We start from the raw sequence: 72,089 nt of genomic DNA on the forward strand, positions 1-72,089 counted from the left end.
TAATGCCTAAGGAGGCTTTGGGTACAGTTCTCTCAAGTATTCAGGGACACGGGTGGCTCTGTGGTCTAAACCACTGAGCCTCTTGGGCTTGCCGATCGGAAGGTTGGCAGTTCAAATCCCTGCAACGGAGTGAGCTCCTGTTGCTCTTTCCCGGCTTCTGCCAACCTAGAAGTTTGAAAGCATGCCAGTGCAAGTAGATAAATAGGTACCACTGTGGCGGGAAGGTAAACAGTGTTTCTGTGAGCTCTGGTTTCCGTCACGGTGTTCCGATGCAACAGAAGCGGTTTAGTCATGCTGGCCATATGACCCGGAAAGCTGTCTGTGGACAAATGCCGGCTCCCTCTGCCTGGAAGCGAGAGGAGCGCCGCAACCCCATAGTCGCCTTTGACTGGACTTAACCGTCCAGGGGTCCTTTACATACCTTTTACCTTTACCTCTTGTAAGGGTGACTCCCTACAGGGAGCCAACCCCCATCATCATGACGTCCACCTTGTCAAGTACAGAGAGCACCAGTGGCATAGCTGCCAAGTTATCCCTTTTTTTAAGGGAAATTCCCTTATGCTGAATAGGCTTCCTCGCGAGAAAAGGGAAAACTTGGCAGCTATGACCAGTGGTTCTGAAGCAGCCAGAGGGGGAGGAAGAGACTCGAAGGAGGAGAGAAATCAGAGGGAGGAACAATGGGAAAGCTCGGGGGCGGAGGGATGCAGGCAGACGCTTAGGGATGCTGCAGAGCCAGGGAACCGACGGCTGAGGATGGAAGCTGAAAGGGCATCTGTCAGGAGTATGGGCAGGAGTCAGGCTCTGGGGCCTGTAGTGCTTTGCAGGACTGGGGCCTGCCTCAGCTTGTGCTGGAGAAGCAAGGCGTGGCCACACAGGTGAAGACCTCAGCTTGTGCTCTTGTGCTGGAGAGGCAAGGAGTGGTCACTCAGGTGAGGCCACTTGATACTTCACTGCACCTGGTGGCAGGAGCTGGGAGAGATAAAAGCCCAGCATTTTCCCTTCAGCTCTTTGCCACAGCAACGCTATCCGTGCCTGGTTGCCTCTGGCCTCTTGCTCCTTGGACCCTTGCCTTGCCGAAGCCTTGATTCTTGCTCCTGGGACCCTTGCCTTGCTGACGTCTTGATCCTTGCTCCGTGGACCCTTGCCTTGCTGACGTCTTGATTCTTGCTCCTTGGACCCTTGCCTTGCCGACGTCTTGATTCTTGCTCCGTGGACCCTTGCCTTGCCGACGTCTTGATCCTTGCTCCGTGGACCCTTGCCTTGCTGACGTCTTGATCCTTGCTCCGTGGACCCTTGCCTTGCCGACGCCTTGATCCTTGCTCCTTGGACCCTTGCCTTGTCGACGCCTTGATCCTCGACCCTTGTACCTTCGCCTTGCTTATTGTTCCTTGAACCTTCGCCTTGCTTCTTGTTCCTTGAACCTTCGCCTTGCTCCTTGCGCCTTGCTCCTTGCTCCTTGCTCCTCGACCCTTGGACCTTCGCCTTGCCGACGCCTTGCTCCTTGACTCCCAGACCTTCACCTCTGCCTTGCTCCTTGACCCTGCAACTGCCTGCTGCTGGACCCTCAGCCCCGCACCTGTTCCTGCTTCTACACCACCATCTTGCCTCTGGTCCTGACGCCCGCTGACCGGACCGTGACAGCACCACTCCTTCCAGCGCCAGAAGTAGGGAGAACGCCGCAACGCAGGTCAAGGGGGCAGCGTTTTGGGGTGCCCAGACTACTTTGCTGGCGTAGGAACAGATGTACGCCATTGCTGGATTCTGATTCGGGATGAGAGGTCATGCTTTAAGCTGTCTCTACACTGTAAATAAATACGGTAGCACAATAAAGGTCTTTGAAGACAAACTGGACTCAGGCGGAGTTACTCCAGAGTAGCCACCACGGCCCTCTGACACCTCTCAAGTATGCAATGGAATACTTTAGTTTCTGTAAAATATGCAGGGATTTATGATATATAAAATGAACCATGGAAAGAGAAGAAGGGAATTCACTGATATCTTAAGGATGTAAAAATGAGTACTTTAAATGGTAAAACAGAAAATTTAATAAAAATTATAAATAAAAAGAAAAGGGAGGCCGACATTTTGCAGATTCAGATCTCGATTCTGTTACCGTAAATCAGGAATAACAGCTCTGCTGCAAGTTTCACAAGGGTGTTCACATGGAAATGCAGCATGCGATCAACAAGGCTCCCTCCCTCCCCATTTTGAGATGGGTGCTGGGATTATATTTTATTCCTTCGAAAGGCAATTTTATCCTTGAATCTGTTGTTTTGTTCATTGTCCTGGTCACTTTACCTTGTTTAAACATCTGCTGCATTTCGTGTGTGCCTATGGTTTTGTTGTTAGCGCTTGCGTGCTTGTGTATATATATATATTTGTAAGTGGCTTTGAGGATTGATTTTGAACATGGGATATAAATAATTTAAATCAATAAATAATGGATAAAATTAGATAGCAGGAGGAAGAAGGAGCCGAATACAAAAGAGAGAATTGTACTATAGATAGCCAAGACTCTGTTCCCAGCCCTTCAAATCATAGCCATTTACTTCCAAAGTAATGTCTCCATTCTCAGTGTGGCTTGGTTCCATTTCCACTCAATGTCCCGTTAGTAGCAAATTAATTCAGTATCTACACCAGCCCCGTGCATCAGAAAATTTACTGTTGAGTATTGGTTTGGCCGCTGAGTTATTCCCATTGGGGTATAAATGCCCCATTCCTTCTCCTGCAGTGCCAAAGCAAATAATGATAATAAAATGAAAGAAAGAATTTGCTGTGGGCAAATTTACTGCTCTAACTTTGCTTTAATGCCGAGCTGCGAAAAACAAAAGCAAAGCCAGCCTTCTCTATTTGTCTTCGTTTAGAATTATTGCTCTACTTTTTATTACCATCTTTCCAGCTCACATTTCTTTTTCAGGGAAAGACTTATAGGATTATGGAACTGGAAGCAACCTCAAAGGCTTCAGCCACTTGCAGTAAGGCAAGATCTATCGCGCTCACACGCTCACAGAGCAACCCCGATAGCGGAATACGGCTTGGGATTGTCCTTGTTACAATTTCCCAGAAGGAAACAAGATGCTAGACTTCCATTGGCTGGCTTCCTCCCTGACAATGCGGGTTCACCATCATGGTGAGCACGATTTGCGGTGGGGGCTGAACAAACCACTCCTGGGTTACAAATGAGTGGTCACTGTGGGATAGGTCCCTGGCTGTTGTTGGGCAAAGCTGTATGTTGCAATGTCGATGGGTCAGCCCCTTGGGTATAAAAGCCAGAGAGAGAGGTTTCTCTTTCTCTTTGGCTGCGTTTTCGGATCCCCACCCTCCCTCCGCTGTTTTTAGGCCTCTGTGTTGACATTGCTGTGCCTCTCATGGGGTCGCCTGTATTAAGGGGCCTGGTAGGAATTTTTCCATTTGGCTGATTGGCTGGTGCCTTCTGGTTTTTGCCTACTGCATAGCAAATAGTCACAACTTGTAAGGTTGGTGGTTAGGCATTGGTTATTGTGGTTGCATTAGGGGTCTTGTTGACTGTGTTGGCCCCAAAAGTTAATGCCTGAGTTGGGGAAATTCCGGTCAGGAAGTCAGGGGCTCGATGCAAGTCCGTAACCCCCTCGGTTGGGGGCCAGGGCCGCGCGAGAGCCCCTGGGAGCCTGAGGGGAGAGGGGAGGGCTTATGCACCCAGCTCACTGTCTCTCCCTTTAGGGTTTCCCCTGTTGACAAGGCTAGTTTAGTTCTGTCCTTAGGGGACAGCTGGAGAATCAATGCCTGAGTTAGGGGAGATTCCGGTCAGGAATACAGGGGCTCTATGCAGTGTCCATAACCCCGGTCGGGGGCCAGCAACACGCATGAGCCCCTGGGAGCCTGAGGGGAGAGGGGAGAGCCTATTGCACCCGACTCCCTGTCTTTCCCTGTAGGGTTTCCCCTTGTTGACAAGGCGAGTTTATTTCTGTCCTTAGGTGACCGTTGGAGAACCAATGCCTACGCAATCACTCACTTATTTTATATTCATATTTCAATAAAAGTTGTGGCCAAATTCATGCCAAAAACCATTAAACAAAAATTCTGCCTATGGTGTGAGTTACTTGAGGGGTGGTTTTGGGGACCTCCACACGCAATCAGGGTAGGCCAAAATGGTGCCCTCCGACTGTTCTTCGACAGCAGCCCCCAACATCCCTCACCACTGCCTATGCTGACATCTCTGGAAGGCATCCTTTGACAAGCATGTTTGGACCTAGTGTAGTAAAGTGGGAGAAATTGATGAGACTTCTACAACTGGGTTATAATGCCAGCTGAACTAAGGTGTTCCATTGGCTTCTTTTCTCCTGTAAGATTTTACTGAAGCTTTTTCATAATATAGTGAGATAAAAGAAACTCATCTAAATAAAAACAAAAACAGAGAAAGAGAAAACACAGAGGCCTCTCTCAAAGGTACAGTAACTCTCTCTCTCTCTCTCTCTCTCTCTCTCTCTCTCTCTCTCTCTCTCTCTTTTTTTTTACAATTTAGAATACTCATTTAAACATCCTTAAAATATCAATGACTTCCCTTCTTCTCTTTCCATGGTTCATTTTGCGTATCATAAATCCCTGCATATTTTACAAAAATGAAACCATTCAGTATTCCATTATTGCATCTGTCAAAACTTATTTACCCTGTTGAATTTATCTTAATGCTGCCCACGTTTTCAAGTGTGCACAATTCCCCCCCCCATATATTCATTAACCAATGTCCAATCTGCTTTAAACGTATGTTCTTCTTTTTCTCTTATTCTATATGTTAGGTCCGCAAGCTGCGCATATTCCATCAGCTTCAGTTGCCATTCTTCTTTAGTTGGGACTTCGCTCATTTTCCATTTTTCAGCTAACAAAACACGGGGCTGCAGTAGTGACATACATAAATAACCTTCTTCTTCTTTTTTGACACCTGGGAATTTCCGTCTGAATTCTGTCTGTTTTGACACCTGGGAATTTCCGTCTGAATTATCCCCAACAAAAAGGACTCTGGTTTTTTTTTTAAGTACTTCTAAACATCCCCCCCCCAGTTCATTATGAATGATTTCCCAAAACTTTTTTACCCTTTTACAGGTCCACCACATATGAAAGATGTGGTGGACCTGGAAAAGGTAACTCTTAACCCTTGTCTTCCACTGAAAGTGCTGGACCTTCCCAGGTCTCACCTGGGAGTTTTCTTTTCCTCTCCCAGTCTCTCACCCTGGGAGGCCTTCCATGCCCTGCCTCTCACTCAGGGTCCTTCCTGTTGAGTGTTTTACAATCTAGGTCAGGCATCCCCAAACTTCGGCCCTCCAGATGTTTTGGACTACAATTCCCATCTTCCCTGACCACTGGTCCTGTTAGCTAGGGATCGTGGGAGTTGTAGGCCAAAACATCTGGAGGGCCGCAGTTTGGGAATGCCTGATCTAGGTTCATCATTGTTCCACAGAACTGTGTGTCACTTTAAAGGAAAGAAAGAGATGTAGTGGCCTAGTTACGCAGCTGTTGGACAGCATAGCAGCTGGTGTCAAGTTGTGCTGATTGGGGCGTGTCAGCAATCGCATACAGTATAAGAGGAGGTCTGCGTACCTTGCTCAGTATCCATATCTCTCCCTTTTCCTCTGATACAGTGGTACCTCAGTTTATGAACACAATTGGTTCCGGAAGTCTGTTCATAAACTGAAGCATTCATAAAGTGAAGCGAACTTTCCCATTGAAAGTAATGGAAAGTGGATTAATCTGTTCCAGACGGTCCGCGGAGTACTTAAACTGAAGTGTTCATAAACTGAAGCGAACTTTCCCATTGAAAGTAATGGAAAGTGGATTAATCCGTTCTAGACGCGCCCGCGGAGTACTCAACCTGAAGCGTACTTAACCCAAAGCATGGGTGTAATTGGTTCCGGAAGTCTGTTAATAAACTGAAGCGAACTTTCCCATTGAAAGTAATGGAAAGTGAATTAATCCGTTCCAGATGGGTCTGCGGCATTCGTAAACCGAAAATTCGTAAACCGAGGTGTTCATAAACCGAGGTTCCACTGTACTCTGTTGTTGAATAGGTCATGTCTCTGTAATTATGTAACTACGATTAGTGTAACTTTTGTTGTTATTTTTCATTAATTAAATCCACTCCTATTTATACCCTGCAAGTCTCCTCCAACCGCTTTTTGTTGCGCAATAGCTACTCTGCTACGCCAACACTTCCACTATGGGTGTAATCCTTGGACCCCATAACAGCCCAGACATCCTGGCTGACTAACAACTCAGCACATGGGGTGTTGGGAGCTGTGCCCTCGAGAGGAACAAGAAATCTAGGAGCACGGTGTCTTACAGGAGACTTGATTTCCACTCTCAGTTGTTTCCACATATGCAAAGAACACACCCAGAGAGAACTTAGCACAGATTGGTGAGCCTGGAGGTATCAAAAATGATGCATTGAAGTCAAGGGTTTCCTTCTGAGCGTTTACTGGTACAGCACACTTGAGGATCAGGCCCACATTCTGTTTGGCTTTGTCAGGCAGAATGGCTGTTGCGTTGTGAGTCACACGGCTTAGCTAAAAGGAACGAGGAGTAACTAAAATTTGGGAAATCATCTATGGATGAGCCGATACCCCTCTGCTTTTGTGAGAAGACTATTAAAGAGTGCCTTCACACATGGAGGAGAACTAATGGCAGTTCCAGATTTCTGGCCTGCCTTTAATTATCCCAAACAATTAAAAGTCTTGAAGCAAGTGTCCTTTGAGGGATCTCTCCCAGATACAAGCAGGACAGTTCAAAGCTATTGTAATGCATTGTTAATAGCAAGGATGTAACTTTCGTTCCAAAAGAACCACCAGGCACTCATGGAAAATCATGGGCAATGGCTTCTTTCCTTTAAAAGAAAAAAAGAGGGGGGGGGGAGATTCTGGATAATTTTGGCAATAAATAAGCTGCATAATCTTGGCAAATATGGATGAATTCATTATCTCCAACTAGTGGAAAATATTATAAATGGCAGTAAATGAAATAAATGGGTGTTTCCACTGCAATGTGCTATTCTCTGAGCCACCCAGAAAGAACACAGTTTGGCTCACTGGGTGGGTAGGCCTTAGACGAAGTGCAAACTCGTGTTCCTGGGCTTAAATGCTTGTTTGAGGAGGGGGTGTTTTATGCTTTCATTGTAAAGGGATATATGTATATCTCTGACAGTCAGAAAGCCTTGATTTTTGGACTCGGGAGCGAAAGCGGAGTCTTCCAGCAAGCCTTATGCCTACTGCATTCCAATGCAAACCACATTTTTCATTTGCAGTACACCTTAAGGGTTTGGAGGAACTCAGTGACTCACCCGAATGGAAAGTCATTCGTTGACCCACATATGCAAGGGGAATAAATGGTTTATTTTGGATTTGTTTACTGCTTGCTACCCATGTACTGCTTGCTACATCCCAATTCCAAAGAAGGGCAGTGCCAAAGAATGCTCCAACTACCGCACAATTGCGCTCATTTCACACGCTAGCAAGGTTATGCTTAAAATTCTACAAGGCAGGCTTAGGCAGTATGTGGACCGAGAACTCCCAGAAATGCAAGCTGGATTTCGAAAGGGCAGAGGAACCAGAGACCAAATAGCAAACATGCGCTGGATTATGGAGAAAGCTAGAGAGTTCCAGAAAAACGTCTACTTCTGCTTCATTGACTATGCAAAAGCCTTTGACTGTGTCGACCACAGCAAACTATGGCAAGTTCTTAAAGAAATGGGAGTGCCTGATCACCTCATCTGTCTCCTGAGAAATCTCTATGTGGGACAAGAAGCTACAGTTAGAACTGGATATGGAACAACTGAGTGGTTCAAAATTGGGAAAGGAGTACGACAAGGTTGTATATTGTCTCCCTGCTTATTTAACTTATATGCAGAATTCATCATGCGAAAGGCTGGACTAGATGAATCCCAAGCCGGAATTAAGATTGCCGGAAGAAATATCAACAACCTCAGATATGCAGATGACACAACCTTGATGGCAGAAAGCGAGGAGGAATTAAAGAACCTTTTAATGAGGGTGAAAGAGGAGAGCGCAAAATATGGTCTGAAGCTCAACATCAAAAAAACCAAGATCATGGCCACTGGTCCCATCACCTCCTGGCAAATAGAAGGGGAAGAAATGGAGGCAGTGAGAGATTTTACTTTCTTGGGCTCCTTGATCACTGCAGATGGTGACAGCAGTCACGAAATTAAAAGACGCCTGCTTCTTGGGAGAAAAGCAATGACAAACCTAGACAGCATCTTAAAAAGCAGAGACATCACCTTGCCGACAAAGGTCCGTATAGTTAAAGCTATGGTTTTCCCAGTAGTGATGTATGGAAGTGAGAGCTGGACCATAAAGAAGGCTGATCGCCGAAGAATTGATGCTTTTGAATTATGGTGCTGGGGGAGACTCTTGAGAGTCCCATGGACTGCAAGAAGATCAAACCTATCCATTCTTAAGGAAATCAGCCCTGAGTGCTCCCTGGAAGGACAGATCGTGAAGCTGAGGCTCCAATACTTTGGCCACCTCATGAGAAGAGAAGAATCCTTGGAAAAGACCCTGATGTTGGGAAAGATAGAGGGCACTAGGAGAAGGGGACGACAGAGGACAAGATGGTTGGACAGTGTTCTCGAAGCTACGAACATGAGTTTGACCAAATTGCGGGAGGCAGTGCAAGACAGGAGTGCCTGGCGTGCTATGGTCCATGGGGTCACGAAGAGTCGGACACGACTAAACGACTAAACAACAACAACAACCCATGTGCCGAACACCAAGAAGCAGTCTTTACAATCAGGAGAAGAATTGCCCGGTATTTGTGAGAAGACATGCATGTTAGGAAGTCTGAGGTGATAGGTACAGCGGAATCTGTCCCGCAGTACAAAGCTATCCCGAACCGATAATCAATGCTGAATTCAGTGGGACTTGCTTCCAGGTAAATGTGTATAGGACTGCTTGCCCTAGTTGGGAGTCATTCAAGGCATAGCAAACAGTTGAGTCTTGAAAGGCTTCAGGCAGGCAGTTGAGGTTGAGTCAGCTGAAAAAACCTGCTCTATTCTTTTCTCCAAAACGTTGCCGTGGTTGATTGCAGCACACGTTGCAAAGAGCAGAACAAAGTGATTCCAGCGCTGTACATTCCAGCTGAGGAAATGCGCATGTCAAGTTCAGAATAGCCTTTTCGGTCCAAGCATTCTTCTTTACGTCTCTCTCTGGGACCTAAAAGTGGACTGAGGTGGGATTCTTTCCTCTGAGAGGCTTTTGTGGTGAATGTGGAAATCCACAGCTTCTTATCTCTCCTGTAGCCACCCTCGTAATAAATAACAAGATGAAAGATGAAAAAAAATCTTTTTAAATAATTCCAGTGGCACCCTTGAGATCAACTAAATATAAGCTTTCAAGCTATGAGCTTTCGTGTGTGATACACACTTTGTCAGATACTCTGAAGCAGAGGTCGCTTCAACCTTATAACTGTTGATGACTGTTATGGCAGTTGGTTCCACAGGGAAGGGCAAGGGATTTTTTAAAGGGATAGATGACCAAAGTTGGCTTTAGTATGTATAATGGGGCATGAATCCAATATCTCTATTCAGACCAGGTCTCTCCATAGTTTTTAGTTTGGTAATGAGTTGTAATTCAGAAACTTCTCTTTCAAGTGTATAGTAGTATATATAGCAGCCATCCTATTCGTCTGCTCTGGTCCAAAAGCTACATCAGTTCAATTAAAACTAATTGAAAGAAAGAGAGAGGGAGGGAGGGAGAGAGAGAGAGAGAGAGAGAGAGAGAGAGAGAGAGAGAGAGAGAGAGAGAGAGAGAGGGGAATGTTTTCATCAAGTAATTAACCAGTGGCACTACATTTATTTATTTATTTTGGAGAGAAAAGAAAGCCTACAATCTTGCAGTTTTGCAAAAGTCATCCCATTGTGAGGGAGACCAGTATTGGCTGGTGCTAGTCTTGGCGCGCTGGCGAAAAACTGGAGAGAAAGGCTCCAATGTGGTTTAGTTCATCTGAACAGCGAAGGATTATTTGAACGTGCGAGGCATCAATACAAAGCTTTGTTGTTATTAAGTAGTGGGTGGGCATATCAGATGACACAGAGATTTCTCCAAGTAGTTCTTTATAAGTAAGCTGGAACTGAACTGAACAGCTCAGCCGGCCTGCTTTATATAGGCAGCCGGCTGTCAACATTGTAACAACAGCAGCCCAGGGTTTCCCGCCTAAATTAACTGACGTGGACCTGAGTGAAAACTATATACTGTACACAATATCCCTGGTGGCCAGGGTGAGAACTTCAGTGCATAACAGTTGTTTAGTTTAGCAAAGGTTGCTGGTGGACCTCAACATTTGGAAAGTAAGTTCCCCTGTTGCTCATTAACAGCCAGCAAGGCAAACACATGGCTCTTTATGACATCGTACGCTGTGACATCAGAGTGACAGAACCAATGGCAGACAAAGGGCATGCTGCTGGGCAACTGACTCCCTATTAGATTCACTAACAAAGATCTGCTGTGATATCAGAGGGTGTGAAAAATGAAGCTGATTCAATGTTATTGGTTGTGGGAAATACTTGGCAAAGTTAAGGGCACCAGGAGAAAGGAGGTGCAGTTCGTGGACCGTTACACCCAAACCTAAAAAAATACCGCAGAAGAGGCATGGTACTATGCGGAACCGCTTGGCAGAAATAAAGATCACTGTGGGAAAGTGAGTAACCAATCAGTTGCAGTCATTTTACAAGGTATTGTTCCTTTGCCTCAGTTCTGTGGGTTTCTGCAGTTATGAGATCTGTTGAAGATAGGCAAGACTAAACAGACCGACCAGGAAGGTGGAAGTGAAAGAGCTTCAAAGGAGCCTCAGCTTCCATGGAAATCTATGATGGCAGGCCCTCAGCTACAGTAGCTGGGGCAGAAAGACATTGTGCAATATTGCATAGCTGCCGAGTTATCCCTTTTTTAAAGGGATTTTCCCTTATGCTGAATAGGCTTCCTCGCGAGAAAAGGGAAAATTTGGCAGCTATGATATTGGCTGGTGAACCAAAAGCATGCATTAATAATCTGAGAAATGTTGAGGTTTTATGAACAATGGTTGTAGCTGGGATAAAAGCTTTCTACTTCTGCTCTTCCATTTCCCTTGCCATTTCCTCCAATGAAATCAGAAACCTGTGGACACTGTAGTGATGTCACAGATTAGGATTAAGGAGGTGAAGAGGGAGGATTAAACAATAATGTGAGAAATATACTGATTCTTTTTACAAAAAGGAGCTGCATGTTTCCAGAGGGCTCAGGAAAGCCTCCATGCTCAACTTGTGTTCCTTAGCATATTCAATCTGCCCAGCTGTAATTAAAATGAGTTTCTCTTGAACCTACCACGTTGCCTAATAACTGATGCTGTGCCAGTCCATTGATCCGTGCAGCCTACAACGGGGGGGGGGGGGAGAGAGAGAGAAATAAAGAGGGGGGGGAGTGAGAATATTATTTCTGTGATGACCTTATATTGGCACCGAGGGGATGTCAGGCTTTGAAACCTCCAGTCTTTGAAAATCCAGACCATAAAGTTCAACACCAATCTCCTGCCTTGGGAGACAACAGAAACATCATTTTCTGTGTCTTCTTCTTCTTCTTCTTCTTCTTCTTCTTCTTCTTCTTCTTCTTCTTCTTCTTCTTCTTCTTCTTTTTACATAATTTTTAAATTAAAATTTCTGTTTTACAATTTTGAATACTCATTTAAACATCTTTAAAATATCAGTGACTTCCCTTCTTCTCCTTCCATGGTTCATTGTGCATAGCATAAGTCGCTGCATATTTTACATAAACTAAACCATTCAGGATTCCATTATTTTAGCCATCAAAACTTATTTACACTGTTGAATTAAACTGAATGCTGCCAACGTTTTCAAGTGTGCACAATTCCCCCCCCCAATAGATTCAATAAACATTTCCCAAACTTCTCTAAACATATGTTCTTCTTGTTCTCTTATTCTATATGTTAGGTCTGCAAGCCGCACATATTCCATTGGTTTAAGTTGCCATTCTTCTTTAGCTGGTTCTGCCTAGTCTCAGGGCAGAGATCTTTCCCAGCCCAAGAATCCTTTGTAACTGGAGACTGAGCTCAAAGACTTCTGCACTTGAAGCTTATGCCTTGTCACTCTGCCGAGATGTGGTCCATAACCTTCCCCGCCCAGTTGCACTTCCTTTCCCATGCAGAGTCACCGTTTACGACAGGAAGCTCAATGGAGGGCGTGGTAATGCTCCATTCCCACTACAAGGGAAGGGTCAACTTCAGCTGCTGCCTATCAGTGCTCTGGGCAGAAGAGACAAAGCAGCATTGTTGTGCTTGCCGTACCTTATTGGACTGGGCAAATGTCACCACCAGCGGGCAAATTGCAACGGGCACTTCGTAAGACAAGACCTCTCTGCCCTGCCCCCTAAACCAAGGGGTTTTGTTCAACACGCACTGATCAGAAACACACATCTCCAAAACTTTCAAATTCATTTTTGTCCCCTGTAAAATACATATATTGTTTCCCCCCACCCAAACAACATGCATTTTTATGTGCACCAAAACTGCACCACAAAATCCAAGGAAATGTGTAATCCTGCTGGGAGATGCATTCTGGTCTCCAAGTGAGTTTGGGAGTGTCGGATCAGGTTGGTCCACTGCGAAGAGCAGATTGTACAATTTTTTCCCCTTGCACCCGGTGGGCATGAGGTCGTAGAGAGAGCGGTGAGAATGTCCCTTTTGACCCCTTTCACTGAAGCAAAAGCAAAATAACCCACTCGCAACTTCACCTCTTTGCCAGGCTCTATATTAAGTCCTGTATTTGTTTCATGATATGAATATTTGCATGCATGAAGTTTATCTCGGTTCATTCTGGGGCTATGGCGCCCCACCTCGAAGTCTGGCTTGATGCCGACGCTAAGAAGGTGTCATAGAGGAACACCTCCCAAACATTTCTCCGGAAGCAAAAAGCCAAAAGCCAACTTGGAAGACTTTTCGCCTCTTAAAGACAGGCTATATATATATATATATATATATATATATATATACACACACACACACACACATATATATACATATATATATATACACATATAAATGTTGCCCCTCTTACTATGGAGGCGGGGGAGGGGGGGGAGTTGGCACAAAGCTGCCACTATCAGCAATACACTTGTATTTCCTGCAACATGTAGCTCTCCTCTGATGTCACCTGGTATTTCCTAGGGAACATGTTAAGATAAATGTTCAGTACATAATAGAGCAGGGCCAAAATGCCTCAACAAGGATATTTTTCTCTCTGAGAAATTATCTAAGCATTTAGTTTTCCCACCCCCAAAGCTGTTGGAAAAAACCAGCCAGCAAAATGCCCCCTCCCTGACTTCTCTGCTTGCGAATAGAGCGGAGAATTTCATGCGCTGCTGTGTATCCAGCTTTTATATTGTCTAACATTATGCTAATACTGCTGAAGAAAGCAATAGGTTTGGCCCCCGAGTCATTCCAGTCCATGAACAAATGACATAGTTTGATTATGTATATTACCTGAGCCAAAATTTCTCCAAAGGGAATTCTCTGAGAAGTTTTCTCATTTGAACTGTTTGGAAACTCGATCTCCCTCCCTCCCTCCCCGAGAATAATAGGCAAAATGCCCCTCTTCATTTTGCCATCCTTAGGTAGGGTGGGGACAAGTCTGATAATTTGCAGCAAAAATGCGTCCATTGACGGGGTTAAGATTCAGTTTGTTGCTCAAAAGGCAAGCAACGAGTTCAAGATTTTACCTGACAGGCCATGAGGCTGCTACAGAGCAAGTGACCAATATAATTTAAGTCTCTGATCTTTTTTTTTTATAAAAAAAATAAACCATATGCAATTGAATGCCCAACTTTTGTGCTTCCGCAGAAGGAATCCAAGCATGACAATTATTTTTCTTCAAAAATGCATCCATTTCTCCCTAGGCGAAAAGAGTCTGATTATTTCCCATTGGTTTAATCACTTTCCAGAATGAAGAACGATTTCCTCTTTATATTTAGCTGTTCATTTCTGGCCGTAAGTCAGCTTCAAATAACCCAATGTTTCAACTTTCTCGTTCTTTAAAAGTGTGCGAGTGTTTCAAGTGAGGTGTAATCAAACCAACGCCCTTAGCCCCGCTGAGACACTGCTACCAAACTAATTATGCAGGTTGCAGCTGCATGATCTTGCTAAAGATGTGAGTAATAATTTTGCTTTAAAATTAAATTACTTATCTTTGAAAAATGCTTCCCCGCCTCTAGTGTAGCGCAGGCAAATGGGAACACGCTTAGAATGCATAAGTGAAAATTCAGTAATGGAAAGAAAGGGAAATTGTCCAGACCTATCAGGGTGTAGCATATGTAAGCCGGGGGGGGGGAATGCAGTGTTATATGGCAGTAGAGTTCCGTGTTCAGACCTTTTAACCTCCCCCTTAAATAAATTCAGACAAGACTTAAATTTTGAATTGGTTTTTGGTAGAATTTAGGCCACAACCTTTTACCTTTTTAGGCCACAACTTTATTGATTACAGCAAGTGAGTGGTTGCACAGGCTCTGGTTCGACTAGCTCCTTGCACCGTTGCAGGTAGCATTGACCCAGGGCACACGCAGGGCACACGCCTTGGGTGAACACCTGGATAGTCGGAAAGCTGGGGATATGCTATTTCCACCACCCAGATGTTCCCCTGGACTCTGGCACAGGCACAACCCCTCTCAGGGTTGACCAAACCATTGAGTCCCTGGATTCCTTTAACAGAATACCCTTCACATAGGGATGGCGAGAGCACCAGCCAGTCAGCCAAGTGGGGAAAATTCCTGCCATGCCCCTGTCCCAACGACAGACGACACACGACGGCATAGCAAGGTCAATCGCAAAATGCCCTAAAAGTAGGGAGAGGTGGGCGGGTGTTCCGATGCACTTTGCCAAAAGAGGAAGCTCTGGGTCATGTACATAGGTATTTATAGGTCCCTTGATTCGTTTAGGCTGCGTCCCATTGGCCTGATTACACCCTGCATCAAGTGACCTACCAATTGGGTGTTGTGGCTGTCAATCATACCCACCCACAACACAGGGTTTGGTTGCCAGGTCTCACCTCCCTCTCTTTGAGGGAGGACCTGATTTGCAATAAAAGCAAGGAAACTCTTAGGCCTTAGGCATAGTTTTTGACACGGTTTCAAAAACATACCCCACAGTGACACCGATAACACTGTCCCAAAGGACCCTCAACCTTCTTTAGCAGCTTTTGAGAGGGGTGCAGGGGGGTTAGAAGGAAGGGAGAATCGGCAAAAATCACCTCCCTTCCTTTTTGTGAGCAGAAGCCTTCTCTGGATTAAGGATCCTTCCCCAAGCAGAGGGACGCAGTTGAACACAACCCTATATTTTTACGTTAACCACCTTGCAGAATGCACAGCAGGAAGGTGAGATGGAAATAATCTAAATTAAATAAAATGTTTATGTGTTGGAGGGATCAATACAATAGTCTCTCTCTATTTTTTAATTAAAAAAAGGAAGGAAGGAGGATATATCTTCTACGATTCCTGCCTCTCTAAACAATACAAAACAGCGAGGACGACTTTTGAAGATGTTGGGGACCTTTTTGTGGGCTTTAAAAATGCCCATGCCAAATGTTTATCTTCCTCCAAGGGCTAGAGGCATTAAACAGCTGCATATTTTCATTTATGCAAAGCAAAATATACCTGTATCTAGATGCGATATATGTCTCAGAAGTGAAGCAGTTCTGGCCTCATAAGCTTCATGGATGTAGGCTGCCTGGGGTGGGGGTCATAGGCTTATGGGGGAAAGAGCTGTGGAAACGAAAGGGGCAGGGGTGGGGCATACAAGACTGGGGCTCAGACACCCCCCCCTCCTGAGCTGCTCATGATGAGGCTACTGGTCTTCTTCTTTGGCGATCACTCGTAGCCAAGTAAGGTTGTCTTCCATAAACAGGGTTTTAACAGTGAGTCCATAAGTGACTGTAGAGGCCAATTCTGGATCCACACGTCCTTCCACAGTGGGGACATACGTTTCTGGGTGGGAGTTGATCATGACAAGGGTTTGCCAAGTGTGCTTTCCTCTTAGCACGTTTCTCCCTTTCGTCCTGAGTTCAAATATTTTCAAAGCCCATGACACCTTTGGTAAAGGCTGTTCTCCAATTGGAATGCTCGTAGGCCAATGTTTCCCAGTTGTCGGTGTTTATACTACATTTTTAAATATTTGCCTGGAGAGCGTCTTTAAACTTCTTTCGTTGACCACCAGCATCACGCTTTCCATTTTAAAGTTCGGAATAGAGTAGTTGCTTTGGAAGGCGATCATCAGGCATCCACACAACATGACAAGTCCAATGAAGTTGATGTTGAAGAATCATTGCTTTGACACTGTTGAAGCACCAGGCTACTGGTACAACTACCCCTAAACATAGCTAAGATTTATTTATTTGTCTTAAAATTGCGTCCTTCTTAGTGTGGGGAAAGGGGATGCATTTCAGTGGTAGAGCAACAGTCTTGCATGCAGAAGGTGCCAATTTCATTCCCTGGCATCGACTGGGATCGACTGGAACGACTGGGATTGGCATCTATCTGAGATCCTGGACAGATGCTGCCCGTCCGTGTGGACAATGCTGATGTAGATGGACCAATGGCCTGACTCAGGACAAGGCAGCTTTCTGTGTGACCAGAAAAAGCACATCAATAAAATAAAACTCCAGGCGATTCTTTAATAGCTTGGGAGCTCCGTGTGTGGCTGTGTCATTTTACACTCCCTGAACATGCTTTCCGCTGCTGCTCATTTGGCCTGCCTTGCATAACTCCCTCACGGTGATGAGTAACGTATCTTTCACCATCTCGTGTCATTATTCCTATACATCATCCCTGTCATATGTCTGTATAACTATCTAGGAACATCAGCTCTCACTTTCCGGTAAAGACATCCTCATCATTGCATACACCTGACTCAGAAGTCTGTGGGTTTATAGGCTTGGCTGTGAAAGTTATGACATAAGGATAAACAACATATGGTTTCTCTCTCTCTCTCTCTCTCTCTCTCTCTCTCTCTCTCTCTCTCTCTCTCTCTCTGTACACCCCACCCCTGTACAGTCGTACCTAAATGGCCTCGGTCCAGTATACCTGAAGGAGCATCTCCACCCCCATCGTTCTGCCCGGACACTGAGGTCCAGCTCTGAGGGCCTTTTGGCGATTCCCTCGTTGCGAGAAGCCAAGTTGCAGGGAACCAGGCAGAGGGCCTTCTCGGTGGTGGCGCCTGCCCTGTGGAATGCTCTCCCATCAGATGTCAAAGAGAAAAACAGCTACCAGATTTTTAGAAGACATCTGAAGGCATCCCTGTTTAGAGAGGCTTTTAATCTTTAATCGATTATTTTATTATTCTGTTGGAAGCCGCCCAGAGTGGCTGGGGAAACCCAGCCAGATGGGCGGAATATAAATAAATTACTACTACTACTACTACTACTACTACTACTACTTATTTTGCGACCGGGATCTGTTCCGGAGCCCTGGACGCTAGACGAAAGGGAGGTAGTTGAACCAGAGCCTATGCAACCACTCACTTGATTGCAATCAATAAAGTTGTGGCCTAAATTCTGCCAAAAACCAAACCTAAAATTTGAGTCTTATCTGAATTTATTTGGCGAAGGTTAAAGGGTCTACACACGCAAATCTGCTCCTTTATTCCATTGGGCACAAGCTGCCTATGTTATGCTAGCTGAAGAATGCAGAGTATTTGTTGGTTGTGGAAACTGTAGAAATTTAGAGACCCTTCTTTAGATGGCACATCTACTTAAGGGCATGCATAGTGGGGAAGACATATAGCAGTAAATCACCACTAAAATATAATAGCTACCTATGAACAGGAAATGAGTAGCATGTCTTGTTTAATAGGTGGCTGGGTCATATTTTGCCTCAGGGAGGAAAGTCTCCTCTCTTAGCTACCTGGCTACCTAAGGCAAATGTTGAGCCAGCTGCCTATAAATGGGTAAATGTGTCATTTGAAGGATACCTAAATTTCTATTGATTCTGTTTAGTTCGGTAGTTCCTCGACACGCCACAACTCACCGAGAGACATGTGCTGCCCGCTAAAAACCATATGTACACATGCACACACACGTGTGGATTTTGTGGAAGTGTATTGTTGACACAGATGCACACATGCACACATCAAAGCCTCTCGGACGTCTTCAAGGGTCGGGTCAGCCACTTTTTGGCCAGCATACTTTATTAATTCAAGGAAACGGGCCTGACAGGGCAGCTTCATAAATCATGAAGCTCATGTGTGATGCATGTATGGGTCAGGATAGAGGTTAGGAAATTAGCTTAGCTAGTAAAAGTATAAGCTGCTCCAATCTAGAGGGTATATCCGCAGGCCTTAAACCAGTGCCATGGGGACACAGATTTATGATTTGAAAACTGAGCCTCACTGACAACATTTGACGCTAAATCTGAATGATGGTTGGGGCATCCTTCTAAGCAGGATGGCTTTGCAGATTCAAAATGTGCAAGGTCTGCAAATGAGATGTCACAAACAGTGAGATTATATTGGCACCAAGGGGATGGCAGGCTTTGAAGCCTCCAATCTTTGAAAATCTAGGTCATAAAGTTCCACACCAATCTCCTGCCTTGGGAGACAAGAGAAACATCATTTTCTTTCTTTTTTCGCATAATTTTTTAAATTAAATTTTCTGTTTTACAATTTTGAATACTCATTTAAACATCCTTAAAATATCGACAACTTCCCTTCTTCTCTTTCCATGGTTCATTGTGTATAACATAAATCCCTGCATATTTTACATAAACTAAGCCATGCAGTATTCCATTATTGCATCCATCAAAACAGAGATTTGCCCGACCTCCAGGCGGACAGCTATGTTAGACACCCTAGCGATAGAACTTAGTCTGGAATGATTCTAAGGGAGCAAGATTTAAGAAGATGCAGATCTGAGAGTCATAGGTCAGTTGTGTTAATATTTTTTGCAGCAAAGACCTGGGAGGCTGCCAGAATATATTGGCCCCCTTTTCCATAGAAAAACCTTATAATAGCTTTGGTCGATCTTTGGGCATTTGCAATAGTATTTTTAACCTGGTAATGCCAAAAGCCCCTTTCCTGAAAGGTTATACCCAGGTTTTTAAAAGACGATACCTGTTCAATAGGTCAATTGTTCTTTAGGTAATATATCTGTCCTTGAGATTTGAATGCGGTAATCACTTTGGAAAAGCTGTGATTTGTCTCTCTCTTCTCCTATCCCCACTTTGGAAATCTAACTTGTCCCTGAATTTAATTTCCTGATTAATATAAAAGTAAAAACTGTAGGAGAGCTGTAATGTACATGATGTGATTTGTGAATTACTACATTAGGTGTCTGTGTTTGATTCCTTCCCCATCCCTGATCCTGACTGGAGCTCCACTGGAATGCAAATCATTGTCATCCTCTCCAGTTTCAAACATGTTCAACTTCATGTCTGTTGGGAGGTCAGCACAATGTCATTCAGACATGTGCAGCAGCGTAACATGATGTTCTCATGTAACTGTTGGCATGCCACTTTTTTTGCTGGCAGAGTAAACCCTATGCTCAAATTGCTAAGTCCTTGCAAGTTACATACAAATTGATTTGAAATTTGCAATATAATCCAGCCAGCTCATTTTATGCTCTTATGATTCACCGCCATTGGTCTCCTTCCATTTTATCACCCTGTCTTTGTAAAAAGATTAAAACAGCTAAGTAGAGCTATTCTCTTAAGCTGCGCAGCAAATCATAAAGGAAAAGGTAATTGTTTTCTCTTGGTCAACTCTGACTGGTGAGAGTATGCAAATTGCCAGGATAGTATGCAGAGGCAAAGCCTTGCATGAATCTTGAAGAACAGGGCCAGCTCTGGATTATGTAATTACTTGGTTTAGTTTATTTGGGATCAGGGATATCCAACTTCCGATAGACTTTTTTTTGGGGGGGGGGGTGTTCAGGTCAAAGTTGTTGAGATTTTTGGGGGGATTATTAATGTCCTGTATTTTGTATTTCCCATAATGCCATTTTGTTTTGGGGCATTATGGGAAATTCAAAGAGTAGGTAGACCCAGTTACCCAGTGCTGTTAGAAGTATGGGGCCAGGATTTTCCTCCCGAGGAGGCTTAGAGCAGGCGTCAGCGGTGGTCCCTGCTGTGACGCCGAGTCTCTTGCTGATGCCCATGGACGCCAGTAGGGAGTCTTTTGAACTGTCATTTCTATCAAGCATCTATCAGAGGGGCTTCTGTGGCGAAGCCTTAATCCGGGCAATTTCATTTCCATGCATAATCCTCGCTTCCAGAAGAGCTCCCACTGATGTCAGTCACAGGATCCAGTGATGACAGGCAGACTTTCACGGTACGGAGGAAATAATTTGCACCGTGGCCAAGGCATGTTGTGATGTGTAGGACAATTAAGTCAAGCAGGAGCCAAGAGTCCTGGCAGCAATTCTATATGGCCTCATCCTACTGCAATCAAATTATTCCTTAATTACTCAGCTGGCTTCTGAAGAAATTTCATGGGCTGGTTTTTTGGCGGCAAAGATAAAATATATAGATGTTTTCTTGGCTATGAGCAAGCTTTGGAACATGAATCCCACTTCTTCCTTTTACCCATATTCACGTACTATAAAAAGTATTAGGGAATCTGGGCTTTCCGTGGAGTAGAGATGGGGAATATAGTGCCCTCCAGATGTTGTTGGATTCCGGAGGTCAGGGGTGATGCGAATTTTAGTCCAGAAACTTCTGGAGGGCCACAGGGTCTCTATCCCTGGCGAAGAGGGACGCGCTGTTGGTTGGCATCTGTCTGTCTCGGAAGACAACAGAAGAATGTGGGGGTGAAGTCAAACTGTTGGACGGTTTGTGACCGCAGAGGCTAATACAGAAGAGACATGTTGTCAGGAACGTGGCCCCCCAGAGCGCAGGGGATGAGCTAGACTCAGAGATTGAACTAAGTGAACGAGGGTCTGACTCTGCAGATGAGAACTTACTGACAGAATCGAGAGAGAGCAGCCAGACCCACCCCCCCTTCCAGCGAAGACTCTATTAGCTCTCAGGCGGAGGGAGAGTTGGAAGGCAGCCAGAATGTTGCCAGGCAACCAGCAGATAAGCAGAGGTCTGAGTCTGGGTCGAGTCAGAGTGGGGAGGAGGAAGACGGTCAGCCTTTCTTTCTTTCTTTCTTTCTTTCTTTCTTTCTTTCTTTCTTTCATTAAATTTTTATTCACTTTTCTTTTTCTATCATTACATACATCTCATATCAATAACATTTATATTACATCACCTCTTCCCTCCCCTCCTGGGCTCCCCCCAACTTCCACTTCTGGTCCCCCCCCCATTACATACTGCTATTTCCTAAAAACCCACTATATTATTTCTTTATCGTTTTAAATGTTCTTTGTTAATAAAGATGTGAGTGTTTATTTAAATGGAGGTCAGCCTCTTTCTCCCCGTTCTAGGCGTTTGGGTAAAATCAGGCGGCGACGGAAGGGCAAGAGGGGAAAGGCGCGAGTCTGGCGTCCTTGCTGCTGCGGGAGGGGTGAAACTTCAGACTGACCAACAAATGTAAATGCAAGCAGGCGAGAAGCTGGGCTCTGGATGTGTCTTTTGTAAATAAACATCATAAAATTGCAGGAGAGTCATTACTTCTTACCGGGGCTTGATTGCCTGCATGAGATCATTACACAAGTTTTGTTGCAGCTGGGGCAGATGAAGGCGGTTGTGCTGCTACAGGTGCACCATGACATTTCTTCTCTCTGCACTCCTCCCAGCGGTCATTCCTCCTCTGCAAGGTCCATGTATCTATGTGCCTTCAGGAAGCCATGCTCTCTCTGTCTCCCTGCATGGGAGATCCAAGCTCACCCTTGTCAACATGGGGACACAAACTTTGAGCCACTGTGGATTCCTTTGAAAATGACACCTGGATGAAATTCTCCTCACTTTCAGGTGTGGATGAAGGAGGGATGGGGACCCTCAGAATCAGGTCCTGGAAAGTCTTTGGGAAGATACCTTGCTAGTCACAGAGCTGTTTTTGGACTACAATGCCTATCATCCCTAGTTAACAGGACCATAGCTGCCAAGTCTCCCGTTTTTTCGCGGGAAACCCCCAGATTTTAATTCATTTTCCATTTATGCCGAATAAAAAAAATCCTGGAAATCCCCCTGGATTTCCTACCTGCCAGGGAGGCTCCATTTCGGGTGCCCCTCTGCCCATGTCTGGGCACCGGAAACCGGGCAGCGCCGGCATGCATAGACATGCATAGACATGCATAGAAGCGACTTCCGGTGCTGCGCCGCTGCTGATCCCGCATTTTTCAGCAGGAGACTTGGCAGCTATGAACAGGACCAGTGGCCAGGGATGATGGGAATTGTAGTCCTCAAACAGCTGGAGGGCCAAGTTTGGCCACCACTGTTTTAGATGTATTTGAAAACTGTACTGTAACCAGATCCCCCCCCCAACCAACCAGTCTTTATTGATTCATTCTCTCTCTCTCTCTCTCTCTCTCTCTCTCTCTCTCTCTCTCTCTCTCTCTCACACACACACACACACACACACACACACTGTTTTTATGTTGCACACCACCTTTCTAAAATGAAAGTGTGGTTTATAAACATTTAAATAAAATGAATAAATTACTAGGTTGCTTTAATTCAATGAAAAGATCAAAGAGGCAGACATCCTTTCCCCCCTGCCAGTCCTGGTTGCTGGAGGGTAGCCCCGTTGAGTTCTATGAGACTTATTTCCAAGTCTGTATGCTTAAGACTGTTATTCAAACACACACATGGCCTGGTCTGCAAGAATTGCAGGCTAGAATTATGCAACTCAACAGAAGGAGCTGGCACCTTATAAAGGGAAGGAGGCAGGAAGTGTAGCTGGCAGATCGGTTCCTCCACTTCTCCTTCGGTGCTACTTTGTGCTCTTTTAATTCCTTGCGCAGCAAAGAGGAAACTCCAAAGGAACATTTTTTTGCCTGTTGCTTTCCTTTGAAGAGCAAAACCATGCCTTTATTTATTCCCTGTTTTTCATGACAGGGTTTTTACACAGTTGGGGGAAACAAGTCCTTTACGGTCTGTCCACGGGGCTCTCTGAAATGTGAAACGGATAATCTTCCCCTCTAAAGGTGGGATATAATAGGATTTTTTTTAAAAAAGGCAAATAGTAAAATTTCAAAAGTTAAAAGCTTCTGGAATGAGAATGGGTTTCAGCTTAGCCTCCGGTGAGCGTTGGGAGAAGAGGCACGGCCTGGCGCAGCTTAGCGGAAGGCCGCCCCAGCCTGTGCCAAATCTCCCGATGCCCATCTTTTGGTCCCTCACTCTGGCGTGACCAGCACAGGTGAGCAGAATTGGGGCTTTTGGGGTTGGGAACAGAAGGCGGGGTGGCTTCTGCCACTTTGTGATGTCTCGATGAAACTGGGACACCTGAGGGGGTCTGATCTATGTGTTTTAAATGTGCATTAAATATATGGCATGTACACAACACTTCTTCCTTAGCTCTGCATTCCCATCTCTCTCCTGTCACACAGTTCTTTGGCATCCATTTCCTGCTCTGCAGCCAGGGGATCTGAGTTATGCGTGCAACGCTTATATATGCTTCCATTGAAATGTTAAATGTTTCGATGAGTTTTGTAACCCCCCTCCTAGTGATGGCCTTCTTAGAGGATGTGTGGATGGGCAAACTGTTTGCATAGCAAAGGGAAGCGCTACTTGAAAAGGACTTTTCCAGTGTTTCCTTCACAAAGCCCAGTATGGGGAAAGGTTTAATCATGTTAAGCAAGTTATTGTGGTTTTTTTTTTTTTAAATTATTTTAAACTTCTTCAAAATGAAGGACAGGTTCCTTTTGCCTGTGAGGTGAGAGAGACCAGAGGCAACTGGGGGAAGAAAAAACTAATGTAAATGTTACTCTTGTACAATAGGTTGTTTCTACAAACACACACAAACACACACCTCTATCCAGGCAAACAAGAGGCACAATCAAGAGTTCAAAGATGTATTTCAGGCCAGCCGAAAAGCTCACGGAAAAAGTGTTGCCACTGAAAAGTGTCACCTGTGGAGATGAGGTGTGGCTGAAAAGGAAGTGGGCTAGCGGAGAGACCAGAGGGCCAGAAAGAGTGTTCTGGGGGGGGGGGGACACACAATTCACTCCTTAGGTTTTACACTCCTCTTTTACACTCAACTCAGAGGTTAATGAAGCAATTTCCCATCATAAAGCCATTGAACTAGTCTCACCAATGGTCATACCAGACTCTCCAAATGTCTTTATTTTCTGGGGGAAGTCCCAGATTTACAGAAGCTGTCCCAGTTTCTGATCTGATTCTGGAATGTCACGTTTTTCCTTAGGATGTCCCTATTTTCATTGGAGAAATGTTGGAGGCAGTGGAGTTATGCAACCCCTGAGCCTAGGAGATAAGTAACGATATAGACTTTAGAAGACATCTAAAGTCTTCTAAACTATAGAAGACTATACAGTCCTGTATAGTTTTACTATGTTTTTATATATTTTGGAAGCTGCCCAGTCAGATGGGTGGGTTGTTGTTGTTGTTGTTGTTGTTGTTGTTGTTGTTGTTGTGTCCCTATTTTCATCAGAGAAATATTGGAGGGTACGGGAATAAACGGGTACCTTCTTCACAGCCCCATGAAGAAAGTTCCCCAAGAAGGTGTCTGAAGAAGCTTCTAGCTGTTAACGCAGGAAAACACAAGAGAATTTTTGACTGAAGTAAAACAACCACCGCCAACACCACCACACTGTTCCTTCCTCATTTCTAGAACAAAAATATCCAGGATTAAATAAGAATATGTTTTCCAGGCTAAGTAGATCTTGCTTGCATCTTGTGGTATAAACAAGGAACAGAATATAATTTCCCGCCTTCGCTCCCTTGGCTCCTTCCATCACCCCAGGGCTGAATAACCTGGCAGTGGTCCCTTTTTTTTGCCTTGGCTCATGTGATCTCCGGCTCCTTCTCTTCAGGGTCCAGGAGAATGAGAGCCCTCACAAGCTCTGCAGCTGTTCCGTTCCTTCTCCTGATAATGCCTTCCCCTAACAGGATCTGTCAGTGTGGTGGGAACGTATCCCCCTTTTCTTTCACCTGTGCCCACAGATGCACCATATTTTGAGGCTTGAGAAACATGTGCATTCCTTTCAGGCAGCGTATTTTCTTCTCCTTCTCCTCCATACAATGAACTTTCTTAATCCTGAAAGGGCACGTCCCCCTAAGGCGAATCCATGGCTTATCTGCTGGTTCAAAATTAGGGAAATACCGGTAACTGAATGTCTCACGTTCAGGGGCGTAGGAAGATAGGGGCGGCGGCGGCGGCGGGGGGGCGGATTGCCACAAGCGGCGCGATAAGCGGCGCGATCCCAGGGGCGCCATCGCCGCTGCCCGCCCCGCCCCCCAAAGGCGCGCCCTGCCCAAAAACGCAGCGCCCCCACCCCAAAACGCGCGTCACGTCACTGCACACAGCACAAAATGTGCGTCACATCATTGTGCGTGGCACGCCCCACCCCCAAAACGGGTGTTGCCCCCTGCCCCCAGAACGTGCGCCACGTCACTGGGGGCAGCGTGCCTGCTCTCCGCCCTCAGTGTTGGAGCATGAAGCTCCGCCGCTGCTCACATTGAATGCAAGTGATCTGTAGAAAATGTCAGGTTGCCATATGGTCTCTTTTTCCAGGACTTGTCTTCGTTTCCATGGGTGTGTAAAAATGGGTGTCTTCATAGTGATCCATAGTTTTCTGAAAAGACTCTACGACCTGAAAAAAGAGACAACGTATATACCTTTGTAACCCAATAAAATCTTTAATTATTATTTTTTAAATATATCTTTCCTGCACAAAACATAGCATTGACCCCCTACTTAGCTGCAATCACAGAAGGAGGAAAAAAATGGCCCTGTAATGTATTAGTAGGGAGTGGATGGGACTGGTGAAAGTCTGGCTGCATATTGCAGTTAGCTTATGTTTCCAAAATGTTAAGAGGAAAGAGCGAAAAGACCAAGGGACGGGGAAACAGATTTAAAAGAAATTGGTACTTTTGTCAAATATAGAACATGGAGAACATTTGGCTCAGCCCTAACCTGGAGTTATCCAACCTAGGTTTTTGCTTTATTTGCCTCTCCTCACATGCGCTTGGCTGGTTAGTCCAATAAATCCCTCAAATGCATTTTACATCTTCCAGTTTTCTCTGGCAGAATCGGAATCCCTGCTCTGTGCACAAATCAAACATCGAAAAAATGTGAGTTTTGTTTTCCCTGTTTTGTTCTCCCCTCCCTGCTCCACCCACAATTTGTTATTGAAATGAGGAAAAGAGGTTCCCCATGCGAATGAAATATTCATTTAATTTAAGCAGAGCTTTTGGAGTGGGTACCGAGAGAAACCACAACCTCCTCCTCATTTCCTGAACTCTATACTTAATATTAACATTATTATTGTCATTGTTATTATTATTTCACTATATTTATAAAAACAGCCTTCCACAGAGCCCAGGGCAATATGCAACAAAGGATAAACAAACAAAAAATTGCACCGATGAGGAAAACAAATGCAAAACTCAAGATATTCACAATAAGGATCTTCTAAATCACACTGAACATGCTTGTTTGGCATAATTGCAGAAGGAAAATCTTAGCATGAGGAGCATATCTAAAGCTTAGCAGTTATGGCGTAGAAAGCAGTGCCTTTCAGAAGGTCATAGGTTCCATTTCAAACACCTCAAGGTACTGTTGAGAATATGCTGGCCTCATGAGCTACTTTACAGCTGAGAAGAAATGCTATTTGCAGCTGCAAAACTGCATGCCTTCATTTGTCCCAGCTGCAGCAAAACATGTCTCTTCCATATCAGTCTCTAAATCCACGATAGGCAACCTTCCAACAGTTTTGACTTCACCCCCAAAAGGTACACTCCTCCATTGTCTCCTGAGACAGACAGATGTCAACAACTGAGGACAGGAGTCTCTGATTTGAGGAGTCCGAGTCCAGTTGAAAGATTCATAACCAGATGATGGAAGAGAACAGCAGGGCAAAGTGGGCCTTGTTATGTTGTGAGTGTGATTTCAGCTCTTCGTGAAGTCAGCTCAGAAGTGATTCAGCATACTAGCAAGGAACTGCTAGGAGTCAAGTATAACAAGAACAGTCTTCTTTATTGCAGTAGGAATCTTGACTGGCTGGAGGGAAAGGGTGAGCTCCTTTTATACTCTCAGGAGCAGGGGTTGGGGAAAGGATACATTTAGATTTTGGCGGGAACCTATCAGAGTGAGGATCCAAATTGTGCTAACAAGTTAACCAATAGCAACTGTCCCCGCACCCATTTGAATCGCCCAGGAGCAGAGAAACTCATGAACACAGATTAAACCAATACATAACACCCCTTCCCTCCTAGTGCGCGAAGCACTCAAAGTCCCTCAAGTAATTAGGTGGCCGGCGGTTCCGCTGGGGCCTCCTAGGAACAGGAGTGGCTGGAGTCTGCTGCACCGGAACTTGGGGTGACGGTGGTGTTTCAGGCAGGATGGGCGGTGGAGACACATCCCTGGCTGGGGGCAGCATCTCTGAGGAAGCGGGGGTGCTGCTACCTTCTGGTGGAGGCATTTCCAAATCGCTGGAACTGGCCTGGGTAGGAGGCTGCAGGGATTCGGTGTCAGGCAGTGTTTCCTCTAGGTCGGCCGAGTTCCCATCACTTTGGGTACTGTTGGGGGCACGCCGACGCAGCTGGTCTATATGGCGTCGCATCACTCGACCGTCGTCCAGCGTAACGAAATACGAGACTGGACCACTGGCACGGGTGACAACACCTGGCACCCATGCCGGACCTCTGGCGTAGTTTCGTACCCAGACTAGCTCTTCTGGGGTGAGGTAGCGTGTGGTGTCCCTTTCGGGCTCTGGCTGAGCTCGAGCAGGACGGGACGGGTTTTTGTCCGGGTGTACAAAGTCCATGATGGTGACCAACCGACGGCCCATCAATAGTTCAGCGGGTGACTTGCCCGTGACAGTGCAGGGCGTGGCATGCTGCAAAAATAGCATCCGGGCAATTCGGGCTGCCCAGTCCCCCTCCAGCAGGCGAGCGATAGCCTCTTTTGCCGTCCGTACCATCCGCTCTGCCTGTCCATTAGACGATGGGTGGAACGGGGCCGACGTTGCCCCCCTAATGAAGTTGTCTGCCAGGAATGCCTTAAACTCCTGAGATACAAAGGCCATTCCATTATCCGACACGATAGTCTCTGGCAGACCGTGGGTTGCGAACAGCTGCCTCAACACCCGAATGACCGCAGCGGAGGTCATGCTGGGAACTACTGCCACTTCCAACCACTTTGAGTAGGCATCCACTACTACCAGGAATACTTTCCCTTGGTGGGGTCCCGCAAAGTCAATGTGCAGACGGCTCCAGGGAGTCCGTGCCTGCTCCCACCAGTGGACTGGTGCCCTTGGTACATCAGGTCTCACCTCCTGACATGAGGTGCATGTTCGTACCCATTTCTCAATGTCCTGGTCCATTCCAGGCCACCACACATAGCACCTAGCCAAGGATTTCATTCGGACCATACCTGGGTGCCCCATGTGGAGCGTGCCCAGCACCCTGTTCCTGAGGGGTTCTGGAATAATCACTCTGTCCCCCCACAGCAGACACCCCCGGTGCAGGGAGAGCTCATGCTGCCTGGTTTTGAATGCCCTGAAACACTCTGGCTGGGGACCCTCTGGCCATCCCCTCCCCACCCAAGCAAGGACACGGGCAAGGACGGGGTCTCTCATTGTTCGGGTGGCAATTTCGGGGGCCTTGACCGGAGGGCCCGGCAGCGCCTCTAGCATCATGACACACTCAGCAGGTGCAGGGTCCCTGTCGGAAATATGGGGCAAGGGCAAACGGCTTAGGGCATCCGCATGGCATAGATGTGTACCCTTTACATGACACAACTCATACTGATACCCATTTAAAAATATGGACCAACGTAGCATGCGAGGAGAGAGCATCTGAGGAGTCTGTTTGTGAGGGACGAACAACCCTAGCAGGGGCTTGTGATCAGTCTGAATGGTAAAAGGCCGACCATAGACATAATCATGGAATTTTTTAACACCTGCCACAATGGCCAGAGCCTCCTTGTCTATTTGAGCATAGTTGCGCTCTGTATCGGACAGAGTCCGTGAGTAAAACGAAATTGGCCTCTCACTCCCGTCAGGGTCCCTGTGACTAAGGACGGCCCCCAGACCATACTGTGATGCGTCACATGCCAACACCAGTGGCTTGGACTCGTCAAAATGGGTGAGAACACTCCGGTTCGAAAGCATACCCCTAAGCGCATCAAAAGCCCTCTGATGGACCTGGGTCCAACACCAACTACTTTTTTTTCCCTAACAATCTGTGGAGGGGCTCCGCAATGGTCGCCTTATGAGGGAGAAAGGTGTGGTAAAAGTTGAGAAGGCCTAAGAAGGCCTGAAGTTCTGTTTTGTTCCCTGGCCGAGGGGCCTCCGCAATGGCCCTTGTTTTGGCTGCTGTGGGGTGGATGCCAGCTGCATCAATCTCGTACCCTAAAAAAATCGACTTTGGGCACCCCAAAAACACACTTCTCCTTTTTAAGCTTAAGCCCCGCATCCTGCAATCTGATTAAAACAGCACGGACACGCTCAAGCAGGTCCTGAGCATTTTTCCCAGCGATAAGAACATCATCAAAATAGGGCAAGACCCCCGGAAGCCCTCGTAAGAGGCGCTCCATAAGCCCCTGAAAGATTCCCGGTGCCACACTGACCCCAAACTGGAGCCTTTTTACGCTAAATGCACCCTTGTGGGTGACAATGGTCTGAGCTTCAGCAGAGTGCTCTGACACTGGCAGTTGTTGGTATGCCTGAGCCAAGTCAAGCTTTGCAAATACCGTGCCCCCAGATAACGTGGCCAACAACTGAGAAACTACTGGAATAGGGTATGAATTGCCCCGTAACGCTTTGTTAATTGTACACTTGTAATCTGCGCATATGCGCACTTCCCCATTTGCCTTCAAGGGCGTGACAATCGGGGTCTCCCATCTGGCGGATTCAACAGGTTCTAATACCCCTTGGGCTACAAGTTTATCTAATTCAGCATCAATTTTTGGCTTAAGGGCGAAAGGAACTCGCCTGGGCTTAAGCCGGATGGGAGCAATACTTGGATCAAGGGCAAAATCAATAGGGGCCCCCTTGTAACACCCCAGGGATCCATCAAAAAGCATTGCGAACTCCTGGTACAAGACATCAAAGTTTTCATTAGTCACTGTAACAGAATTAAGCCCCGAAATCCCCAGTCCCAATGCTGGGAACCAGTCCGTGCCCAACAGACTGGGACGGTTACCCTTAGCAATCACAAGCTTCAGTACGGCTGTCCTGGCTCTGAACTGTACCTTGACGGAGCACATTCCCAAAATTGAAATGCGGCCTGCCGTGTATGACTGCAGTGTGACTGGAAAAGTCTCCAATGAGGGAAACTTACCCCCCGGAAAGAAGGAGCGGGCAGTTCGGTCGGAGACCATGGAAAATCCTGACCCAGAGTCAACTTCCATGTCGCAGGGATGCCCTTCAATCTGGACCCGGATGGTTGTCTTCTCCTGTGCGGGGAAGGGTACGGTCTTCCCATTTATTACGGTGAGGTAGTTGCAGTCATCAACGAGGTGAGTGCTGGATGCAGATCTGCGGTGCGAAGATCTCGGGGACACTGCAGAATCAGAGGTGGCAGAACGACAGACCCTTGCAAGGTGGCCCAACCGGCCACATGCCCGGCACGTGACGTCACGGAAACGACAATTTTTCCTGTCGTGGTTTCCCCCACAGCCGGCACAAGCGGGGCGATGGTTTTTGGATGCAGTGGTACTCTGGCGGACCAACTCAACCCCTTGCACGGGGCTCTGGTCTGGACTGGCTACAGGGTCTCTTGTGAAATGGGTGGTGTTCAACGGTGCTTTCGCTGGCTTGATTACGTCAGCGGACTCTTCCTTCTATGTGGCTTCCGTGGCAATGGCTTCCTGCAGAGCGGAGGCAAGGGTGACCTCTTCTTTCGCGATGATGCGGCGGCGGGCCTTGCTGCTACTGAGGCCACAGACAAAACGGTCTCTCAGGCTTTCCTCGAGGTTGGAGAACCCACAATGCTGTGCAAGCTTCCGGAGCTCAGCTAGAAACGTTGCCGCAGGCTCCCCTGCTTGCTGCTGCCGTTTGTAGAAATCGACCCGCCTGGACATCTTGGTTGCAGTCGGAGCCAAATGACTAGTCATTTTGGCTATGATGTCTCTCAAAGAGGCATCCTGTAGTTTAACTGGTGCCAGCAGTGCCTTTGCTAGCTCGAAGGTCTCTGGGCCACAACAACTGAGAAATGTGGCCCTCTTCTTGGCGGCGTCTGTAATACCCCTTGCTGTTGCATAGAACTCGAACCGCTCTGCATAATCTTCCCATTTGTGTGGAGAGCTGAGCTGGAAGGGTTCCAACACTCTGCCGGCCTCCATTCCGCGGCTGGTCAGGCTGACTGATGCTGGTCGGCGAGGGCTTGAGCGTGAACAGCAGTTTTCGTTACTCAACCCTCGAACTCGGAACCTGGGCCAAGGGAATGTCTCCTTGCAGCCTCAGAATTCCGATCCCACCTTCGTCGCCAGTTGTTATGTTGTGAGTGTGATTTCAGCTCTTCGTGAAGTCAGCTCAGAAGTGATTCAGCATACTAGCAAGGAACTGCTAGGAGTCAAGTATAACAAGAACAGTCTTCTTTATTGCAGTAGGAATCTTGACTGGCTGGAGGGAAAGGGTGAGCTCCTTTTATACTCTCAGGAGCAGGGGTTGGGGAAAGGATACATTTAGATTTTGGCGGGAACCTATCAGAGTGAGGATCCAAATTGTGCTAACAAGTTAACCAATAGCAACTGTCCCCGCACCCATTTGAATCGCCCAGGAGCGGGAAAGGTAGTTACAGGACTAGCAGAGAAACTCATGAACACAGATTAAACCAATACATAACAGGCCTGAAGTTGTCCATCAGCAGTCAAACCCTGGACCACATCCTGACCCTTCCAGGGAGGAGGAAGAGGAAGACAGCATAGATTTACAAAAGGGGTTTGAGGGAGGTTGCAACTCAGAGGCAGATGAGGGGGAAAGCTGGGAAATCATGGGAGAGTCAGACCAACACCCGGCTGACACGTTGTCATTAGAAAGGATTCCAGACCCTCCATCTCCCAGAATGCGGCAAGCCTTAAAAGTAGGAGAGCAAAGAGCTCAAAGACATAGAGATGATGAGAATGACGAATGAGGAAGTGGGAGAGACAGAGGGTAGGAGATTCACTTGGGGCAACACCATTATCCAAGAGGCTGGGTCCTAGAGCCTCTCTCTGTAAAGATTGAAATAAAAAAGCACGGTAAGAAACTTTTCCTTGTCTTTATACTTTCCTGGGCAGCCAGCTGGGAGCCGCTGACAGCATCCTGATGCTCAGCTGGGTACATGTGCAGAATAACTTTCACATGGCGCCACCTGTTACTGTACACACATTACTAGAACCTGCTAAAGATTCAGAGCTCAGTGGAATGCAGAAGTTTTCCTGTCGCTTAGGTTATTTGAGAGATAGAGGGAGAATCTGCGATGATCTGCCGAAAGCCCTACAGCAGACACCCCCAAACTTCGGCCCTCCAGATGTTTTGGACTACAATTCCCACCATCCCTGACCACTGGTCCTGTTAGCTAGGGATCATGGGAGTTGTAGGAGGGCCGCAGTTTGGGGGTGCCTGCCCTACAGCATAACCATAGGGAACCTAAGGAAACAATGCGACATTTAGGATTAAGAGCATAGCATTAGGAGCATTAGACCCCCTTCACTTTCCCCCCCTCCTAAATGATATAATTGACTTTCACCTGTACAAGTGAGCCCGGAATAAAACACCACCGTCTCCTTTTGCCATGTGTGTATTTTGGTTATTGTGGGTTAATGTGAGAACCTGCAGATAATTAGCACAAAGGGCTATGCAAAGTGTTGCATTTGTTTTAAGTGTTTATTTTGGCTTCCCCTAACAGGCTGGTGTCCAAATCTTGGGCTCAGGCCCCACCTTGGTTATATTTGTTCCGCTACACAGAACAAACTTTTAAAGCCACATATAGCCAGGGTGCATGCTGCAACTGCGTTCGAGCTACTGCCTTACTGTCAACAAATACATCAGCACAGCCGATCTTTGGGGTGGATAGTTTTTAGCAGGGCCCCGGCTGCACAGCAGGCACCGTTCCCTTGCTTTTTCCTTAGCTATTCTGTACAATTGAGAGGAAGTGAGGCCAATCTGTTTCTGCTGGAAACAATGCAATGGGTGGGTTCCTCCCACTTCCTGCCTCTTGTGGTTGGCTGATCAAACCCAGGATCTCAGTCCTTTGGTTTTCCCCTCTTTTCTTTTTAAAATTTTATTTACGATTTTTAGGTTTATGTTGTTGTTGTTTAGTCGTTTAGTCATGTCCGACTCTTCATGACCCCATGGACCATAGCACGCCAGGCACTCCTGTCTTCCACTGCCTCCCGCAGTTTGGTCAAACTCATGTTCGTAGCTTCGAGAACACTGTCCAACCATCTCGTCCTCTGTCGTCCCCTTCTCCTAGTGCCCTCAATCTTTCCCAACATCAGGGTCTTTTCCAAGGATTCTTCTCTTCTCATGAGGTGGCCAAATTATTGGAGCCTCAGCTTCAGGATCTGTCCTTCCAGTGAGCACTCAGGGCTGATCTCCTTCAGAATGGATAGGTTTGATCTTCTTGCAGTCTATGGGACTCTCAAGAGTCTCCTCCAGCACCATAATTCAGGTTTATACATGTCACTAATTTCACAATCATTTTAACATTGCAAAACTTCCTCCCCCTCATTCTGCGGTTCCCTAAATTTATTTTTAATATATTCTGCATATCCAAATTAACTCAATTTGCTCATTGATTCATCTACTTTAAATATATACTCTTATGAAACTGCAGCTTACTACAAGAATCCTGCCAATGTTCTTATCTATTTACAATTTACCTGTTAATATCCAATAAACCATTTCCATTCTATTATAAAAAGGTTGTGATCTTGATTTCTTATTCTTCTGGTAAGTTTCACCATTTCTGCATATTCCACAAGTTTTTGTATCCATTCTTCCTTTGCTGGGACTTCTGCTTCTTTCCGTAACATTCTTGCTGATGTAGTCACATACAGTGGTACCTCTGGTTACGAACTTAATTCATTCCGGAGGTCTGTTCTTAACCTGAAACCGTTCTTAATCTGAGGTACCACTTTAACTACTTCCGGGTTAGTGGAGTCTGTGACTCAAAGTCTTTGTAACCCGAGGTGTTTGTAACCCGAGGTACATGAATAAATTTCTATACAGTTTGGACAGTTATGTCCCTATAATTCCCAAATAATGCCCCTATAATGCCCTGTATTATTATTCATAATTCACATTGTTATCAGCACCAGAATGAGATCATAATGGCCCATCTCTCTCCTTCAAGTGGACAACATCAGCACGAGGACACAATGACAAGTCTCTCTCCTTCATTGGCCACTACCAACATGAGGTCACAAAGGCCAGTCTCTCTCTCTCTCCTTCAGGGTGACAGCATCCTCATGAGGTCACAATGGCCAGGAGAGGGTAAGAAAAAAAAAACAGATCACAGCAGGGTGTGTGTGCAGATGGTAGATGCAGGTGTTGCCTGCCACCTCAAATTCAATGGTGAGCCTTCAAAGTGCAGTAGCCGTTGCAGGTTGAGAGCAGAGTAGAGAGATGAGATGGACTAGGCAGCAACTGATGGGCAAAGCAGCAGTAGAACAGCTGAGAGGAGACTCCAGAAGAAGAGAGGAAGGACAGGAGGAAGCACCCAACATTTGGAGAGGAAGAGAGAAGGTAATTTGGACAGGAGTAGCAATGCTCACCTGTACTTGTACCTGGTACAGTCACCCGGAGTCATAAGGCAACTCATGAACCTCTAGTTCTGTCCGTATAATTCCCAAAAGAGAAGCTTCTGGGTCGTCCCCCCAATGTAATTTTAAACAACCTTTTCCATTATTATATATCATTTCCCCTTTTGTTTTGTTTTTAAAATAAAACATTTCAAATGAAAATAATAATATGGGATTGCATTTCACAATTTTACTCACAGCAAACCCCTTGAAATGAATGGACCCAAGATAGTCATGCCCATTCATTCCAATAGTTTTAATATGACTAACACTGGATGAAACCCATCCCAAGGGCGTGATCCTGTGATTGGCTGCTGCACTTGGATAATAGCATACCCTGTTAAGGTGCTGTGACCTGGTCCACAGTGGCCTAGTTTCCCCCACTGTGGTGGCCATAGCGCTTCAAGCAAAAGAGAAATACCCAGAATGCATGTTCATCTCCTAGCCTTCTCTGTGGCATCTTAGTTCTCCATGATATCTTCTTCTTTTCTCCATGTTAGATTTACCACCACCACTGTCTGAAGCAGTCCAAGCCAGGCTGCAGGGCTGCCACCTCAGTGAAAAACGGCAAAGAGGATTGTGATGTCACAGAGACTGAAAAGGTTATTGTGACTTTAGCTTTCACGCACCAAAGTCTACTTGGCCAGCTGTATGAAGTGGGTCACTCAAATGGGTCAGAATCCCATTCCCTTTTGTGTTTATTTTAATCTTTTCTTTTCTTTTCTTTTAAAAACCCACATGGGAACATTTAAAAATACGATTCTCCCCTGCAGCCTGAAGACTGGAACTCCATTCTGCTTCCAGTCTTCCAATCTTAGGTTCACTGTCCACTCATCTTTGGTCGGCTTTTCTGGGAAACATCTTCAAATACATGATCGTTCCTCCTCCCCCACCCTCAAAATCCCATGGGTGCAATAAAGTTTCAATGATAAGCATTTTACTTTACTGGAGACATTTTAATTGCTGTGCATTTAAACTGCTGTCACATTAGGAGTTAAAGATCTTAATTTCAAGGAAAGAACACCCTCCCCTTTAAAATGTTCCTAACATAAAGTGGTACATTTCAGCCTCTCTGCCCCCCCCCCAACTCCTTTTACCAAATTCAAACTGGATGGAAGAATATTTTATAATAGACTGAGAAGGCAATATAAAATTAACTAAAGCTGGAGCTGGTGCCTTAAAAATATTTGGCAGGATTCCCTGGAAAGCCACATTTGAACATTTTTTAATATATATTACAAGGCAGACAAGAATAATTATCTTCTCTTGAAGTACTCCGAGTGAGAGAAGCATATTGTTAATGCCTTTTGAAAGAAAACAACGCAGGCTGCCAAATAAGCATGTTATGGAATCTGCTTCTCCCCTCCCCTTCGTCTTTAGCAGTTTGATGGATTCATGTTAGTGATGAAGAATACAACAAAGCAAAATGCTTCTTTCTGCTGTTCCCAGACAAATGCGGACACATTAAGTGGATGTAACTTGCCAGGAGCCAAGGCAGGGTTTGCTCAATGAAAATGTCAATGCACTTTTTAAAAAAGAGAAAATTTGGCCCAGTACTACCAAGCTCCAAGCAGGGCATACTAACATAGAATATCATCCCATGGATTCCGACAGAAAGGAAGGCAAGATTTGTGGCCCTGTGGTCGGTGCTGCTGACAGGACCGATCTCCAGCAAACCTCACAAAGTACAATCCCATAATCCCTGTTTTGCCGTATCCTTGCTCCGTGGTTTCTTAATACACAGAGCCAAACACTTTCCACTCCTTCCGTTGATTTTGGCTGGGGGAAATGGAACTGGACAACATCGGGGTGGAGCAAAATTTATTACATTTGCATCCCTCTCACTGCCCCCAAAGAGTCTCACAGCCTTCTCCAACAAAATGCCCTGCTAATGTTTTTAGATTATGATTCCCATTCTCTTTGGCTGTTGGCCATTCTGGCTGGGACTGGTGGAGACTGTATGGAAAGACCCCAAATATTCTTTTTCTTAGCAATTACATGTTTTTATCTTTTGATTAATAATTTTCTCTCTCTTCCTTCGAGAATTCCGGTTCCTCGCTTTGCATCTTTCCATTTGCGCTGCTGACATTTTGCAACGTGTCTCTCCTTTTCCAGCCCAGTAAGGAGAGGTGGTTGTATTCCCTTGAACCCAACCCAGAAAGCTTTTTATCCATCAAGGACATCAACCGAAGCGAAAGAACTGACATTCAGATAGCCATGCAGCTGGTGATTTGGCAAAGATGCTGTAAGGCCATTTGTGATCATCTGAAAGTGCTATCAGCCTCCATGGACAAGCCTACAACAGAGTTAAGAATATTAATTATTGGCCTCTGGGCTGCATGAACAACAAAAGATTTACTGGCTTGAAGCAAAGGACAAGATGATCCCCCTGCATCCCACATATGTAGGTCTTGAGTGGTCTTGCAGTAGGGATGCGGGTGGCGCTTTGGTCCAAACCACTGAGCCACTTGGGCTTGCCGATCAGAAGGTCGGAGGTTCAAATCCCTGTGACGGGGTAAGCTCCCACTGCTCTGTTCCAGCTCCTGCCAACCTATCAAGCACACCAGTGCAAGTAGATAAATAGGTACCGCTGTGGCAGGAAGGTAAACGGCATTTCCGTGCACTCTGGTTTCCTTCATGGTGTCCCGTTGTGCCAGAAGCGGTTTAGTCATCCTGGTCACATGACCCAGAAAGCTGTCTGCAGACAAACGCTGGCTCCCTTGGCCTGAAGCGAGATGAGCACCACAACCCCACAGTTGCCTTTGACTGGACTTAACCGTCCAGGGGTCCTTTACATTTATTTATTTTTACCTGCAGTAGACTCTTGCTTCAACACTGGAAATGGAATAGTGTCGTTTGTCTTACCAAACCCCAGCATCTACCGGGCAATATGGTGGCTTCATGCTGCCTAACAACAGGGCTGGCTGTATGATGACTTTTACATGGTTCTCTTGATTCAATGGCCTGCAACTCTTTGGTTGATTCCCATAGAAGCATTTGACCTCTGATTTACTGTTCAAGTGCCTGCCCAATATGCCCTGCTTCAGGGTTACAGCCAGCCTCTATGAACTACAGCGGGATGTCAGAATGAGCTTGGAGGGCCTCCCATTTCATTACATTAATCTTACTAGAAAGATTATAGCTTCCTATTATTTTGTTAACATATAGAAATTACTTAAAATACATATTTTTAAAAAAGAAGAAGAAGAAGGAAAAGGCTGGGAATACTTCTACTTTGCTGCTGCTATTAATACAACTGTTACTGCTAATAAACAGTGACAATTACTTGGAAGCTTTGCTGGGCTCTCCACGATTCCCTTAATTTTCTCTGACTGATGTTCTTTACCCCTCAGAATACAGAACATGTTTTGGAGGAATGTTCTTGGAAGCGGCAGGGAAGTGGATGGCAATCGGGTAAATACGACAGGCAAGAGATGCAGAATTCTTTTCTGAGGAATCCTTCCAGACTTGAGGGGCAGTAAGTGGATAGGGGTGGCTTGAGATGTTCTGTGCCTGAGACAAAACATCCTGCTGATCTCCCCGCCTGTGATGGTTGTGTGTGAGAGGGAAAGCCCTTGCAAAGCTTCAACCCTAAACAGAGGGTGAGGCTATTCTGCCAGGGCTCCTCTCGTCAAACTTGTGGGATGTGATACATAAGTAGCAGTCAAGTACAACATTCCTTGTTTTCCTAGAGTGGACATGCAAGGGAACGTTTGGTTCAGCCAGTTGAAAACTTCCTGTTTCCTCCTGGCTGGGGCATACTTCTTTTGCATGTGACTAGAGGGGTGTGTGACCTTACCTGTGCAGGTAACAAAAGCACAAGGAACATAGCCCCCTTTCTCCTCCTCCTCCTCCTCCTCCTCCTCCTCCTCCTCCTCCTCCTCCTCCTCCTCCTCCTCCTCCTCCTCCTCCTTCTTCTTCTTCTTCTTCTTCTTCTTCTTCTTCTTCTTCTTCTTCCTTTTGTTGTGTGAGCTGCAGTAACTGCCAGCCTGCAGTCACTGGGATTAACCCCCCCATATGGGGTAGGTGCACATGTATATATACATTTGTAACTAAGTCTGCCTTCAGGAATCCATCTGTGAACTGATGGTGATGTGAGTAAACTACTTTTATATATCTTAAATAAGACTGTGGCATGTTTAGTCTTTTCAGAGGGATTAATAAGGGAGCTTACCAGAATTTACCCAGTGGTTGAGGAAGTTGGTGCTTTGAAAGTGCTTTGAAACAGGCAGTCATGTCATGTATCCACAGCAGTGACCAGAGGAGGAATGACCGCTGGGAGGAACGCAGAGAGAGGAAACACTATGGTGCATCAGCAGCAACATATCCGGACACCTTCATCTGCCCAATCTGCAACAAAACATGTTTTTCTTAGATTTCATGCCCACTCTTCATCATAGGGTCCCCAGTAGCAACGTATGTATGTATTAATGCAAAATTACATGCAATCGCTTTCATTTAAATAGCAATGCGATATTTCTCGCCATAGCAAGAAAGACCAGGTGGTCTATGGGACTACCAAGTCTGCAAGCCAGATGCTGTTCACAAACAACTTCAAGGCTGCTCCTGCTCCCCCCTTCTTTTATCTTCAAACTGAACTTGAACTGGACTGTCCTTCAAAGAGTGGATGCTCTTCTGCAAAGTCAGAGACACTGGAAAATTGTGCTTTTGGATGTGAGGGGTTGTTGGGTAGGCTTTATGGGGATGCTTCAGGGATCCCTTCTCGTGGTACACCAAATAGGCTCAAGCCACCCAGTCTCTTAGCGTAACTCGCCTTCTTAAGCTGCGTGGAAGAATACGAAGCTGCCTTTAAAAGGTGTGCGGAGGCCCTTCTGGCTTGTAAACCAGAGATGCCCCTGCCAGTCTGCAGTGCATGAGCTCCAGAGCTGTGGTGGTGCCATTTGGTCGGCTACTGTGAGGGGTGGAGGGAAAAGCGGGAGGGAGAAGCATGTCATCTTTATTTTTTTAAAGACAAATCAGGCTGGAAAAGCAGGGCGTCCTGAAATATAAACTAGATGAAAACAAGCTACAATGAAATTGAAAGGGGGGGGGGGCTACATTGGCGTGTCATTTTACAGTCGATGGAAAATTAGGACCAGATGAAGCTTCAGAGGCCCTGGGCATTTAATTTGCTGAAGTTGTTCAGTCCTTTGTGAGACCAGAATTGCTCTGTGTTTCCTTGGTGTAAGCAATACTGTGTTTGTTTGTACATGAGCATAATCTGGAGGGGGGTGGGGGGAAATAAGCAAAAAGAATCAGATTGTTTTGGTATTCTTATTTGCATAAACATCAGATCCAAGAAGGAAGGATATGCCTGCAATTCGTGATGCCGAGACTTTGGGAAGCAAAACGGCATGCTAAAGAAGCATTACATTTCTTCCTCAAGCCCAGTTTTCTATGCAGGCAAGTGCATTTGACACAGGAAATACTTCATTTGCATGCATTTGTTTTGCAGGATCCCACCGTATTTTTGTGTTATGTCCATCACTTCCATTCAGCGAGGTCATGATTCCCCGGGCAAGCTCCCAAACAGGTATTTTGCACAGCATTTGCTACCCTGAGAACCTCAACTTCTATTTCAAAGTGAATTGGGTTTCTGGTCCTCATGTTTCCTTGCAGCTGATTTTGAGCTCAGGAGGGCAGCATTAATTGGCATCCACCACGTAGTTCAAGAATGCAGATTTAATGAATATTTATTTCAGCAGATAGAGAGGAGCATGGTTAATTTTGTTCCCTTGTACCAGTATTTGATGGCAGGGGCGTAGGAAGATAGGGGCGGTAGGGGCGGTGGGGGCGGGCCGCCCCGAGCGGCGGGCTCCAAGGGGTGCCATCGCGGGCGCCCGCCCCACCCCCAAAATGCGCATCCCGCCCCCGGAAGATGTGTCACGGCCCTGGAACGTGCACCCCAGCCCTCCAGGAGGCGTGCCCCACCCCCAGAACGGGCGCCAGCCCCGCCCCAGCCCCCGGTGCCGGAGCATGAAGCTCTGCCACTGTTTGATGGACACACAATGCCATTCTGATGGATGTTGCCACAGGGCTTCCACACTAGGTTCAGTATATGTGGTGATTGTCAATGTGTTGCTTCCCTGATGGACCAAGAGGATGTGAACACAAGGCAATCTCTTTCATTGGGTCTTTAAAAAGCAGGCAGTCTTTCAAGAAGAGAACCATGTTAAGACAGGGGTTAGTAACCTGGTCCGCCCCCCCCCCCAGATGTTCCATGGCAATCACTGGTTTGCTGGCTGGGGCAGTGTTAGAAACTGAGATATGAAAGCTAGGAGCTAAATGGCACATTAAACCTAGGTTATGGGCACAACAACAGAATGTTTAGGCATGCTCTTTTCATAAAAAGAATACAAAGCTGAAAATAAATGAACTGCAGCTAAAATATTGTGTTCATATTTCACATGGTCTCTAGTTCTTCCCCTGCCCACCCCCCTAATATTCTTAAGAAGGTCTCTTCTCCAATCTTCAGAGAGTAACTGGAAGTGGGAGGCAGAAAAAGGCCCTCCTTTCCTTCCACTCTGCAGTTTTAAATTGAAATCTTAGGCGCAGTACTGCGCCCAGAGCTCAGAAACTGCTTGCGCTAATGAAATTCGCTGTTGCAAATGCGCCTAGAACAATGGGAGTTTCAAACACCAGGCTGGGGGTGTTGGGAGCTGGAGCCCAGCAACTTCTGAAACAGCAGGTTCCCTGTTGTGATGTAAGACCAGATCCTTATGCTATTTCTTGGAAAAGACAGGATAACTTCCATGAGCTATTCTTGTGTCTGCATCACTCAAAATACACCCTATGGGTGAATTAAGAATATACACAGTTGCTCCAACCAGTCCTTCGATTCTAGGATCTTACAGTTTGCAGGTCTGTTGGTAAACTGGCTACATGTGTTCGTCATTCATGCAAAAGTATTTCTGATCGACAGATCATTCTTTAATTGGATCTGATAATCATAATAAAAAGAGTAAAGCTCCCTTGGTCTTTCTGCACAAGCTTTATATGTAGCTTTCAAAAGAAAGCTATTTTCCTTTAACTGTATTCTGGGTAAGACGAATGCGGTTCCTCGAAAGGAAAACAAAAAGAGTTTGGCAAAGTGAAGTTGCCCAAAATCTCCAGGAGACTGTGCTCCATTAGATGATTAGAAAATCTGTGATGATCACACACATAGATCTGAGGGTTTGGAGGCACACAGCTGCAGTTTCACAATGTTGGCTATATTTGCCATCTGTCTGTAAGCAAGCAAACTCTTGGCTCCGGATTCTGCTTTTCACTGCTGAGTCTTTTTCCCTCCTCCTCCTCCTCACCTCTGCGCTGGGTTCTCCGAGAGGATTATTTGAACATTAAAAGAAAATAAGCCTTCCTCCTGTCCTGAAGTGTGCAACATAAATAATGGGGCAGATTATTAATGCAGAGACAATATTTCTGTATGGCTCTTTCCTTAAAAGATCAGAACTTGCTGCGAGCCTGAAAACCGGCAGAGATGCAGGAAAAACCAATGTAATCTTGTCATCCGATATCGTGAAAAGGAGAAGAAGAAGCAGAAAAGAAGGTTGATTTTTTTAAAAGAAAAGGAAAACTTGGCTGGCTAATATGGTACTTTTGGAAGCTTGTTAAACTTCCAGAAATATGCGATGATTAATCATATACTCCCTGTTTCGTCTCCTGTATTTGCCTATGGGTCGCAGGAATGTGTGCTGATTTGGGTAAAAAGAGAAACTTGTGGTTTTCATTACAGGCTGTAAACATTCACAGCAGAAGGCCTTGGGGGGATGATCTCCTCCTCCTATTCACTTAGCCTATAGAAATATTAAGTACTGGAATATGCTGAGGCTAAATTTATAAGACTATATGGGGGTGCTCCAGGCCAATATTGCTCAACCTTGAGTGCCCAGATGTGGCTCAACTTGCATTTCCATAATCTCTGGTTGGCTTAGATAATGGTCAGGAATGATTGAAGTTGCGTGTCGAGGTACCAAGACCTCCCACCAAATAACTCACACTTCACACATCATTTAAGTTTTGGTTTTTGGCATTAATTTTGGCCACAACTTTATTTAAATACAACTGATGTGAGTGGTTGCTTAGGCATTGGTTCCCATGCCATCTGTCCCCCGCCTGGGACAGATCTGACTCCCCTAGCGTACTAGGGGAGTCAGGATAGGTAAGCACCCTCTGAGAGAGGCTGGGGCAGGGCACCACACCCTATGACCTCTCCCCCAGATGCTCCCCGAGGCTCATGCACGGTCCTAGCCCCTAGTGGGGGTACGGACAAACATGTGGAGCCCCAGGATTCCTTTAACGGAATACCCCTAAAGGCAGCAGCAATTTTGAGGGGCAGGCCCAGCCAAATCCTTACCGCTCCACCATCCAATTTGAACCAATGCCTAACCGCCAACCTTACAAGTTGTGACATTTTGCTATGTAGTAGGCAAAAACCACAAGGCCAATCAGCCAGGTGGCAAAATTCCTACTAGGCCCCCGCAGCAATACGGACGACCCCATGACAGGCACAGCAACGTCAATCGCAAAAAAACCCAACCTAAATATAGGGAGGGAGGGAGGTAGGGAGGGAGGGAGATCCGTTGCAAGCACCCAAAAGCGCAAGCGCAAGCTGCTTGCCCCAATATAAAGGCAGTGGCTGTCAATCAAACAATTGCAACATAACATTCTCCCCAGCAACAATACCCTCAGTGGCCATCCAAACTGACCCGCCCCACTGACCCCACTGACGTCTTGTTAACCCTTCTGCAACCCATGCTCTCCTTAAGGGGAGAACCTGCTTTATAGTACAAAGTCAGGAGCCACAAGGTTGAGGAACAGTGGCCTAGGCAAAGGGGAGAGTCCAGTGCTGAAGGCGCATGCAATGATGGGAGAGGCTGCGGCACGTGCAGTCGGGCACATGCTGAGCATGCCAAGAGATATCTTCAGTTTAAAAAGCCTTCTATAGAAGGTGATGAGAAACATCTCAGAGAGAATGCAAATCTGCCATTCAAGCTTAAACAATACTGGTCTATATGGACCAATGGTCTTGGTCAATATATGTTGCATGTGGCAGTGGCTGGTGGGAACGTTGAATATAAAACAAGATAAAAGGATTATGAATTAGAAATTGTTAAATAGGATTAGCAGTGAATCGCAGCAAGGAGGATCCGAGGAAGTCACATTACAATGATTAGACTAGATGTTAAGTTAATGAAATTTTGTTTTTTTTATATTTTTGCTGCTGTTGTTGTTATTGTTTATTGGTTGTTGTTATTTGTTGTGTTTTGTTTTATTACATGTTGTTTAGAAAACAATAAAAAAAGGATTGGCTCTGCTGCACCTACATCATCATCATCTTCATCACTTTATTATTTATACCTTGCCCATCCGACTGGCTTTCCCCAGCCACTCTGGGCAGCTTACAACATATATTAAAACCTAATAAAACACCAAACATTAAAAACTTCCTGAGTTTTCCCACTGCCTTGTCCCTCCCCTACTCAGTAACTGCCGGCAATACATAGCTTCACACTTAGCCCTGTCTAATTGTGTTGTTGTTGTCATTTAGTCGTTTAGTCGTGTCCGACGCTTCGTGACCCCATGGACCAGAGCACGCCAGGCACTCCTGTCTCCCACTGCCTCCCGCAGAGTATGTAACAATAATTGGAGTCTCAACTAGATCATCCGTGGCAGATGGCCATCCAACCTTTGCTTGAAAACCTCCAAGGAAGGAGAGGCCACAGCCTCCTGAGGGAGACAGTTCCACTGCTGAACAAGCTCTTACTGTCAGAAAGTTCTTCCCAATGTTTAGTCGGAATCTCCTTTCTTGTAACTTGAAGCCATTGGCACAAGTCCTATCCTCTGGAGCAGAGAGAACAAGCTTGCTTCATCTTCCATGGGACAGCCCTTGTGATATTTGAAGATGGCTATCATATCTCCTCTCAGTCTCCTCTTCCCCAGGCTGAACACGCCCAGCTCCTTCAACCATTCCTCACAAGGCTTGGTTTCCAGACCCTTGATAGTCTTGGCTGCCCTCCTTTGCACACATTCCCAGGGTTCTTTGTGGTTGGGGGGCGGCATTTGCTGCAGGGGGAAAGCGTGAACGTATCCTTAAAGTACCTTTCAGTTGCAAAGAGACAGACACATGCGATGGGACGCCGTGAAGAAAAATGATACAAAACAGTAACCAGTACTTTCGCTTACAATCTCCATGCTTCTAGCAGAGCTTGAAAGACAAGCCCCTGGCATTATCTGCCAAGACACCGCGCCCCCCATGTAATCTTTACAGAGGCTTTAAACAATTAAGTAATTGCAACAGGAACAGGAATGTTTGCATCAAAGGAGTTGAAGCAGCAATTTCCAAGTCATATTGTTTTTGACTGAGACAAGCAGCCTCAGGTATATTCACCAAAGCTATTACAGACAAATGCCAGAATTTGATATGGCTGCCCCACCCCCATGATCAGTGTAGGTTTCTCTGAAAACATAAATGCCTGCAAGGTGTTACCTACATGAATGGATTTACGCAACGGACTTTAAGTAAACCTATCACTGAGCTGTTTTCAGAAGTAGCATCTACAGCTAAGCAGCCATAGCCTTACTCATGGTGCGGGGATCAAGTCCGCAGTTGACAGGTTAGTCGGCAGAGCATGAGACTCTTAATCTTAGGGTTAGAGCCCCATGTTGCCCCCCCCCAAAATCCCGCAGTGCAGGGGGTTGGACTAAATGACTCTTGGGGTTCCTTCCAACTCTACAATTATAAGATTTTATGATTTTAGGCCAAGCTGGACTGGAATCTCACTCCCAGTCAGGGGCGAATGAAGGCTAACCAACACCTGGGGTGCCGGAAACCGCTGGCTGCACACACATTGTGCCGCTACGTACGACAAATGCATGGCGTCGCACATGCGTTGTACGTAGCGGTTTGCTGCTGGTGGCGAGATCCTCTGCTCGCGGCTGCGACGGCAGTGGCGGGATCCTCCACTTGTGGCTGTAGCGATGATAGAGGGATCCCACCACTGTCTGTATGGCGCTCAGGCGGTGCCGGCAGCAAACCGCTACGTACAGCGCATATGCGGTGTCGCTACGTACAGCGCATGCATGCGACACTGCACATGCATTGTACATAGCGGTTTGGCGCCCGCACCACTCAAATGCCATACAGATGGTGGCGGGATCCTCTGCTCGTGGCTACAGCATACCATCCAGTCCTAGCATACGTAGGATGGCATCTTTTTTTGTTCTGCTCCAGTTCTGGGAAGCACTGTTAGCTTGAAAGCATGCAAATGTGACATGTGACATCAATCAGTGTCAATCCGATGGCCAGGGTGAGATTCTCACATGGTATCAGTTAGAATGCGCTCACCACCTGGAACTTAATCATTTACTGTTTTATATATTCCATTAAAGTTTAAGCCCTCTTTCTTGTAATCTCCTTGTTCCGAAGACAAAGTTGTACTTTGTTGAAGGTGAATCAGTCTAAGAGAACAGGATGTTTTTGTATTAAATATTAAGTGCTCAAGGTTTACTTTAGCTGAAGGTCCTGGCTGGCTTTCGCTCTTGATTGAAATCTGACAATCCTGCATTCCTACATAGCTGAGGAGCAGAGGGTGTGCTTGCCAGCTCCTGATAGCCCGACACGGCGAAGCATGATGCAAAGAGGTGCCTACACATTCCTTGCCAAAGTGCAAACATTTGACATAATTTATCTAGAAATAAAATGGGGCTTTCCATTTTCGTGTGTCCTGCAACGAAGGAGCATAACATGAAGCAAACTTTACCAAAGCTTTAAGGAACTTTGAGACAGCACCACCCACCATAGCTGCCAAGTTTTCCCTTTTCTCGCGAGGAAGCCTATTCAGCATAAGGGAAAATCCCTTAAAAAAAGGGATAACTTGGCAGCTATGCCACCCACCCCCCTCCTGAAGTGCATCTTCTATCATACTATTTCTTGGCAAAGATAGGAATGGTGGTGAGGCTGGATATTTAAGGAGGCTGGGTAGCAAAATCAAGGGCTGGCCCCCATCTTAAGCCCAATGGGGCTTGGGTGCAGGATTAGGACCTTGGAGGCTAGAGATCAATCCCTACTCATCTGTAAAGCCCACTGGGTGATCTTGGGCCAGTCCCTTGTTCTCAGGCTAACCTACCTCACAGGGTAGTCGTGAAGAAATAAAAATGGAGAGAACCATGTAAACTATCTTGAGCTCCTTGGGGGAAAGGTGGGATACAAAGGTGAAGCATAAAATAAAATAAATAAGTATTAGCTGAGCCTAGACTCCTGCTGCAGTTATTTCCTGTTGTTTCCAGTCCACCAACGATACATAAATGATGGCTCCCTTCCCTATTTGCATCTTTGCATTGAAATGAACGGTATGGAATCATGTGATGATAACGTAATCAATTTACATTAGATTTCTACCTCTGTGGACAGCAAGACGAATATTGTAGTCTTTGTTGGAAGGTGAGCTGCAGTGGAAGGGGAACGGCACTGCATGTGCCAAAGCAGAGGTTGGATGGCCATTGTCATGGAAGCTCGAGTTGAGATTCCTGCATTGCAAGGAGGTTAAACTATACAATCATCGGGGTTCCTTCCAACGCTACGATTCTATGATTCTAAGAAAGATATTGGTGCTTTCTTGCATCCCTACCCATCACCAATGGGGACGCGGGTGGCACTGTGGTCTAGATCTCTGAGCCTCTTGGACTTGCCGATCAGAAGGTTAACGGCTGGAATCCCTGTGATGGAGTGAGCTCCTGTTGCTCTCAACTCCTGTCAACCTAGCAGTTTGAAAGCACACCAGTGCAAGTAGATAAATAGGTATCGCTGCAGCGGGAAGGTAAACGGCATTTTCATGGGCTCTGGTTTCCGTCAGGGTGTTCCATTGCCCCAGAAGTGATTTAGTCATACTGGCCACATGACCCAGAAAGCTGTCTGTGTGTCAGGAGTATGGGCAGGAATCAGGCTCTGGGGCCTGTAGTGCTTTCCAGGACTGGGGCCTGCCTCAGCTTGTGCTGGAGAAGCTAGGTGTGGCCACTCAGGTGAGGCCACTTGATAACTCACTGCACCTGGTGGCAAGAGCTGGGAGGGATAAAAGCTCAGCATTTCCCTTCAGCTCTTTGGCACAGCAACGCGATCCCTGCCTTGTTGCATCTGGCCTCCTGTTCCTTGATCCTTCACCTTGCTCCTCGACCCTTGGACCTTCACCTTGCCGACGCCTTGCTCCTTGACTCCCAGACCTTTGCCTCCGCCTTGCTCCTTGACCCTGCGACTGCCTGCTGCTGTACCCTCAGCCCTGCACCTGTTCCTGCTTCTACACCACCATCTTGCCTTTGGTCCTGACGTCCTCAGCCAGGGCTTCAACCGCCCGCCGACAGGACCGTGACACTGTGGACAAACGCCGGCTCCCTCGGCCTGAAAGTGAGATGAACACCACAACCCCATAGTCACCTTTGACTGGACTTAACCGTCCAGGGGTCCTTTACCTTTACTTTTACCATTACCTTTACCCATCACCAGCTAGCATAAGAGTATATGACAACTTCTCTCACAGCTCAGCACTTTAACAGGATACCAAACACAGAAAACACTATTTAGAACCAATTTCTAGTGGAGTCGGTGTCCTGTTCATTGCCGGTCCTAGCAGTGCCCTTGTTCGCGAGAGAGACAGAGTAGGACTGACGCAAGCTGAAGCCTCTGGAGCATGCATATTATGAAGATTTATTTATTTAGCAGAATGTATAGAATCCTTAGTAAAACAAATAAATTAAAAACCCTACGAGGTTAACGTGAAATGGTGTAAAATGTTTATCGGAAACACACCAACAAAATGAGCAAACGCTTTAAAAAAAACCCAGTAGACATAACAGAATGATCATGACCGTAGATAAAATCAACAGAACTTAAAAACAAGTATAATAAAATTACATGTCTGGGTAGGCTTGCCGGAGCAAAAGAGGTTTTCATCGGGCGTCGAAAACAGTTCAGTGAAGGTGCCTGCTTGATGTTAATTGTTCCAGAGCATGCCTGCTGTCGTAGTGGATCGTAGGATAGGAATGGCAATAATCCATCTGATGCCTCATATTGACATTGTGTAATGCCCCCCCCCCAGCTTATTTGTTTCGATAGGCCACAGCGATATGAACATACATCAGAACAATATGTAATAAAATGGATAGCATCCAAGGCCAGCTCACCCATAAGGCAAAGTGAGGCAACTGCCTCAGGCAACAGCCTCAGGTGCCAAATTGCCTTGGGCCAGCCCTGAGAGCATCAAATCTCCAACGTCCTTTTGGCAATGCATCAAATGTACCTTAAATGACTCACCCCTTATGGTGCTGGAGGAGAATTATGGTGCTGGAGGAGACTCTTGAGAGTCCCATGGACTGCAAGAAGATCAAACCTATCCATTCCTAAGGAAATCAGCCCTGAGTGCTCACTGGAAGGACAGATCGTGAAACTGAGGCTCCAATACTTTGGCCACCTCATGAGAAGAGAAGACTCCTTGGAGAAGACCCTGATGTTGGGAAAGATTGAGGGCACTAGGAGAAGGGGACGGCAGAGGATGAGATGGTTGGACAGTGTTCTCGAAGCTACCAACATGAGTCTGACCAAACTGCGGGAGGCAGTGGAAGACAGGAGTGCCTGGCGTGCTCTGATCCATGGGGTCACGAGGAGTCGGACACGACTAAACGACTAAACAACAACAACAAACCATAAGCATTACAAATTCGCTGTTCAAAGGCTAAGAATGATACTGTAATAATGGAAAAGTCCTGCATTGACCATATGAGAGCGAAGGCATGGGCAGACGTTTCAGACCCAAATACGTTTTCCTTAAACTTCCTGGCTGTTTCCACCCCCCCTCGTAGTAAATTGGGATCAGGTTTGACTAAATATTGACTGAAATGTAGCAGTGTGTCAAGAAACGCAGGACCTGATTCCGTAAGCTGATCCATATAAACTCCAGCTGTGCCCAAATAGAATCCATTTAGATTTAAACATTTGTTTTAGAATGTTGAGACGAAGGCACATGATCCCTTATTTTGGAAACAGAGCATAAACCTTGACCGTATGGGCATTCTCGGAAAGCCTTTCAAGAGTAAGGGAAGCGCGCCGGAGTCCTGAGATGTTCATTATTATTTCATATATTACAACTGGGCTCAGCAGGAACTGCAACCAAATGTTGCAGTGGGAGTGCTGCTGCTTAAGATTCTAGCCCCTGCATTTCCCACAGTGCTGCTAAGAATGTTCTAGAACCCATTTCCAGTTAAGGATGAGCTTCTCCCGTCTCTAGCTAAGCCCTCCTTTTGTCAGCTACCCAACTATGGAATTTTGAAGGGCTACGCATTCACAACATTTAGTGAAGCATATTTTCACAAATATCTTTTATGCATAAAACCTTGTAACTATTTCTTCTGCCGATATTCCCCACCACCACCACCAAAATAAAAAAACCCTTTCATCTTGCAGTTCTAAACCTGCCTCAGTGCAACTATATGAAAATGATGTACCGTTGGTATTTAACTCCCAGTAAATTAGCAAAAATGAGCACTCACACTTTATATTGTGGGTGCCCTTTGTGGGATTGTGCGTGGTGCTACAGTTCCCAGGGAGCTTACTCAGTGTTAATTTTCGAGGTTCATGCCCAGCCTCAGTAATCAAGTTTCTTGCTGGGAGTTGGGGCCAGCCCCATTTATAAATAGGGGTGGAGCCGACAATAGCCAGTCAGTTGGCTCTGGAAAATCACCTCCCCTCCCCTCCCTCTGTTTAATGTTTTCTTGTTACAAGTTAACTTTTTCTTCCTGTTTAGCAGGCGCTGCTACGGTCTTTGGGACTGGTTGCTGTTGAAGGTCCGGGAAGAAATTTTCCTGCATTGGCAGGTTTTGTCTTCCCTGTAGCAATTAATCACAACTTTGGCAGTTATAGCCTTGGGTGGAATCCTTTAGTCTTTTCTTACCTAATGGGTGGGGCGTGAAGTGGTGACTCACCCCCCTGCGGTGGCGATTCCGGGGTATATATGGGTGTCACTGGCCATACACTGAAGGGTCCTCAGTGAACTATGCTGCATGCAGTGATATGGGCTGGGCTGCCTGCTACACTTACATCTCGCAGAGCGCCCCCATATCCCATTTACCCTGATGAGTCCCAGTTCCCCCTGCCTTGGGGGCTGGGAGGGATACACGCCCAAGGCATAGCTGCCAAGTCTCCCGTATTCCCCGGGAAATCCCTGTTTTTCCAGCTGTTCCTAGCTGAAAAAAGGATTTTTTTGTTTTCCCCCGGTTTATTCTGGCGTGGCGGCCATTTTGGAACTGTTTTGATGCTGCTCTGCCCAGTTCCAAAATGGCTGCAGTGCGACTTCTGGCGCGACGGCCATTTTGGAACTGGGCAAAGCAACATCAAAAGTCACTTCTGAGCATGCTCCGCCCAGTTCCAAAATGGCGGCAGCGCTACTTCCAGTCTGCTACTTCTGGCCCGGTCCCTTATTTCTCTGACAGCAACTTGGCAGGTATGGCCCAAGGCCTAAGCCAAGGTCTTCCTACATTCAGAAGTTTAATAAAGTTGTGGCCTAATTTTAATTCCACATAACATTGCCAGAGTCTTTATTCCTTCTTTATGAACCCTGGGGGCGGGGGCTGTTGCCGCCTGGTCACACAATATATAAAACAGGCCCAAATATATGTTGGAAATGTAAGGGGAAAGAAGGCACCTTTTATCATATGTGGTGGACATGTAAGGTAGTACAGTGGTACCTTGATTTTCGAACAGAATGAGTTCCGGGAGTCCGTTCGACTCCCAGAACCGTTCAAAAACCAAAGCGAGGCTTCCGAGCTAGACATTCGGCTTCTGAAAATCATTCGAAAACTGGAACACTCACTTCTGGGTTTCGATGGATCAGGGACCGATTTGTTTGGGAGCCAAGGCATTTGGCTTCCAAGGTACAACTGTAAAAGATTTTTGGGAAATGATATATAATGAAGTGAAAAAAATGTTTAAAATAGCTTTTTCTAACCTCGCCCCCCCCAAAGCCTTTCTTTTAGGAATTCTAGGTGCCAAAATACTATTTATGTATGCGACCATGGGTGTGCAGATGTTACTGGCCCAGAGATGGAAAGAAGATAAAGTTCCTTCCAGAGAAGAATGCCAGATTAAATTGATTATGCTGAAATGGCAAAAATGACCAGAAGAATCAGAAATCAGGAAGACCAAATTTTAATAAGGAATGGGGACAATTTATAATCTATTTTTAAAAAAACCCATTGCAAATAGCTAAAATTGTTAGTGGGATTGGAATAACACTTGTAGTTTAATGGTGAATTTTGGACATAATGGAGATGTAAAAGATTTGGATTATTATGAAAGATGCAGGAGGAAATGACTAACAATAGGACCCACAAAGGGGAGGAGGGGAGTCCAGAAGATTCTTTGGAATCTTGTTCTATATGTTGTATGTTGGATATGTGTTTGTAAAACTTTAATCTGATAAACCAAATCAATAAATTTATATATAAAATAAACCTGTCTCAGTGCGGCGCTTGCCCTTTTTAAACCAACGTTGCTGTTTATTGCACAAGTTGTGTGGTACAAGCACTGTGAGGGCAAGCTGTTGAAGATGTTCTTTATTCTGGGAGAAAAAGCAATTATGGTTAATTGTTCCGTAGCCAATCCAGTGAGAAGTCAAGGCTCAAAACCATGAATCATTCTCCACACTTGGCTCCAGCTGTGGAATCGTGGATCCCATAGGAGTCTTCTTATTTCTGTTCTTTGGCTGCTCATTGGCCTGGTCTAGAGTGGAAATTGCCGGCCCACATAAGTAGCAATTTTTTATTTCATTTTTTTAAAAAAATGAAAATCTAACAGTTGGCTTGTAGGATGGTTATCAACAACCCACGCAGCCCTAGAGTAAAAAATCCCACACACTCTTTCCACGCTACATCTTTCATCACTTAAATTTGATGTTGCTCATGTGTTCTGGGCTCCGTTGAACCATCTCTTGGGGCTAATCAATTAATTATACATTGCATCTCAGTCCTGATGCATTTCATAAGGATTTTTAAGTAGCGGCATTGATTTTTACGCTTGTGGATTTGTCTCCATTTACCATCCTGCCCAGTCACCTTTATGACAAGGGGCCAAAGGTGAACTGGGATGCTTCCGTTTAATTTTTCAAAGATGGCAGGTTATTTATGAGTTGCTTGCATGTTGTTTTCCTCTGCTAAGCAGCTGCATCAGCGCCTTTTTTTTATTTAAAAAATGTTTTTATTTAATTTTACAAATGCAAAGTTGTAACAATACCAAATACATATCCATATATAGAGATTTCTCTGAATCTCAAGACTTCCCACCACCCCCTTCTTAATTCGTTCCGGAGCCCCATTCTTAAACTGAAACTGTTCTTATCCTGAGGCATGCTTTCGCTAATGGGGCCTCCCGCTGCGCGCACAATTTCCGTTCGCATCCTGGGGCAAAGTTTGCAACCAGGAGCAGCTACTTCCAGGTTAGTGGAGCTCGTGACCTGAAGTGTTTGTAACCAGAAGCGTTCGTAACCAGAGGTACCACTGTATTTTGTATCTGTCCATATTGTCCATAGTGTTTGTTACATTACAAGTGTTATTAGAATCCTGGTAATGTTTTCATTTGCTTACAGTGGTCTCCTGAATAAATTATATTTTTTTCCCCATTTTTTCTTGAAGTTTTTGTCTTCTTGGTTCCTGAGCTTTCCGGTCGGTTTTGCCATTTCAGCATAGTCCATCAGCCTAGTTTGCCATTCCTCTCTTTCTTCTTTCCATTTTTGGGCTAGCAACATCCATGCAGCTGTTGTCGCATACATAAAAAAACCATTTTTATGTATACATCAGCGCTTAAAGATTGCACAACACACAGGGACGACATTCGTCCCCCAGATGCAACATGGAATGAAACCCTAAAAGGCTGAAACAGTGGGACAAACTGGAACAAAGCTTGCTTGTACAGTGGACCATGAGAATCTGGCTTTGTGTTACACTGATTCCCTTTGGCCATGGGGAAATTCAGGTTTACCCACCCACAATAATTGGTCAATCATGGGAGGGCTTTTGGAGGTCTCAACTCCTCACCTGACACAGCAGCCGGCTTTTTGGTCTCCCACCCTCCCACCCTCATTTCTGTGGTTTATTTGTTTTTTGTGGTTTATTGTTTTGCTAACGACCTTGCTATGCAATTTTTTGGTCGCCATATTTGAATCCAGGAAGGAACTTCATCTCCAAACCAATTGGCTGGTCTCAAGGTTTTTGTTAGTATTCAGTGGTCTGTGTTTGCCTGGGCTTGAGTCTGGACCAAGGATTTTGAGCCTCTGTGCACCTATATCCAATCACAGAACATTTCAGGATTTGGGCCTCTGACATTGGCTCTTAAAACCTGAGTAATGATTTGTAGCTTGGAAGTTTAGACATTGGGAGTGGCCCAGGCCTTCAGAAATGTATATAAGCAGTTGCTTTGCCCCTGTTGTCCAGTTCTGTTAATTCAATAAAGGTTTTTGCTGTAATCCTGCTTGGCAGGGGGTTGGACTGGATGGCCCTTGTGGTCTCCTCCAACTCTATGATTCTAAGATTCTATAATCACTGTGTCTTGCCTCATGGGAACCCACCTACACTTCAATGGTGTCATAGATTTGGCACCATTGCCTGGTTGTAGGGATTGATGAAACATCCTATGCCCTTTTAAGATGTGGGGTTTTGGGGGGGAGGGGTTATTGGGTTGTTGTTTTTATTTTGATTATATATTTTGTGGTTTTATATTTCGATTTTGTTCTGTGAACTGCCCTGAGGCCTCGGGGTATAGGGCGGTATATAAATTCAAATAATAATAATTGTGAGGGGAAAACAGTACAGAGAGGTCCCTCCCATCTTGAGGAGCAGCTCTTCCACCAGCAGCGGAGCCAGCGGGGAGTGGGAAGAGTCCAGTGGGGAAGGAGGAAGTAGGAGACAGGGCTCTGGCAGGATAGCAGAGCCCCTGCTGCACGTGAGAGAGGAAGAGAGAGTGGGGGAAAGGGGGGAGAAGGAAAACATGGAAAGGAGACCCTTTTTCCCTCCGGTTCCGGAATTACGCAGGAGGAAACGCGAAAGGAGATTTGGGGTGCCCAGACTCTTATGTTGGAAGAAAACGCGGGAAGCGTCACTCCAGGGTTCTGGGTCAGACTAAGAACATGTACTCTGTACAGCTCTAGCACTGTAAATAGCCTGCACACAATAAAAGCATGAAAAGGCAACGGTTTGGAGAGTCGTTACTTTAGAGTAGTCGCAACGCTCCCTCTGTGACAATAATAATAATAATAATAATAATAATAATAATAATAATAATAATACTATCCATTCTGATTTCTCTCTGTTTCTCATTTTTCCCAGTCTTAAGTTCAGTTCCCCACATTTCTGCATTGCTTTTCTTTAATAATAATAATAATAGTAATAATAATAATGCCAATACAACAGTTTGCCAGTATTTAATATGCATTTGCATTTATTCTGATATACACATTTTTTTCAATCTGTATCTCTCAATATATGCATTTGTGTGTGCTATTTTTTTTTTGTCAAACGTGCATTTATTTGCACACTTCCCCCTAAGGTGTACATTTTTGCACACATCATTTTGTTGAGGAACAGCATTGCAAAAATTAGAGAAGTGTGGATTTTGTAGCACTGCTACATTTCAATTCAAATATCGTTTCAGGAAGCGGGAATCAAGTAAGGTCACATAAAAATGCCAAGCAGCTGGATGTCTCCCCCACCCCAATCTAGGTGGACATGGGAAATTCACTGGAGGAATAGAGGACAACACCCTTTGCTGTGGACAGAGGAAGAGAGAAACTCTGTAATATTACCTCGGTAGCTTCGTGTCACTGCAACCCTCCATAAACAGCATTCCTAGCTTCTGATTATTCAAATGTTTTGCATGTCTCCGAGGCCTTTCAGATAGCTAAAGTTGAACTTTATTTATTTCTTTTGGCTAACTCTCAGGAATATGAATTGTTGTCCACTGAGAGTGACCCCTTCATCTTTGCTAAATTGAATTTGGCCACTTTGACTAAAGATGGAGCAGATAATTTGTTTGCATGGCTCCAGGACGGTCGGCATGTAAGCCAAACAGTCAGAAATTAAGGGTGATGGATTATAGCAGGGATGGGAGTTTCACACGCAGGATCCAAATGCAAGCCTTCATACCCTCCAAGTGTCCCGATTTTCCAGGGACAGCCCCGGAATTATGAAAGCCATCCCGCTTCTGATTTGATCCCAGAATATGCCTAGCTCCAATGTGTCATTGACCTAGAATCGTAGAATCATACAATCATAGAGTTGGAAGAGATCACAAGGGCCATCCAGTCCAACCCCCTGTCAAGCAGGAAACACCGTCAAAGCATTCCTGACAGATGGCTGTCAAGCCTCTGCTTAAAGACCTCCAAAGAAGGAGAGTCCACCACACTCCTTGGCAGCAAATTCCACTGTCGAACAGCTCTTACTGTCAGGAAGTTCTTCCTAATGTTTAGGTGGAATCTTCTTTCTTGTAGTTTGAATCCATTGCTCCGTGTCCGCTTCTCTGGAGTAGCAGAAAACAACCTTTCACCCTCTTCCATATGACATCCTTTTATATATTTGAACATGGCTATCATATCACCCCTTAATCTTCTCTTCTCCAGGCTAAACATACCCAGCTCCCTAAGCCGTTCCTCATAAGGCATTGTTTCCAGGCCTTTGACCATTTTGGTTGCCCTCCTCTGGACACGTTCTAGCTTGTCAGTATCCTTCTTGAACTGTGGTGTCCAGAACTGGACACAGTATTCCAGGTGAGGTCTCACCAGAGCGGAATACAGTGGTACTATTTTACTTTATTTTACTATCAAACCTTTATTAGGCATTTTGCAAATAGAATTGCAAATAGTGGTACTATTACTTCCCTTGATCTAGATGCTATACTCCTATTGATGCAGCCCAGAATTGCATTGGCTTTTTTAGCTGCTGCATCACACTATTGACCTCTAACAATGCTTCTCACTTGCCTGGATGGGAGATAGAGGGTGTGTTTGAGGATATGCATAACACGTAGCCTACTATGCTAGGGTAAGTTTCACATTCATTGCTCTGCCCACATTTGTCTCTGATCATGCCCATCATGGGCATTTGGTCTCAGAAGAGAATGTGGGTCTCAGACTGGAAAAGTTTCCCCAGCCCTGGGTTACAGTGCTGGGGGACTGATTCTGAAGAGCCAATTAAGAAGGGGGAAAGTGAGCTCTGCCACATTAGGCCCTTGCATGCAAAATAAATAATGAATCAAAAAATGATTTACAGAGAAATCTTACCTTACTGGGGTAGTCGCAGTGGGGAGAATTGGGCGGTGAAGCAATTCCTGCACCCTGTGGCATCCCATTTTGCTGCAACCGGGATGGTTGACCGCAAAGTGCAGAGATTTACTATGCCAACTCCACGGCTATGATTGCTCAGTTGGGAAATGATATATAATGAAATGAAAAAGGGTGTTTAAAATAACGTTTGTAAACAAAAACAAAAAAACCCCAGAAACTCTCCAAAAGGGGAATTATAGTGACAGGACTACCTAAACTGTATAGAAATGATGCTGCGTCCCTGAAGGAGAGAGAGAGAGACTGGCCTTTGTGACCTCATGTTGGTAGTGGCCAATGAAGGATAGATGTGGCTATTGCACTTTGAAGGCTCACCATTGAATCTGGGGTGCCAGGCAACACCTGCATCTACCTTCTGCACACACAGCCTGCTGTGATCTGTTTTTTTCTTACCCTCTCCTGGCCATTGTGACCTCATGAGGATGCTGTCTCCCTGAAGGAGAGAGAGAGACTGGGCATTGTGACCTCATGTTGATAGTGGCCAATGAAGGAGAGAGACAGGTCTTTGTGTCCTCATGCTGATGTTGTGCACCTGAAGGAGAGAGATGGGCCATTATGATCTCATTCTGGTGCTGATAACAATGTGAATGATGAATAACAATACAGGGCATTATAGGAGCATTATTTGGGAATTATAGGGATAGAACTGCCCGAACTGTATAGAAATTTATTCATGTATGTGAGTACAGTGGCAAGAATGTTACTTGCCCAAAAATGGAAAGAAGCAGAAGTCCCAGCAAAGGAAGAATGGATACAAAAACTCATGAAATACGCAGAAATGGTGAGACTTACTGGAAAAATAAGAAATCAAGATCACAAACTTTTAATAAAAGAATAGAAATGGTTTGTTGAATATTTACAGATAAATTGTAAACAGATAAGAACACTGGCAGGATTATTGTAATGACCTGCAGTTTCATAAGAGTATATGTTTAAGGAAGATGAATAAATGAGCATATTAGGTTAATTTGGATATGCAGAAGATATTTAAAATAAATTTAAGGAACCGCAGAAAGAGGGGGAAAAGAAGGCTAGTGAAATGTCAAAATAATTGTAAAACCAGTAACCTGTATAAACCTGAAAAGTATAAATAAAAAATTAAAATAATAATTGAAATATATAATTGTTCAAATGCATTGGGGCACATGCCAAACCCCAAACCCCATATTTCCTTTGACCTGCCTCTATCCTCTACACCACCTGCGCAATTTGGGAACTGCAAATTGAGGTGGGCTTTAAACAGCTGCTGAAGATCAGCTTCTTTTCTGATCACATGCTGCTCACTTTTTCTGTTTCAATGCTTGCTCAACAAGCCCAGTTCCATTCACTGGACAGAAAAGCAGCCGGTACTTGAAGAAAATGGTTAAAATAACATTTGTGGGGGGAAACAGAGCTTTTTTTATTATGCATTTTAGGTACAGAGATTTCGAGACTTTTCATGCACGTGACGACAGCAGCGAGGATACTAATGGCCCAGAGATGGAAAGAAGACAAAGTTCCAGCCAGAGAGGAATGGCTGATGAAGATGATGGACTATGCTGAAATGGCGAAATTGACTGGGAAAATCAGAGACCAGGAAGAGAAGAAATTCAAGAAGGAATGGGAAAAATTTATAATGTATTTAAGAGAATGCTGTAAACAACTAAAAACCTTGGCAGGGTTAGAGTAATGTTTGTAATGTCAAAATACAATGGGGAAATGGTTAATATTTCTAACAAATTAGAGAAAATAGAAAAACTGAAAGGGAAAAGGGATTGACAACGGAAACCAGGGAAGGGCGGTGGGAAGTCATGGGATTCCGAGAATCCTAAATCTCAAGATGAATAATATGTTTAAAATGAAATTTGTTATGTAAAATCTAATGATTTTTTTTACAAAGAAAGAAAGAAAAGCAGCTGCCCCAGTGAGTTTGCTCCCTCCACTCCCCACATTTTCTCTGGGGATTGCAGAACCGAAAAGAAGAACACTCTGGCCTCAGCCACCTGCCAGAGAATTTAAGGCTACTGGATTATGGATGTTATGTGTGGAGGTTTGGGGTACCACTTTTGTAGCGTTGCAATCTGTTGTAAATCATCTTGAGAATCTTCTGACGTAAATACCAGGGTACAACCCTTCAAAACTGATCCACCAGTCATGTACAAAACTGCAACTCAAACAACCTTATGTGGTCATTTGTAGCTCTCAGGCAAAACTTTGTTGAGCTGCCCAGTTGAGCTGCTTCTGGAAAATGATGGGTCAACTCAAGCGGAATCCAGGGGGAAAGGCTTTCTTTTGCCTCTCAAGTGTTGCCCAATGTGAAGCAGATGGGGAGGCAGTATCAGAAGGAGCACACATTGTTTGGCTCCTTTTCCCACGGCGAATGTAAAGTGCAGCCAGACATACACAGTTTGAACACACATGCTCCACCTGAAAATAAATGCTTTAGAATGGAGCAAACTATGTTCAGAGTTCCAACCATTTATCCCACATTTTAGCATGTCTGTAGCTCTATTCAGGTGTTCTAAATCTGAGGGAGGGAGAGCATACAGTGGTACCTCGGTTTAAGAACAGCCCTGTTTATGAACTATTCGGTTTACGAACTCAGCAAAATCGGAATGCATATTATTCAACACTGTTAAGGGCAGAAGGATCTCATTTCCCCAAACACAATCACTATTATACACTGCGCCTTAAATCCAAAGCATATTTACCAGGGCAGGGGTAGCCAATGTGGTGCCCTCCTGATGTTTCTGGACTACAATTCCCATCATCCCTGACTACTAACCACGATGGCTGAGGCTATGGGGAGTTGTAGTCCAACAATATCCGGCTTCCTTGTATCTGGGAGTAAGTCCCTTTGAACTCAGCTGGAATTACTGATGCTTATACATGCTTAGGGATTTTTGTGGGATTTCTGTGCATGGAAACATTTTCCCCAGCCTTTGCTGGGGGGGGGCAGAAATTGTTGAATTGTGTTAAAATATGCAGGTGCCGATTGACTGATTATGTGAGGCTGTCATGAGTTTGGAATTAAGTCAGTCCCGCTATTAATTTGGCCTTTTGCTTCATTCCAATAAAGCCCCTTTAATCTCTGTTATTTATGCAGATGATTTGTCAAGCGGAATCTTCATAATAATGGCCACGCCTCCAAAAAAAACCAACACCCCCTTGCAACCATCTACAGAACATCTCTCTCCCTCCTTCCCTCTCTCTTTCTCTCTCTCTCTCAGGACAGATGGCGAGGGCTGAACCTTCATGAATTTGTTATTGACCTAATTGGAATCACATTTGTGCATTGTTCTCAAGATACGCTGAGGGGGTGGATATAGAACGGTGCCAGTATAGAAATGTGGAACTGTGAAAACCCTACAGAAGGCAAAGGAGGGAGGGGGGATTCCAGAACCCCTTGGGTCATTCTTGCTGCCTGAGCAGACCACTGTTGACCCAGGGTCAGACATGGGGAGGCACCTCACAGCTGCAGTCGTTCCCCTTCATTTCCCAGTAGAGGTTCTTCTAGGGAGGGATCAGCCTTAAATAGGCTATCTAAATCCTGGGAAAAGCCACACAGTTATGGAGCAATTTACAAGCTAGTAATTAGGGAAGCTATATAGTCTCATTGAATGGAGTGAATAAAAGCTGTGAAGCCTAGCCCTGGCTTCATTATGGTTCCTGAACGGGACCATCGAATAGGAATCACATATCCACAGATACAGAAAGTCGTCAGCAGCTACTGAACAGAAAACAAGATGCTACAGGTTCCTCTTTCTAGGCAGATCTGCTCCCAAATGGAAAACGAGCGAGGTCCCAACCAAAGAAGAATGGCAACTAAAGTTGACAGAATATGCACAACTTGCGGGCTTAACATATAGTGGTACCTCTACTTATGAACTTAATTCGTTCCGGAGGTCCGTTCTTAACCTGAAACTGTTCTTAACTAGAGACGTGTTTTCGCTAATGGGGCCTCTTTCTGCCGCTGCGCCGGCGGCACACAATTTCCATTCTCATCAACTGTGAATGGGATGGTGAATTGGGGGAGGGGGCAGCTGTTTAGGCTGACGCCTAATTTTGATAAGGGTTTTTTGTTTATTATTTAAGCTAAAAAGTCCATGAATTGTGAAAAGCAAGTACATTGCTAAATCATCAGCCACACCATAGTCCTGGAATTTACAACAAGCAAATCCCTCAAGCGTCCCGGCCAGCGAAGTTTGGAGCAATTTCCTCACATAGGAAGGAGGGTGGGAGGAGAGAATCTTCTACTTGAGCAAGTGTTGTGATTAGGAGGAAAGGAAAAAGGGAAAGTTAGGCTGTTATCTTGGGACGGTTGCTAAGTTGGGAGATGGAGGTGACAGCTCCCAGAGACAGGTGGCTGATGACAAAGAACACAGACCTTTTCTCAGCAAAGAAATACTGCTCTGTGAAGTGGAACAGGCTGGCTTGCTGTTCAAAGTGAATCCCAGCTTGGTAGGGCTGAGCACGCGCAGAAATCCTCAGCTGCTAGCAGAAAGATGGAACAAGAGAGGAACATACGCTTTCTAATAAGAAGAAATAAATAAATTTCTTATTTATACCCTGCCCATCTGACTGGGTTGCCCCAACCATTCTGGGCAGCTTTCAACACATATAAAAACATATTATAACACTAAACCTTAAAAAACCCTAGCCTCTACATGCGACATGTTGAATTGCCCGGCTGGGCACCCACAATTAACATTTTGTGGGTGCCCAGGCCCCCAGGGCCCCCTGGAGATGGTGCCTATGAAGGCAGGAGAGGTCTCAATAAGCATTGTTAAAGCATGTTTAAAACAACCACAACAAATGGATATTAGATTTTTAAATATGCTCAGTGGAGGAATAATGTTGCTGCTTTCATTCACTGGCAATCAGAGAAGTATGCTTTAATTTCTTTCGGCGACATAGTTCACATGTCCCTCGGAGAGACATCTTGATTCTGGGCTTGGAGAAGAAAAACTCTGGCCCCAGTGAATTCTCCCCAGGGAGACATTTATTTACATACCCTGCTGTGCAGCTTTGCATCCAGGACTGTGGAATGCACACTAATGTGCGAAGAAATACAAAACCATACTTAGCTGGCGTGCATTTAAGGCTATTTCTGCCCCTATATGAAATCCTGGGCCGAAAGAACAGCCAAAAAACTTGGTATTTCTCCATTGCTGGGTGGAATACAAATAGCATTTCCCCCCCTCCTTGAAAATCTAAACTTCTTTGGGGTGGCAGGAATGTTCATTTCTAGTGAGGGGATTCGGAGAAATTAATCCCCAATATTCAGTAAATCTGAGATAAAGAGCGCTGAGAAAATCTGTGCAGTTGTTTGATTAGGCAGATACATCCACTTAAATCTGTATTTGAATCCCCTCTAAAGTCTACTACATAAATACCTGAACTGGTTTAGCTATCATTCTCTTTCTTCGGGGAAAATTGGGAACTGTATTTTTGTGCTGGGAGGGGGGAACAAGGGATCTCCAAAAGGAAATTGTCACTCCCGTTATTATTGAACTCAAAATCTAAAAATCTTTCTAAGATGTACAATCTATTGCTGGAGTGGCAAACAAAAGATGAGCAAATGAAGTCAGTAATGATGGAATGGGCTTAAGATGTTGGACATAACATAATGATGCAGGATTGGGAAAGGATGTGGAAAAAATCTATAAAGTTCACTGCATGTAATGTTTTGAAAGAAAATATTATGAAAATGATGTATAGGTGGTATTTAACTCCAGTTAAACTGGCAAAGATGTACCATACATACCGTGTTTCTCATATTATAAGACATGTCTTATATTTATTTTTTCCTCAAAAAAACACACTATGGCTTATTTTCAAGGGATGTCTTATTTTTTTCCTCCTCCTCCTGCCGCGGCCGGCATTGCTGCTGCGCCTATCACTATGTCTTATTTTCGGGGTATGGCTTATATTCCTTGAATGCTTAAAAATCCTGCTATGGCTTATTTTATGGGTATGTCTTAAAATATGAGAAACAGGGTATGATAATAAGTGTTGGAAATGCAAAGCAGTGGAAGGAACATTTTATCACCCCTCTTTCAATAAGGGGGTGATTGTGGAGTTGAGGAACTGTGAACAAAACAACTGTCAGTTGCGTCCCTCTCCAGGTATACCCATTGTTTTGTCTCGTCTTCTAGTATATACAGGACTATGTGGCATACTTGATTGGTGATGTAATATGTTTCGATGTTGGGGATTCCCCATCCTCCCTCTGAGGAGGGGAGGTGTGGGTATTTGGGGCTTATTCTTGGCCTTTTGTGTGAGAAGATAAATGAGTGTAGTTTTTTCTGCCATTTGCAAAGTTGGGCTGGGGGAATCCAGATTGGGAGGGCTTGGAACAGGTAGGTTGGAAGATTGGGAGGGCTTGGAACAGGTAGGTTGGAAGATTGGGAGGGCTTGGAACAGGTAGGTTAGTTTTGGGATGGTGATCATTTTGATCAGGGCTGTTTTGTCCGAGAGAGTGATGGTATTGTTCCATCTCTTCAGGTCTTTGTTGATTTGTATTGCCACCCGACCCCACCCCCACTCACCATGCCCTCTTCCACCTCTTTCTCCCTTTTTCTCAACAAATGAAACTGATCTGTAGAAAATATAACTTGAAAAAAGAGATGTTGCATATACTTTTGTAAACCAAGAAATCTTTAATAAAAATATGTTCAAAACCAAACCAAACCAAACCAAACCAAACACAACAGTTCTAAATATGGCATTCAACCAGGTCACATGGGGTTTTCTACCTATAGATAAGAGAAAGCTGGTAAAAGATAGCAAGGAAAGTAATGGTCGGCCATGAACTCAAGGCTCTTCTACTGGGTTTCAGACTTGATAACTGACCAGACTCTTATTCTCTCCATCTTCATGAAATATCCCGCCATAAAATGAACCAGATGCATAACCCCAAGTTCACACATTCCAAAGTGCACGTTGAGTTACATGTTGCCAAACTCACAGAATGGCAAACATCTTCGCAATCTCCAGATGCTGCTTAGTTCAAAGACTGTACCAGCGTTCAGAGCAAATATCATTTGTGAATTTGAGATGTTTGTTCAAATCAAACTTTGAGCATTGATTTTTAGCTTTAAAAAGGCTGAAAGGCTGAAATGCCTCTTTGGCATTACTACTGAGCTTTCCACATGAAATATGCGAGACATTATACCACACAGCACACTCATAAGGACTTTTGCTTGCCTCATAGACATATGCGCTAGTGCTGCTACATCTAACATGCTGAACTGATTAGCAGGAGGTATTTTAACAGGAATAGAGCCAAATTTTAGCCAACAGGTTGGATTCTGTTTCAGCTGCAAGAGCTAATCTTGGAAAAGATATTTGGTCTCCCTTTTCTCATTTTGCATTGTTTTCCTCTTCCTCCTCTTATCATTGTGTTATGTTTTAATTGAAAGAGACATTTGATCCCCACAATAATATTTTTCAGTACATAGACAATGTTCTGATATGTCTCTTCCTTGTCATATATATAAATATTGCCAGTCATATTTTATTGATCCTTCTGAGCTGAATTAACAGCTCAGAGTTAACTTTTACAAGTACTATGGGGCTTTTAGATAGCAAGTGCAATGGTAAATGTCAGAGGCCTGTTCTCAGTGATTACTTTGTGACAATATGCCTATCAAATGTAAACTCCGCCCATGGCTGAATTGCTGCACTATTCAATCAGCATTGTGATCAGAGACTTCCATTAATGCCTCCTTTTCGCAGTGGCATAGTGTGTGGGGGGGCACTGGGGCAATTGCCCCAGGCGCAAAATTTTAGGGGTTTAAAATGTCAACACCTGGGGCTGCCTCAAAACTGCTCTGCCCTTCCGTCACTGGGCTCCATTGAAAACGGTTTCTCTGTGCAAACCAGGAAGTGACCTCTCCAGACAATGGAATGACTCTTCTTTTCTTATCTCTGCCGCTGCGATCTCCTGGGTGAGTGATGCAGGCACCATTAGGCAGTTGAATGCGCATGCATACTCAGCCTGTTTCCCTCCCACTCACCCCTTCCACATGGCCCTGGGCGCTGACAACCCGCGCTACGCCACTGCCTTTGAGACTTTCTGAGTTGCAGGTGCCTATTTTTATTTTTATTTTTAGCTCTCTCTGCTTGCTACTTGGCAGGCCATGCCTCCCTTTTTAGCATGAGCCTTGCAAAGTCTCTGTTTTAATTTAGGTTGGACATCCAAAGAGCCTGGCTAGTGCCAAATTGTTTCTGCAAGCTGAGGAGCTCCTAGGGTTGCCAGACTCAATAGAGAACAGAACTTCTGTGCCTTTAACTGCCCTGCTCTCTTTTGAGTCTGGAAACCTTAAAGAGAAACCAGCAGACCCTTTGTTTAATTTCCAAGCAAAGGATCTGCTGGTTTCTCTTTAAGGTTTCCAGACTCAAAAGAGAGCAGGGCAATTAAAGGCACAGAATTCCTGTCCACTATTGAGTCTGGCAACCCTAGAAGCTCCCGCGACTAGCATCTTACATTGTGTGTTCTCCCTGCTCCTGTGTGGTTATCATTTTAAAAACCCTTGTCAGATGTTTTCATCAGCGGTGTCTGGTGCCTATTGGGATTGGTAGGGTGGAAGGCAAGAAGCCCAGTCAGTAGCTGGAGCCAAAGCCAATGGCAGGCGGAAGCAGGTTTTGCCTCCATTCTCCCCCATGCTTCAACAGCAGGTGTCCCTATTTGACAGGGACAGTCTCAGAATTATGAAAGCCACCCCAGATTCTGATTTGATCCAAGAATGTTCCTATTTCCCCCACCAGTGCTGTTAACGAGCTCGGGGAGGAGGATCTCATGCTTTTCCTGAGCAGCAGTGGCAGCAGTAAGAGAGCATATCGCTGCCTCTCTGTGGCTGCCACTGCTTTGGGCAGCTTATAGGGGCTCCTGGAGAGCATGAGAGGCGTGGGAGAGGCTGTTGCCCAGCACTGGCTCTGAGTTGCAGGCAGAGGACAGGACAGGGCAGTCCTGGGCGTGAAGAAAGGGGGAGCCGAGTCGAGTGCAAGGAACCTTTATGGGTTTTTATTATTTATTTATTTATTTATTTATTTATTTATACCCCGCCCATCTGGCTGGATTTTCCCCACCACTCTGGGCGGCTTCCAACAAAGATTAAAATACATTAAAATATCACGGATTAAAAACTTCCCTAAACAGGGCTGCCTTTAGGTGTTTTCTAAATGTCAGGTAGTTGTTTATCTCCTTGACCTCTGATGGGAGGGCGTTCCACAGGGCGGGCGCCACTACCGAAAAGGCCCTTTATGAGTTGTGTGTCCACATCTAATCTTGCCCCTATATATATATATGTATGTATGTATGTATGTATATATATATATATATATATATATATATATATATATATATATATATATGGAGTGGGTTTATAAAATAAAATCAGGATCAAGGGGTTTTCTCAGGATGCTGGAAGGTGTGTATGCTGAGTCCTGTTGTTGTAAGGTAAAGGACCCGTGAACGGTTAAGTCCAGTCAAAGGTGACTATGGGGTTGTGGCGCTCATTTCACTTTCAGGTTGAGGGAGCCAGCATTTGTCCACAGACAGCTTTCCGGGTCCTGTGGCCAGCATGACTAAACAACTTCTGGCACAATGGAACACTGTGACGGAAACCAGAGCGCACGGAAATGCCGTTTACCTTCCCGCTGCAGCGGTACCAATTTATCTACGTGTGCTGGTGTGCTTTCAAACTGCTAGGTTGGTAGCAGCTGGGACAGAGCAACGGGAGCTCACCTCGTCATGTGGATTCGAACCGCCAACCTTCTGCGGGTGGCGGACGGAAACAAAAAATAGGGGGTCAGGGTGGGTCAGTTGGAGGACGGACAGTGAGTCCCTATTTTCATCTGGGGAATGTTAGAGGGTATGAATGCTGTGACCACGAAGCAGAAGCTGACAGTGGTACCTGCAGATCTGCTTGTTAGAGCATATGTAAATGTTTCAAGTAAGTAAATGTACAATTGGGTAAATGCGATAAGCAATTTTTTAGAACAAAAATAAATAAATGTGAAAATTGATTCATTGCTAGAATGGAGCACTGCCAAAAGGTTATGTTAGCTTGGAATTTGGGAAGCTGTTTCAGGGGGACTGAACTGTTCCAGGGAAGCAGACATGGTCCTTGGTATGTCTGACATAGGTGTGGGCTTGTTAGGCAATGCATTCCACCTGCAATAGTCAGAAGGGGAACTCCAATGTTAGACTTCGCACCTTGCCTAAAACGATTTTGGGAATGCACATACTGTATTATTGGCTCACACCAAGGCTATGCACATGGAATGCACATTGATTTTAGAGTCAATTATTATCAGGAGGATCTTGGACCCTGATGGAGACATTCCTGGCCAGTGAGGAGCCCCCTCCCCCCAAAAACCCCCCAACACAGTTGGCCTGTTAGCTATTTATGTATGTTCAGAGAAAAGGCAGTTGGTCTACACTGTGGATGTCAAACTTCAGAATGCACAAAGCCTGGTCAATATTTGCTGGGTCTAAAGGCACCAATTTCGGCTTTTGAATTATGGTGCTGGAGGAGACTCTTGAGAGTCCCATGGACTGCAAGAAGATCAAACCTATCCATTCTTAAGGAAATCAGCCCTGAGTGCTCCCTGGAAGGACAGATCGTGAAGCTGAGGCTCCAATACTTTGGCCACCTCATGAGAAGAGAAGAATCCTTGGAAAAGACCCTGATGTTGGGAAAGATTGAGGGCACTAGGAGAAGGGGACGACAGAGGACAAGATGGTTGGACAGTGTTCTCGAAGCTACGAACATGAGTTTGACCAAACTGCGGGAGGCAGTGCAAGACAGGAGTGCCTGGCGTGCTATGGTCCATGGGGTCACGAAGAGTCGGACACGACTAAACGACTAAACAACAACAACAACAAAGGCACCAATTTAAACAGTTTTCAATGATAGAGGGAGTGCATTTTCAAAAGCATCCGAAGGATACAAAAATCCAGGCTGCAATGCATTGATTTTTCAGGTTATTTACAGTGGTCTTGCTCTCACATAATGTTTAACAACCAATATACATAAAAAACCCTCTCATTACCTAAGAGCAAAAACTTTGCAAAGAGACCTGTTCTACCTGTATGGAATGGTCCCTGAGGCTGTTCTTATTCTATGTTGTTGATACATCCTGGTCCAATGTTTCTGCCATTGTGGAGCTGACAGATGCCCAAGCCATTTGCATTTCTGCATTTTTATTACTGTTAAAACCTAGTAAGTACAATTTGTAGGATTGAAACAAAACTGCTCATATGTGTTTTGGGGTTTTCTTGCACATTTTCGAACAGTGTTGAAGAACCCCCCATTTTTAGTGATTTTTCTGTATTTCTTGTCATTATATTCACTTATTTTAATTGCCCACATGCACTCTCATTCTCTCATTTGCCCTCAGTGAATTGGCCAAGCAGCCAAATCGATCTGGTGGGAATAAAATTCTGATGCCATTCACTGTGTAAACCTTGGGTGAGTTTGATCATCCACGCGACTAAGCCATGAAACATTTGCCTGAGTCGCCTGCAGTGATATCATCATTTTGTCAAATCCGATTGCCTATGTAGCTTATTCGCTATGTGATCCCTGATTGTCTGGGATCATCCATGTGGTTAATCTGAAGGCGGAAGAAGCCACCTGCAAACAATGGCATAAATGAGGATCAAGAAAAGTGAATATTCACAAATTTCCACCCATTCTAGGGAAAAAAAACATTTAGCTCACCAAAATCTTTAATTCACTTCCTGGAAAATTGAAATAAACCTCTACCCTAGCGCACCTTCAGAGACAACCAATCAAGTTTGGATCCAGAAACTGCCATGTTCGGCCCCTTTGAGGTTAAGGGGCTTTTCAAAAAGAGTTGAAATTAACCCCAGAAGATCCACGCCTGCGAATCTAACAGTATACTTTTGTTCTTAATCCTATAAAGAAAATGAAAAACAATAAAAATGGCATGGGGAAACAACCATTGGTTTGGCAAAACAAAATAATAATACGTAATAATAATAATAATAATAATAATAATAATAATAATAATAATAATATATTATTTATACTCCACCCATCTAGCTGGGTTTCCCCAGCCACTCTGGGCAGCTCCCAACAAAATATTAAAAACACGATAAAACATCAAACATTAAAAACTTCCCTAAAATGGGCTACTTTCAGATGTTTTCTAAAAGTCAGACAGTTATTTATTTCCTTGGCATCTGATGGGAGGGCATTCCACAGGGCGGGTGCCACTACCTAGAAGGCCCTCTGCCTGGTTCCCTGCATCCTCACTTCTTGCAGTGAGGGAACCACCAGAAGGCCCTCGGCGCTGGACCTCAGTGTCTGGGCTGAACGATGGGGGTGGAGACACTCCTTCAGGTATACAGGGCTAGGGCCGTTTAGGGCTTTCAAGGGCAATTCAACACTTTGAATTGTGCTCGGAAACGTACTGGGAGCCAATGCAGATCCTTTAGGACCAGTGTAATATGGTCTCGGCAGCCGGTCCCAGTCACCAGTCCAGCTGTTGCATTCTGGATTAAGTTCTACTTTCCAGGTCCCCTTCAAAGGTAGCCCCACGTAGAGCACGTTGCAGTAGTCCAAGCGAGAGATAACTAGAGCATGCACCACTCTGGCGAGACAGTCCGCGGGCAGGTAAGGGTCTCAGCCTGCGTACCAGATGGAGATGGTAGACTGCTGTCCTAGACACAGAATTGTTTTGTTGTTTAGTCATTTAGTCATGTCCGACTCTTCATGACCCCATGGACCAGAGCACGCCAGGCACTCCTGTCTTACACTGCCTCTCGCAGTTTGGTCAAACTCATGTTCATAGCTTCAAGAACACTGTCCAACCATCTCGTCGTCTGTCGTCCCCTTCTCCTAGTGCCTTCCATCTTTCCTGACATCAGGGTCTTTTCCAGGGAGTCTTCTCATGAGGTAGCCAAAGTATTACAGTATAGTGAAACTTAATGGAAGATTATAAAATTATAAAATAGAAGACTATAAAAGTATAAATACTATAAAAGTATTTAGAGTGAAATGTATAAACTTGAAAATAATAATAAGGAATCCTGGGCCCCATAGCTTGCTCTTCACAATTCCCAACACCTTTAACAATTCACAGTTCCCAGGATACTTTGAGGTAAACCACGTGCTTTAAATGTACAGTGTCAGTGTGACCTAGGAAGACCAGTGGCCGACTTGGGTCCTATGACGCCCTGCGTAAGGCCAAAATTTGGTGCTCCGCCCTTGCGCTGTCTTCCCAAAGCCAGGTAAGGAGGTCCTGAACATGCTGCACTCAAGTTCCAAAGCCCAGCGCCTTGCCTACCAGGCTTTGAAATGTCACCCCTCTGCTCAGCGTGGAGAGCATGTGCACTGCTTGCACAGCCCTAAATCCACCCCTGGAAAGGCGAGGGGGCGGCCCCACAGCCCTACCCACTTGCCACAGGCATGTGGCCCCTAAGAGATTACTCTGAAGGGCATGCAGCCCTGGACAGAAGAAGGAGGTCCAACACCCCTCTCCTATAGGGTATATCCTGATGGGCTTCTACATCACAAGATTCAGCCGGGACCTCCATACTCTCAGACCCTCCAAGTGTCCCTATTTTCCAGGGATGTCCCTGATATAGAGAAGCCGTCCCGGTTTCTGATTTGATCCTGGAATGTCCCACTTTTCCTTAGGACGTCCCTATTCTCATTGGAGAAATGTTGGAGGATATGGTAAAGGTAAAGGGCCCCTGACCATCAGGTCCAGTTGTGTCCGACTCTGGGGTTGCAGCGCTCATCTCGCTCTATAGGCCGAGGGAGCCGGCGTTTGTCCGCAGACAGCTTCCGGGTCATGTGGCCAGCATGACAAAACTGCTTCTGGCGAACCAGAGCAGCGCACGGAAACGCCGTTTACCTTCCCGCCGGAGCGGTCCCTATTTATCTACTTGCACTTTGATGTGCTTTCGAACTGCTAGGTGGGCAGGAGCTGGGACCGAGCAACGGGAGCTCACCCCGTTGCAGGGATTCGAACCACCAACCTTCTGATCAGCAAGCCCTAGGCTCTGTGGTTTAACCCACAGCACCACCTGGGTCCCTATTTTCATTGGAGAAATGTTGGAGGGTATGGAATTATCTGACCCCCACCCCCAAGCCATCTGAAGGCATTCCAGTATAATGAAGTTTAATGTATTATAGTGTTTTTATATATCTTGGAAGCTGCCCAACTAGGCTGGGGCAACCCAGTATGATGTGTAGGGTATAAATAGTAAAATTATCATTATGGAATGGGACGTCATTGGAGAAATGTTGGAGGGTATGTACTCGTGTCACTCTGTGTAAGGTTGCCAGGTCTCTCAAGGCTCTGGGTGACATTCAAGGGGTGGACTCTGGGAGATCTTGAGTAGCACTTAGTAGTTCCCCAACAGAGTGGAGCATGTTCAGATTATATTAAGATTGAGGTCTGGTGGGGAGAAAGGATCATTCCTGGGTGGTCAAACAAAGTGCCTGGTTGTTCCCAGTGGCCCCTGGTGGACATAGGGTAATGGAGCAAAGAGCAAATGCACTTAAACCAATATACACCCTCCATGTGTATTATCTACTCACCCTTCAAACCGGCTAAGCTGCCACACCTTGTGGCAGAGAGTTCCATAAGCTAATTATTTGTTTTCTTTCGTTTGTCGTAGATCTACAGTGCATTCCGTGAACCTAAGGAGTTGAGAGGAACATTATTTATTTGCTTTGCGCATTCCATGTTTCTCCTTAGGGGAAAAACAAACAAACATCCGCTCAGCTTTCAGATATTTGCAACAATTCATGCTTTACAGAATCTTTCATCCTTGCCAATATACGTTGAAATATGGGCCTGGAAAAAAAATCCCACAGCAGATCAATGAAATAATATTTA

Source organism: Zootoca vivipara, chromosome 3, assembly GCF_963506605.1.
Source record: "Zootoca vivipara chromosome 3, rZooViv1.1, whole genome shotgun sequence".
Taxonomy (NCBI): Eukaryota; Metazoa; Chordata; class Lepidosauria; order Squamata; family Lacertidae; genus Zootoca; species Zootoca vivipara.